At 42.4% G+C, this 71,868-nt stretch overlaps 1 protein-coding gene across 2 annotated transcripts; it reads right to left on the reverse strand.

Annotated features, from left to right (window-relative positions):
* Positions 1-7,509: 7,509 nt before the first annotated feature.
* On the reverse strand, positions 7,510-50,025 carry Trim36 (tripartite motif containing 36). Of its 2 annotated transcripts, none has more exons than XM_038331019.1 (10): positions 49,963-50,025; positions 36,288-36,522; positions 28,919-29,244; positions 26,724-26,870; positions 19,325-19,420; positions 16,137-16,390; positions 15,521-15,645; positions 12,368-12,658; positions 9,261-9,558; positions 7,510-8,201 (listed from the first exon to the last, which is right to left on the reverse strand). In XM_038331019.1, exons 1-10 carry the CDS (start codon positions 50,023-50,025, stop codon positions 7,847-7,849), a joined length of 2,190 nt encoding a protein of 729 aa, XP_038186947.1. In that variant the 3' UTR covers positions 7,510-7,846. The 2 variants fall into 2 exon arrangements, with proteins under 2 accessions (XP_038186947.1, XP_038186948.1); XM_038331020.1 differs by lacking the exon at positions 49,963-50,025 and adding an exon at positions 38,805-38,969.
* Positions 50,026-71,868: the final 21,843 nt, after the last annotated feature.

The raw sequence follows: 71,868 nt of genomic DNA on the forward strand, positions 1-71,868 counted from the left end.
TTTGGGGGAATGTGGGCATAGTTCTCTAGGCTACTTCCTGCTAATTGGGGGCGCTGATAATCTTATGGGACCTAAAGAAAATTTAGAGTTATGATCAAGTCCTGACTGGAGTATCCTGTGAGGCTTGATCATCTCAGGCAGCAGTCATGAATCTGTTCTCAATGTAGAACTCAGACATGTGGGCCATTCCTCCTATTGGAGATCTCTCAGAGGGTCTTCCTTAATCAAACCTGATTTTTCTTACACCAGAATAAATCCACAGCCTCTGATTTCCTGTGGAAACAAAAGCAAAACCTCTTCTCCAAAGTAACATAACTTTTGACTTAAATTTTGAAGTCAAGGCATTTCCAAACATATATGCTGGATTAATCCAGCAGCATTTATAATCAAGTGTCTTTTAGCAGCTTTTGCTCCTTCCTCAGCCATCAAACAATTTAAAGACAACACAATAATATACAGTATCCAGACTCTCTGTGTATTTTCCATCTTTACGTGGCTTTATTTTAAACTCTATTTCTTTTATTTTTAATTTTTGGCTTTTTGAGACAGGGTTTCTTCAGCTCTCCTGGAACTAACTCTGTAGACCAGGCTTTCCTTGATCTCACAGAGATCTGCCTGACTCTACCTCCCAAGTGTTAAATTAAAGGTATCTGCCACCACACCCAAATACTTTTCTTGCTTTTTTTATTTTAAGGACTTTATCCTTTTTGTCTCCCAAGCCTATATATATTTTTAAATATACTGTAAAACATTTAGAGGTTTCTTTATATGAATCTATCTTTATTGTATAGCTCTTTTTCTGACCACATGAGTCTTTAATTTGCTAAACAATATGTCTAGGATTAAAGCCGTGACTTTGACGGCTGGATCCAGCGCATTCCTTAGCTTTCTGAGAGTCTAGCCTCATGGCAGAAGTACTGGCCAGAGCCATGATTATTGCCACAACTCCATGGCATTTCAAGGTCCCTGCCACCACCAAGAAGCATGCTGTCAGCAATTCATAAACACCATTTAAGTGTTTGGTGGCAGGGCCTCTTAAAAGAGCTGCAAAGTTTCACAGCTAAAGCTGAGTCAGGAAGCCTCTCTTAAATGAGATACACTTGCCTCTAGCAAAGAGAGCAAACCTGAAAATTGCTGCTACCAAGAAGCCATGCTTAACGCTGTTATTTTGTGTCTAGAATTACTTCCCAAATTCTCTCAGGTTTTCTGTGGATGCAGTTGTCCACAAGTTGGGCACCATTTGTTGACTGATGTTTCTGTCCCACCAAGTCCCACAGCTGCTTAGTCCCAAATAAAAACACAGAGATCTACATTAATCATAAACTGATTGGCCTAGTAGCTCAGGCTTCTTACATCTTACATTAACCCAGTATTCTTGTCTGTGTTAGCCACGTGGCTTGGTACCTTTTTTGGTGAGGCAGTCATATCTTGCGTCCTCTGGGTGACAACTGCAGACTAAGTCTTTGCTCTTCCCAGAATTCTTCTGTTCTCATTGCTCCACCTCTACTTCCTGCCTAGTCACCCCACCTATGCTTCCTGCCTGGCTACTGACCAATCAGCATTTTTATTAAAATCCAATTGACAGGGTACAGACCATTGCCCCACAGCAAGGGTCTGTGTGGATATGCATTCCCCTTGTTGCCACCAAAGACACAGGATGCCCAGTGTCTAGACTGCCACCTGTTGCCATGTAGGTGTCCAAGAGTTGTCCCCAGAGCCTGGTATGATTGGTCTATGCTGACACCTGGGGCTATGGTATTGTCCAGGTCTGAACTGCTGCCAAGGGCCATGTCTGGTTCCATGGCCCTACAACAACCAGGATCTATGTAAATATCTGTGGCCCATGTTGCCACCAAAGGTCACACAGAAGCCATCTATGGCCTTGTTGGTGTCCAAGGGCTATGCCACCACTGTAACCACGCTGGTCTGGGTGGCCTGTGCTGCCACACGGGGCCATGGTGTCATCTGGGACCCGGCTGTTGCCGAGGACCATGTCTGGGTCCATGGCACTATAGCAACCAGGGTTTGGGTCGATGTCCATGAGGGCATGTGGATCCCCAGGGTTAGGTCAGCCACCTGAATTCATGTTGGTGTCTGAGGGCCATGCTGCAGCCAGGGCCATACAGATCTGAGTGATCCAATACCATGGTGACATCCAGGCCGGAGCTAAAGCTGAGGGCCATGTTTGAGTCTGTGGCCATACTATAGCCAGGGTCTGTGTTGATGTCCGAGGTTTCTGTTACCAACTAAGGTTATGCGGATGCCTGAGGTCTGGGGCCATGTTAGTATCCAAGGGCCAAGCTACTGTTGGAGCCATGCTGATCTGAGTGCCTGCACTGACAACACAGAGCCGGCTGCTGCTGAGGACCACGCCTGGGTAGGAGATACAGCAGCCAGGAGGCCAAAGGTATAGCAGGCAGGTAACCAAAATGTCTGAAGAGGGAATAGCCTCTGGGGGAAGGGCAGCCCTGCTACTGGGCTGGGAGTTCAGAGTAGAGGGCTCGGTATGCCAGCCATACCCTGTAACAGGTAGGAACTGAGGGATGCTGGGAGAACCCGGCAACCAGGTCTGCTTTGATATTAAGTAGGCACCTCAGCCATTTGTCCTGGGTTTGAAACTTAACAGGACTCCGCTCAGATCTTCTACCATGTTTCCTTGGCTCTGACCCTTCTCCGTGAACAAGAGTGAATTATTTGCAAAATAGTTCCACAATTGGCTAAAAAGATTTATTTGGTAGTTTGAATCATTTCAAAAGCTTGTTTGTTGAGTGCCCATTCCAGGCTTTAAGCTAAATGTTTTATGTGGATCTATTTTAACTCTGGTAGCAATCTAAAAAGTGTACCGGTTGTCTATTTTAGAGATTGAGAGTCATCAAAGTCAGCTTTCAACAAGCTCTCCAGGTGACGCACTGGGAAGTACTGTTCTGCAGAACATGATTCATCTAATTAACTAGGCTGTCGGTAGGTGTCATGAGCCACTAGACAAACTGGTCATGATCCATGTTTACCCTACGTCCTTCCCTTTGACATTACATGAGCTCTTTCCACGGTTATGTAATAACAAAGAAATAAAACAGAACCCTACAATTCTAGTTTCCTAGAAAACAGATCAGGTTTTTTTTTTAATTTGATAAACTAAATTAGCCTCAAATTGATTATTAATGCAACTCTCCAATGGGGGAGTAGATGAGCAAGCATTATGGAAAAACCTCAGTCCTCATACATGAAAACCAGCTAAAGGTTGAATCAGAAGACAAAGACAGGCAGATCCAGAACTGTACAAGATGTAGTTTATTAAAATTTTATGGACAGAAGCATTTCTTAGGTGGTAGCAAGTGGGTCTCTATACTCCTGAGTAGAAGGAAGGCATTTATGGTAAACAAGACAAAGGTGAGTGGAGGCTTAGCGTTTCTTTTAAAAAAAAAAAAAGTTACAACAGTTAAGAAATAGTCTAGAGTCAGATAGATGTCTCAGAGGGTAAAGATGCTTGCTGCCAGTCTGGCGATCTGACTACCCACAGCTTGTCTTTGACACATGCGCGCACACACACACACACACACACACACACACTAAAAAAAAAAGTCTGGGCATCAGTGGCCAGTACAACATTGCTTGGCTGACTAATTTTTTGTCCTATAGGGTTTGGGATGCATTGCAGTCATTACCAGGCAATATGAAGATTACAGCAAACACAGCTGTAGTCATGTCAAGCTCAAGCCTTTAAAACAATTGCAGTTTGTTACTTTAGGCAGCCCCAGCATGATTTTCTATGCAAATGTATGTTCATTATCTCATATATCTTGAGGATAACCCTAATTTTTAGAAATTTTTATTTAATGCTTTTATTTTTGAGAATTTCATGATTTCTGTATTTACATAATTTCTACCACCTCCTCTCGTCCCTCTGGCTCCTTTCATGTTTTAACTCCCTTTCAAATCATGACACCCTCTTTGATTACTGTTGTGATTATTACTGTAGACACTGGAAGTGTTTTCTCATCTCTATTAAGATCCATGAAAACAGGACATCAAGAGTTGGCAACTTTCTGTAAAATAAGTATTTGTAAACCAAACTTAACCAAATTCCTTTAAGTTTCTTTTTTAGGTGAAAGAATTCTATTTATAAATACACAGATAAAATTTCTTTTTAAATGAATGCAAATTGGCCTGATACAATGTGATGTCTTAAAGCATTGTTCCTGCGCCATTCATTCTCAACTGCTTTCTCCATCAGTAAAACAATGTATCCCCACATAAGACGTGCTCACAGGGTAGAACCAGATTATTGGGCTGATAAGTTTTATTCTGAAAGAATATAGTTCTAACTCTTGCTATTTTCAGAAAGCAGCAGTGAATGTATGAATCATTGCATGGCTTCATAAGAAGGTCTTACATCATCATCATCATCTCCCTTTTTTCCCTTGTGGTGCCACAGCTCAAACCTGGGGCCTCTCTGCCACCAAGCTACAGCCCCAGACATTTTATCTTAAAATTTGGAATAGGGTCTCAATTAAGCTGCCCACGCTGGAGCTCAGTCTGTGTAACCCAGACAAGCCTAAAACTTGAGATTTTCTGCCTCGCCCACCAGAGCAGCTAGGTAGGACTACAGGTCTGTACTACCAGACCCATTGAAAGTCTTGTTAATTATGCATATATATTAGGACCTGTCCACTGATTCTGTTAACAAAAAAAAAAAAAAAAAAAAAAAAAAAAAGACCCATTAGCAAAAACTCTATGATCCACTACTAACCTGTTGTGGAATAATCTTTTCATAGACTGTGAAGAATTGTCACTCTTTTTGGTTTAATAAAAAAAACTAAACAGCCAACAGCTAGGCAGGATTTCTGGGCAGAGAAGAGGCTGGGGAGAAGGCAGAGTCATGAAGAGACTAGAAGGAAGCCTGACATGTAGGAAATGAGGTAACAAGCCATTAGACACGTGGCAGCACATAAATTAATAGAAATGGGTTAAGTTATAGGAGTTTGTTAGAAACCAGTCTAAAGTATTGGTCTCACTTTCATAACTAATAATAAGTCTCTTTGTCATTATTGGGAAGCTGGAGGTCCCAAGAAAAAGTTCGACTACACCCATCCACTGATTCCATCAATTAAAAAAAGACCCATTAGCAAAAACTCTATCCACTACTGACCACAACTAACAGCATCATAACCCAAAATGATGCACATGAATTAATGGACCACTCACCTGGTCAATGCAATCTACTGCAGACTACAGAAGAGAAAAAAATATTAAGATGATATAAGCAGACAAGTGAAATAAATTAATTAATAAATTAATCTTTTCTACTGATAACTTCCACAAGAATTAAATAATAATAATTAAGTAATCAAAATAATTCTGCCTAAAACATGTGAGGGCTGGAGAGATGGCTCATGGGGAGAGTGGGTGCTTGCCGAAATCTCGGTGGAGACCTCCAATTGCCGTGCACCGCGCCCCCATGTCTGCACTCTATGCGCTGGCACCCAGTTCGCGAGATTCGGGCAAGGGGCAGGAGATTAAAATACACAAACACAGACAGATAGACAGCGACACGGGTCATCCTTGAATTCCACAAGAATGCCCCTTTATTGTGTTCAGGGGCAGATTATATAGAGATAGCCATGCCCCAGCCAAACCCACCAGAAACCACTCTCCTGCCATCAGGAACTCTGAAGGTCTCGTGCTCAGAGCAGCTGTAGGCACTCAGATCAGGGGATTACGAGAAATTCAGGATCTGGGGTCTCACAGCTCCCAACAGGTGCTGCTCTTCTGAAGGCCACGGCAGATTCCCAGCGCTCATGGCAGATGGTTCAAACCACGTGGAACTCAGGCTCCAGGGCATCTGGTATTTCTGGACTCCACGGGTGCTCACATTCATGTGTACGTGCAAAGCCATACACATGTGATCAAAAATAAAAGCTCTTATAACATGTGCCACAAAGCATCTTTTAATAACTGTTTTCTTCTCAGTTATCCACAAAGCATAGTGAAAGTTTCTGGAGTGTAGATTTGAATAACCACACTTGACTTCCTTTTATTATTTTTTATTAAAAATGAAATTCCACCAAGCAATTTCTATACAGTGATACAGTGTTTGAAACAGCTTCCTTTTCTGATTCTTGTTAAAGCTTTATAGTTTAAAATGTCTACAGGACGTGTGCTTACATGAGTATTGAGTGTCACACTGAACCACACATGTGACTTTAGCAGCTTTTACTGCACAATGATACAGGTAACACTGTGCATTCTTTGTTTCCTATGTCATAAAGTGCTAGGTATACGGGAGAGGAATGATAATCGCTAAACACAGTTCTTCAGATCTCCCTACATGAGTGGCAGTGGGGTGTGTCAGGGGTGGGTCTGATGCAGTGGGACCGGCTTAACAGACAACTTCCATTAAAAATCATAATTAAAAAGAATAAGACAAACAGCTTCCAAAAATTTCGGTTACTCCACTAATATATTAGCACTCCATAAGTGATCAGTGTAAGCCTTATTGTCCGGACATTTTAACCTTTGAAAGAAGGCAGTTCAAATAAAACTATCTACTTCAAAGGTCATTTGGGTACCTAGAAGACGGTCTTGCAGAAAACAACATCCAAGTTAGAAAAGGTGCAATTCCTCAAACCGAGTAGACACAATCCTGTTGATTTTAGTTACTATTTCTAAATAATTTGTGTTTTACTGATTCACACGACAAATGCTTATGAGCACACAATGAGCCACAGACAATGCCACCCAACTGGACAGTAGTAACATGTAACATGTAACATGTCTGGCGTTTAATGCTGTTAAGACGGACAGTGAGCTTCTCAAGTTTTTAAACACAAGCCAGAAAAACATGACATGTAACATGTGTGTCAAAAATACAAAACTCACAAGACAGGCGTTCACCATCGGTCCATCTTCACTAGTATTTCTGAAAAATAATTCTTTACTATAAATACAAGTATTTTCTGAAGTAAAAAAATTTGAAGATAAAATTTTCTGGAAAAAAATTATATTGCAGTGAAAAGTCGCATGGGTTCAAGAACCTTCTGTTTCCTTAAGAGACCATGCTTGCTACGTACGCCAGATAAGGAGCATTACAGTTCAGACAACTCCCAGAGATGTCCTTACCAATAAATACAGTCTGTGGTCTATACGAAAAAGAAAAAGCACTTGCCAGGCAATATACACTCAGTAGTTACACACTTTAAAATACATAATTTTCTACTTAAATATACTACCATTTTATGGCCTTTGTCATTTTACCTATCTATAACTTTATTTTCCTATTAACAACAAATCGAAGACTCATGGCTTGGGACTAATTTCTACCAATAGGCATTTAAGAATATCTTCTCTTTGGACATGAACATGATACAAAAATGGAAAGGAAAGAAAAATAACAAGCACAAAAGCACAATAAATACTTTGTATCCCACCCACTCCAAAACAGAAGGAATGTAGATAACAGCAACATCAGCTGACTTAAATAAATTAGAGTCCTTGTGCCCAAAGAGAAGGACCAGCTGTCAAGTCACCTGTCTGGGGCCGGAGTCAACAAATGTGGACGGCAGAACAGCGGCATGGAAGAGGCTGTGAAGGCCTTCTGAGTTTTAAGGCTCACACGCTAGCTGGGTATGGCAGTGCTCACCTAAATCCCAGCACTCTGGAGCCCACCACAGGAGGACAGAGTTTGACAAGACCCTGGGTGTCAAACAAAACAAGATAAAACAAAGAATTGCACACTACAAACAGGTGTGGTGACAGAAGACGCGAATGACATGTAATTGTTACGAAGACTGACACCAAAGCATGGCTCTGTCCGCGGTTTTCATCCTCGCCACATGGGGTGTCCGAGCTACACGTCTTCTTCATATTCCAGATACTTTGCCGTGATGGGTTCTTCAAGCTGAATTCCTCCACTGCCCATTAAGGCAAATGCTGGGTACATTGTATGTGAGCAGTCTACCTGGCGCTCATACAGGCATTTCATGTGCTCCATATCATAGAAGCTCACTTTACCTTTATCACAGTCTAGGAAAATCCCTATACTTGTTGGCATGGGAAGAACTCTATTTTCGGGTTCATTGGAAGAAGTAGGTGACTTGGGTATAAAAAATTTCTTCATGCCTATAGTAACTAACGTAAACGGTTGTGAAGAATCAAAGCAGGCATCTTCACTCCCACTGTCGTGGCCACTGTCTTGTTCATACCTACAACACAACAAACACGGGCTCTTATCTCCAGCCACAGCCTCCCAGGATCCTCAACATGTTCTCAAAAGAATAACATATGTTGTTCTACAGTTAACATGCACAAAGGTGATCTGTTAGCTCACATAAGCTAAGACTGCAAAGCACTGTTTAGAGCTGGACTAGGTAGGTATTCAATACCAAATTCCCTATAGCACCATCCAGTTAGACCTAAACTTATACACAAATGGAAACCTAAAAAATGCATTTCTATTGAAAAAAAAAGGAGGGTGAAGGGCTTAACTTGAGATTAAATATTTATGGTACACAATGGCATGTCACAAAATACAAAGACCTATGCCCTCATCCATGGAATTAATAGACTAAAGTAAATAACTAGGCACTCAAAAGAACACGAGATAAGAGCATGGCCCATTCTCCTCTTGAGAACCCTACTTTCTGACTGTAATCCCCACATCCAGAATAAATAATGAAATTGTTTTTCCCTCTGGGAAACATGAAAGGTCATAGAAAATTCTAGTAGGGTGAACAAGGGAGTTAAAGGCATCTCACTGGATGGGTAGATTTAACACACCTTTAGGAACTAAAGGAAACTTTCAAACTGTAAGCTCTGAAGCTGAATCATAATCAAGAGGAAATCAAAACAGACTAACTTCCCTCAGAGCAGCAAAAATTAAATGTTAATTATTCTGTGAATGAACACAAGATGCCCTGACTCCAGTTCTAAAACAGCTACATAAGAAATGTGTGGGGGGCCGGAGAAATGGCTCAGTGGTTAAGAGCATTGCCTGCTCTTCCAAAGGTCCTGAGTTCAATACCCGGCAACCACATGGTGGCTCACAACCATCTGTAAAGAGGTCTGGTGTCCTCTTCTGGCCTGCAGACATGCACACAGACAGAATATTGTATACATAATAAATAAATAAGTATAAAAAAAAAAAGAAATGTGTGTTCCAAATGCACTGAATGAGTCCCAGCCTGTGCTCAGGGTGATCCTTTGCTACACTGATATTTAGATTCAAAGTCGCTATCAAGTTCTCCATCAAGGGAAGACCCTACCTGGGACTAGCCGTGTCCCGGGGAGACCGAAGCCACTCCTGCAGTTTGTCGCTAGAGGCAACTCCCACTTTGACCAGGTATGAATACGGTTCCACACGGCAGGCCCAGAAGTGTTTCCCTTTCGTTATTCCCACATCTCCGATGATGTAGTCTAAACTTGTGTAGTAGCCCACTTGGATGCGTTCCGCAGCCAGGAGAACGTTAAATCCGGCTCTGCTCTCCACCCGGTCTCTCTTCAGGTTTAACAAGAGGTGCTCGTTATTATAGCCACACTTCTCATCAAACAGGAAACTGAAAACTGAAGGGAGGTTAAAATTAAATAATCTGAGCAACATCTATGAGCATTTCTAACATTTAAGGCTGAATTTGAAGGTTTTCAAATAGAAATTAACTACTGAAGGGATGCAAAGAAGATGCCATTCTCTACCAGAGAGCTGTGTCAAACAAAATTCCAATGCAGCAGTAAATTCCAGTATATTCTCTATACCTGAAGATCTTCAGGAATATCCAAACCAGAAGCCCATGTTTTAGATGCTTGTGAACGTTTATAAGTGCATACATTGGAATCAGCAATGTTAATTACTCTATATAGAATGTACTTAATCACTCATCTTTTTTAAATATTCATTTTATTATTTTTAATTATAGGGGCTATTTGCACATGTGTGCAGTGCCCACGGAGGTCAATTTAAGCTCCTAAGAGGAATTATATATTTATAAGCATTCCAAATTTTATAAATTTGCAGGATTTATAAGATGTTTCCCTTATCAATCAACACAGCAAACATGAGTAAGGCGGTACTGTTTAAGAAGAGAATCGTGAGTTTTCAGGTCGGAGAGGTTTGCATCCAGCTCAAACATTTCACAAAAAAATTGATCTACACTTTAAATTCCTCATTTGCAGAATGAAACTAACTCAACTACCGTATGCATAACATTTATTGCTAGCCAATGAAGACACAACAAAAACTGCATCAACAAAATAATGGGTAAAGAAATGTGATAGATGTACAGGGGAGTGCTAGCAAGCCTGGAAAGAGGAAATCGTGAAACACACTACACTGTGAACACACAAAATAAACCAGATGCAAAAAGACAAGCAACGCACAATTCTGCTCTTCTGAGGGCCCAGAGTCAAACCCTCAGAAAGAAAGAATAGAGACTACCAGCGTCTATACGGAGAAGGGTGAAAAGCTGTTTATACAGATTTTCAGTTGAGATTTAAATTTTTTTCTGGAGATGTGAATGATGATAGCTGCACAATGCTATGAATGCAGTTTCTATCCCTAAAATATGTGCTTACAATGGTAAATCTTATCTGTATTACATGACATTAAAAAACTGGCTGCCAGCAAACTAAAGCCAGGCCCCATATAGAGGCAGATCTTTCTATTTGGCAATGGCTAATGTCCTGGCATAGTTAATCTTGATTCTTTTTCATCTCCAGTATCTCCTACTTTGTACAAAAATTCTAAACAGCCCCAGTATTTATGTAACTTCTCTTAGAGAGGAAAATAAAACTCTCAGCCTGCCCTCTTCCCCTCCCCATACAGCTGCTACTAAAATCAGCAGCCTTGTCCAGAACCATCCTTCTACTTTCAGAGACCGAAAATTAAAGACAGCATTCAGCATTAAATGTCTACTGAAGTCAGGTGGTGGTGGCATACTCCTTTAATCCCAGGACTCGGGAGGCAGAGGCAGGTGATCTCTGAGTTTGATGCCAACCTGGTCTACAGAGAGATTTCCAGGACAGGCAACAAAGCTACACAGAGAAACCCTGTCTTGAAAACAAACAAACAAACAAACAAAAAAGGTCTACTGAATACTTGAACATTCAACTTATTTATTTTAGTAAAACTGAATAAAAAGAAAAACAATTTCAGACAACCCTATATATTTCTATATTCTAATATGTTTAAAGGCCACAATATACCTGGAAAGTATACACACACACACACACACACACACACACACACACACACACACACACACTGCTTCTTTACATTGGACAAGAGGAGAAAGAAAAGACAGAATTCAGAAAATATGGATACATAGGCCGGGCGGTGGTGGCGCACGCCTTTAATCCCAGCACTCAGGAGGCAGAGGCAGGCGGATCTCTGTGAGTTCGAGGCCAGCCTGGTCTACAAGAGCTAGCTCCAGGACAGGCTCTAGAAACTACAGGGAAACCTTGTCTCGAAAAACAACAAAAAAAAAAAAAGAAAAGAAAAAAAAAAGAAAATATGGATACATAAGGCACTAAAACAGGGGTGGAGTCCATGATCTAAAAAGCAACTGAATACATCCAAGGCAGTGATGGGCAGGGCAAAAAGCTTTCCCTCTACAGTGTGTGAGCACAATTTTTGTTCTGAGTGTCCATCACCTATGGAAACTCCACAGTGGACACCTAACCTGTATGCCCTTCCTAGCCAGTAAAGCTCTTCAGCCTCTCTAATAAGTAACCTGGAAAGAGAGGCAGGTAACAGGGAGCAGGAAGCTATCTGTGTGGAGGGAGAGCTTGTCTCATGCTCCCAATATATACCTCCCACCCTCGTGTGGGACTTAGATTAAATCACACCAATGAATTTTAAAGATAACTGTCAATATCCTGTATTTTTAATATTGTCATTTACTGACCTCTAAAAAAATCCCAGAACCATGCTATCGCTTTATGTTTTGGGTTTTTTGTTTTGAAACAGGGTCTTATGATTTTGCCCTTCGTTGGCTAAGTACTCACTATGCAGACCAGGTTGGCCTCAAATTCAGAGATCTGCCTGCCTCTGCTTCTTAAGTGCTGGGATTAAGACATGTTCCCCCAAGATCACGCAGTTGTGCAATTTTAATTGTTTAAAGTAGCATTCAAGTCATTTTTAAGCCTCTTTAGTCCCAATCATTAAAAAGTCTTTTTTTTTTCTATCTGATATCAGTCAAATCTAATACAGCCTCAGAGGTGATAGTTGGGGATTCAGGTCACTTCTAAATCTCAGCCAAAAATGAAATCTACTTGTCTAGATTCTTTCAAAAGCACAAAGCTGGTTTCAATATAGGTTTACATGAAGACACCATCATTTTACACTTCCAGGCCTCTCCCACTCTGCTTTTCCTGGTACCTGGAGCTGGAGGAGTGTGCAGAACCAGCTCTCTGCTGCAGGGGCTGCAGATGGAACCTCTATAAGCTCTCACTCGGAAAGCATAATGACTGTTACTTTCAAGGTTGGAGACAACTTTACTTGTGCCGTGCACTTCTATCTCATTCCACGACATCATTTCCTCATCTCTATTAATCTTCCGGTACTCAAGAACATAGCTGTCGGCTTTGTCCTTCTCTGGCTGGTGCCAGTCTATCAAGGCGTTATTATATACTTTGCTCTGTTCCTCGTTGATCTCAGGAATGTCTATGCCTAAAAGGATTAAGACAGAACATGATGTTAAGATAGTAGCTCCCTCAGCAAAAGCGAAGTACTGACAGTTTTTATAGTATCCAAGAAAAATTTAAATTTATAATACTATGCATAAGAAAGATAGAAAATATAAAATAAGGTAAATTTGTAATTATAACTGAAACGGGAAAAATAAGTGAAAAAGTAAACAAAAATTAAGCCATGATTACAGCATTAATTGGTATCATTATTAATTCTAAAACACTGGAAATTCTATTTTTTAAAAAACATAGATTTTGCCCATAGTGAGTTGTGACTCTGGAGGTGAAATTTTTATTTATATTTACATAAATGATTTCAATACTTAAAAGGTTAAGTTTTGTGACTTTCAACCAAATTCTATTGAATATTTCCTTTAATTTTCTAATGTAGACTTGCAAAACCAAATACTTTTTCTTCATATAGACATGAAGCAGAAAGCAGCAGGGGGTTCAGCTGGGACAGTGCTTGCTACGCACATGACACAAGCTCTCTGGAGCTCACTGGCCTGCTAGTCTAGCCAAATTAGTGAGCTCCAGGTCAAGTGAAGGACCCTGCCTCAAAGGAATAAGACAGATAACTGAGGAAGAAACACGGCACTAACATCTGGCCTTTGGTCTACATACACATACGCACACACACACGCACACACACACACACACACAAAAAAAAAAAAAACACCGAGAAAATAGAAACTAAAGTAGGGAAAACCAACAAAAATATTTAGGCAATTTCAAGGTAATCCCTGCACCAATTTCATTTAGATTTCAGCAAAATTTTTCCATAATGGATCAATCAAGATTTATATATTTAGGAGAAATAAGCTTCTAATATTTTGCTAAAATATTTGTTGAAAGTTTATATGTTTAAAGCCAGTCATGGCAGCTCCCACTAATCTCTGTACTTAGGAAGCAGGAAGACAACTATAAATACAGGGCCAGCCTGGGCTACATAATGAGTTGCAAATTAGCCTAGGCTATCATTTCTCAAAAAACAAAAAGCAGACCAATGTCACAGCTAAATCCTTGTGCACACATAACCTTTTCTTTACACTAAACTCGTAAGCTTGGTATACGGTAAGGTCTAAAGTCACATGTATGCTGGACACGACAGTGCATCCTATAATCCCAGTGTGGTCAGGAGAGTGGGCTCAAGGTCATCCTCTGCTACACACTAGTTTTTGTTCAGCGTGTATAAGATACTTATACAAAAACATGCACAGCCACACACACACCATTTACATCCAACCACAAAGGAGGAAATGAAATAAAGGAAGTGCCCTGCTTCTTTTCATTTATTCCACAGCCTGTGATTACAACCTGAAGATTACACAGCCACGATAAGATCTAGAAAGACAACCAACACATACTTTAAAGTTAAAAAGCTCAACAGGACCAAGTCACAGAATATCTTCAGCTACACAGTTGCTATAAGAATGGGCATGTAGGGAAAATTAAATACATCCACAGGTAGGAAATGCAGGCCCCCTCTCTCCTATCCACCATTTTCTTGGTCCTTTGTTGTATACTGAGCATAACCCACAATTACCTATGGTCAGCCTTACCCTTCCAGGGGCAATGTTTGGATCCATGGGTAAATGCTTAAGACCCAAAAGTAAGCTAACATATATCTAAGAAACAACTGGTGTACACAGAACCAACAGTCAAGGCAGTAAAATCAGCATTTGAAATTATAGCACCTGCTTGGAAAAGGTTATAGTAAATAATACCAGGTTCAGATATAAGTTTAAGAAGAAAGATGTCACAGAAACCCACAGTTTTTAATTTTTAAGAAGACATATTTTCTTTTTCAAAAAACATCTTTTTAAAATAGGTTTTAAGGATCATGTTTGGGGCCAGGTATGAGTACAGGTACCCTCAGAGGTCAGAAGGCATCAGATCCTGGAGTTGGCACAACTGGCAGCTGTGAGTCACCTCATGTGGGTGCTGTGGGATAATGCTCTCATACACTGTAAAGATTTGTCACTTGTATTGGTTTAATAAAACGCTGATTGACCAGTAGCCAGGCATGAAGTGGCAGGGTGACTAGGCTAGGAGAATTCTGGGAAGCAGAAAGGCAGAGATGTAGTTACCAGCCAGACACAGAGGAAGCAAGACGAAAATGCCTCACTGAGAAAAGGTTCCAAGCCATGTGGCTAAACATAGACAAGAATTATGGGTTAATTTAAGTTGTAAGAGCTAGTTAATAATAAGCCTGAGCTAATAGGCTAAACAGTCTATAATTAATATAAGCCTATGTGTGTTTATTTGGGACTGAAAGACATGGGTGCTGGGAATCAAATTCAGGTCCACAGCAGAGCAGCCCTGGCTCTTAACCCCTGAGCATCTCTCCAGCACCTAGCCTGTGTTGCTTCAACTTTACAAGAAGAAAAACTTTAGCAACGCAAATGCGGTAAGATATTAAAATAGAAGGAAGCCCTCCCTGTGTTCCAGGGTGTTCCCTGAAAGTTTATATATTGAAATCATAACCCTGATTGTGACAGCAGTCTCAGAAGGTTGACTGTATTTGGAGACTCAGTCTACAGAGAGATACTGAATTAAGATGAGATCCTCACAGTGGATCCTAATTCAATATGGCTGGAAATACAGAATATATCTTGATTTCATGTACTAAAAATATAATAAGCTTATAATTTTTAAAAAATGTGATACCATGTATACCATGTTTAAAAAACCAGGGTATAGCTTTATTTACAAAAACACAGGCATAAAATCCAGGTTGCAGGATAGATGATCATGAGCAACGTATGTCAAAGAGGGGAGGGGAATGCATTTCTGCAGCATGCTAGACAGTTAGGGAGGAGGCATGACCTATACCACTTACCACTAGAGAAAAAGGACAGTTCTCCGAGCACCTCTGTCTGTTTGGTTGTGTTAACGACATAGTCTTCAAAAGAAGCTTGGGCTGCGGGTCTGAAGCTCTTCAGAGATTCCGTAGCTTTCTGGATTCTGTGGGCAGACATATTTCATATGAAAGCCATTCTTGAAAAAAGCAATTCAGTCTAAACACCTGCAATGCAGCAGACCAAAGAAGTAGACACCACATTCAGAACCCAGGATGCAGCAGACCCACACTGCATGTTAACACCAGGAATCACCTGGTAGAAGCTTTCAAAAGCTAGTGGCACACGCCTTTAATCCCAACACTCAGGAGGCAGAGGCAGGCAGATCTCAGTGAGTTCAAGGCCAGCCTGGTCTACAAGAGCTAGATCCAGGACAGGCTCCAAAGCTACAGAGAAACCATGTCAAAAAAAAGGAGAGAGAGAGAGAGAGAGAGAGAGAGAGAGAGAGAGAGAGAGAGAGAGAGAGAGAGAGGAAGAAGAAGAAGAAGAAGAAGAAGAAGAAGAAGAAGAAGAAGAAGAAGAAGAAGAAGAAGAAGAAGAAGAAGAAGAAGAAGAAGAAGAAGAAGAAGAAGAAAAGTTAAAGAGCAAAGCTAGTACCTGAGATGGAGCTGCTTCGCTGTCTGCACAAAGCAGGACTGATCCGTCTCCTTCAGGACTTCCTGAGCATATCCCACAAGCCCGTTGTTCTCCAGAAGGCCTTGGTACTCTTCCATTTGCGTGTGAAATTTGTCTAGTCTTAGTTTCTTAGAGGCATCTATGGCTTTCAAAACAGATGACTTCCTGTCTTCTAGGATTTCAAAGAGCTTTTCAAAATGGGCCAGTGCTTCTTCCTTCGCCCTCTCTCCATTGCACTACAGTGAGACACACAGTGTTGTTACCTCACATGCTGAAACCAACCTCTCCACTGCACAAGTGCAGACTTCAAGCATTATCGCACCCATAAACCCAATCTCTCTGCTGCACTAGCATAGACACACAGTGTTACCTCGTGTGCTGAAACCAACCTCTCACAAGTACAGAATTCAAGTATTATCTTGCCCATAAACACAATCTCTCTGTTGCACTAGTGCAAAACACACAAGCATTACCTCATCCATAAACCCAAAGGTCTTCCCATGATGTCCTACGTAATATCAAACTCAACAAAACAAGGCCAGATGTTGCAAAGAGAAAGTTTTTGTCTGATCCTAAAATCTTCAAAAGAGTAGTTTGGCATCAAACACACAAGAACTGTCAGCTTCCATTTAGACTAGCTTTGTAATTTCAGAACTTTGTACTTTGAAAGCCCGGTAACAGAAGAATTATTCAATCAAATGAGAAACAGTTTTCAGTGATATAGTAAAGGGCAGAGCTGCACTGATTTAACCACAAATACTGCAAAAGCACGATTCTAGAGAGTTTGTAACTCACCCCAAACTCAGGAATCTTTCTAAATGAGGAAGCTATTATAAAGCTAAATTACAGCCACAGACATTTTAAAAACGACATTCCATATTAAGGTATTTAAAATTCATTTGCTCTAACCCTTCCTCAGCCGTGTGCTATAGGCTAAGCTAAGGCTAGGCATGCACTCTGGGGTCCAGTGCCTACCACTCTCCCTCTTCCACAGAAAGCTCAAGGATAACAGAAATGATTCAAGTTCTTATGAGGATTAATAAGGATTATTTCCATAAAAAGCATACCATAATGCCAAACACTCTAAGCATTCTTATTATATAATTTTTTCTTTTTGATAGAATAATACTGCCTATAATGTGTATTAAACATGTTGATTTGGGGATTTGTTTGAAACAGAATCTTTTTTTTTTAAACAGAATCTCTTTATAACACACCAGCCCCAGGGACAATCTTCCTTTCTCACCCTCCCTAGTGCTGGGATCACAAATCTATGTCACCCTGCCTGACGCAAATGATTTGAATTTTAATAAAACCAGAGCTCAGTAAGATTTTGAAAAAATAAAAGAGTTCAGTGAGCACTGGTGAGCACTCGTCAGTGTGCGGAACAGGCATGGCAGAGGACGCTTCAAAAGTCCTGTGGCCTCTGGACCACATTAGCAAGGAATGTCCTTCAGATTCTCTTCTCAAAAGTCCCACTTTTGCTTCTGAAAAGTTTTTTCTAAGTAACATACGAAGTGATAGGTTTCATCAGGATAGCTTCGTATTTACCATTATACTTTGTTCTAGTTCCATTTTTAAAGGAGAAAGAGCACAGTAAGATTCAGGTAGAATCTCAGAATGGCTTTCCACTTTAACCTCAGAAGTACCATGCTCAGATAACAACTGTAACTGCAGGCACAGACGCTGTCCATCACCACAGCCGAAGATGGCATTGATTTGGGTTTTGTTGCTGCTGCTGTTTTCTTATGTCTTCTGTAGTGTTGGTGATGCAGACCAGGCCCCAGCCCCCTTGTCCTGTACACAAGATGCATTCTCTATCACTAAGATACATCGTCGGCCCCCTTTGTTTCTTAACTATTTCACTTCCCACTAGGAAAAATATGTCAAGAAGTAAATCTTGTGCTAGCCTATACCTTTTATAGTTAATTATAAATTTTAAAATGATCATGAGGAAAAGAAAAAAGAAACAAAAAAACAAAATAAACTCCACTCCACATATTAAAGCCTATTAAAGACCCTTGAGCTGTCAAATACCCAACCCTACTCAAACTTACTATATTTCAAAAATGGTACTACTTCTTATTTAATTTTTTGTTTTTATTTATTCATTCATTCCCAGATGCTAGGCTTATAGGTATGAGCCACCACGCCAGTTTACTTCCCATTTTTTAAACTGAAGTAGAATGTAATGCACAGATTGGTGTAAAGGTGAGGACTCTATAAATACACATCCGACCAGCAGGATGCTCAGACAAAAGAACAGGACTAGCATCCCAGAAGCCACCCTCAAAGCTGCTACAGCACTGATTCACCCTCCTCAAGAATAGTCTCATGAAATTTGAAAATATAATCTGGTTTCACTGTTCAGTTACTTAAAAAAAATACTTATTTAATGTATATAAACATTTCACCTGCATAGATGCCTGTGTACCATATAGACGCCTGGTACACATGTAGGTTAGAAAGGGGCACTGGGTTCACTGGAACTTGAGATGGCTGTGAACCACGATGTAGGTGCTGGGAATTGAACCTGAGTCCTCTAGAAAACCAACCAATGTTCTCAGCCACCACTAAACCATCTCCCCAGAGCAGTCTGAATACTTTCTATAAATGTCATTACGGCATCAACCCTTCCACCCCTTCCACCCCTTCCACAGCATATGGCATGATATACCTATGCTATGTGTGCAGTCCCATTGCTATCTGTACTCCTCTGTTGATGGGCATGTGTGTCTGTCGATGTACTGCTCTGTTGATGGACTTTGCGGTCATCATGAACAAAGCAAGCATGAATACTCATCTTTACAATAGTAAGCAAAGCATGCCTTCAGCAGTCCCTGGAGTTTTAGTGACCCTAGGCCTATGGCAGACAGGAATTTTCCAAAGGCTGGCTGCTCATTTGTTCTCATGCAGGTCACTGTTGAAAGCTACTCTTTCCTTTCCACTTCTGAGCCCTTGTTAGAGTCACGTCCCACTAACACCTGAGCACTGCTCACACAGGAGGCTAAGGCACATATTCTAGAACTGTATTGTCTGCCACAAGCTCTAGAAAAGCATAGGAGTGAGGTCACACAGTCCCCAGCCTGGGGAACACATTCGGGATTTTATCACTAAGCAAATGCCTGGATGGGTGAATGAAAAACTATGCTGGCCACTTTATAACTTACCTCTGTTTCTTTCATTAACAAGTTTAGTTCAGAAATTTGACTCTTCACTTGGCCTTCCTTACCAATAAGGAAATCAATGTCCTTTGAAAGCTTCTCCTGTGGAAACACACAGAACACAAGTACAGAAACAAATCAACAAAGACTTCATGCAATTTTGCAAATTACACAGTGCCCATGCTTCCTGATGAACAGCAAGACTGGCTATAGTAATTAACTCAAGGCAAATATTTACCGGCCTGAACTGCACAGGCCTAAGGTCATATGAAAGATTAAATGAAGACTGGAAGAAAAGGGTAAGTGACAGTCAAAAATTCCCAATGCTAGAGTAGTACATTTTTGTTTAATTATCACTCTCAGAATTCTTGCTTATAAGGCTTCTAAGCAAATTGAAGGTTGACAGTTCAAATACTATAGCCTCCCATTACATTTCACAATTTAGACACACATACACAGCAGGAAAACCGCCAAGGACTAGTTCAAAATAACCCCAGGTCATCCCAGCCTCGCTATTATTTTCAAGTAATTTGTTTTGTAAATTAGCTATTCTGAACACTATAATTCCTCATCAAAATTACAGTGTAGGGTTTGGTAAAGTTTCTAGTTTGTTCTAAAAAGCATTCTGCAATGAATCTAAAGTACATTTTTTTAACCCCCTTGAGAGCACTATGGACTACTAAGTCACAACAGATAATTGGATTGAGTCTAAATGAAAAATGAGAACACCCAGGAAGCACGTCCCAGGGCAGAGGGGATGAGATGTCCAGGATGAGGCCATTCCAGGACCTGCTGACTGCTGAACACCTGAAACGCACAGTGTGGGCAGGAAGGGCGAACAGCAGCTTGGTGTCTGCGGGCTCAGGAAGTCGGTCTCCCATCTATTTCATCTTCCTCTTTTTTTAACCATGTACTACATGAGAGGGAAAGAGGATGTGTGCAGAAATAGATGTGATTGGCTCTGCAGGATACATCTCAGCCTCAGGAGCGACCAGATACGGTAAAACCCCGTGGAAAGACTCACTAGAGAAACAGGAAGCAGCTGACAGGAAAGGAACAAGATTTCTGGACACACACACACACACACACACACACACACACGCACAAAAAAAACCAGAATGACTTGGGGATCTAGCTAGGGAGTGGGGATCTAGCTCAGGAGTAGAGCACTTGCCCAGCATATATGTGCAAAGCCCTGGATTTAATCCCCATCACCTGCATCAATAGATCAGCCAGTCAATAAAAACAAGAGGTTGATGTAGTTGCAAAAGCCTGCAATCCTAGCACTTGGGAGGTAGAGGTGAGAAGGTCAGGAGCAAGGTCTGGGCTCAATTAAATTCTTGAGACACAGAGACAGACAGACAGACAGACAGAGACACCGAGACAGAAACAGAAAGAAGACGGGACCTTACAAGATAATAATGCTATGAAGAGTCAGAAAATCTTTCATTTGACCTAGCATTTTACCCATCTAAGGAACCCAGAGTTCCTGAGGCACAAATACTGCAGAGTCAATAGCTGAACCGGAAACCTACTCACAGTTAAATAACATAACCAGTCTCCAGGGGCAGGGGGTATTTAACCACACCACAAGCCAAACGGCAAGTCTAGCACTGCACCTTATGAGTCAATGCTGGGAACTTAGACATAAGCAGCAGGCACCATTGTTTTTTCTTAACTACAGTGAAGAAGAAATTTGGTCATTAAAATGAACATAAGTGTTCTAAAACAGCTTAAACTAAACATAGGGAGGCTAAGATAACTGAGTAACCTAGAGAAGAGCAGAAGGGAGAATTCAGAAATAGGGACAAGGGCAACATCAGTTCCAAGTTTAACATTCAAAGTCTCTGACCAGTCCTATCCTTTATCCAAAGTAGCACCAGGCTTCTCAGGCTGGCCAGATCCAGGCAGTCTGTTTTTAAGGACTAGAGGTGTTTTAATGTCAGAATGTTTGCTCACAAACCATAAGCACTAGGTGCTGACACTAGCAGTAGTATTAGTAGTAGGGGTAAATGTGAGAATCAAAGCTCCAGCCTACAAAGAATTCACATAGCAGGGCAACAAGTTTTAAATAAATCAGGCCTCAAGAGCTCTAGAAACTCATCAGAAGCCAGCTTCTCAAAGATTCCAAAATTCTGTAGTTCCAAAACAGTAATGTGCAGACAAACGACTTCCTTCCCCGGTGAGCACCTAAGGTAGACACTAGTGACGAGAACTCACCAATCTCATTGACACTTGTGACAAAGCCTGTTGAGGATTCTTTGGGTTTCTTACCTGTTCTCTTCCTCTAAGGGCAAAACTGCCCCACTATTTTTCTAACTGTGCACTCAGTAGGAATTACAGGATTCCTAACAGTCTCCTTTTTTATACGTTACAGATCTAACTCATATGACAAATTCCAAAGATATACACCATAACCAAATGGCTATCTTATGTACTGGAACATCACAATCTATTCAGTCTTATCATGGCCCCTTAAATAGACTCTCCTCTGGCACTGACTGCTATCCATCCCGTCCCACTGTCCACCCTTGGTCAGTTCAAAGCACCTGGAAGCAGTTGTTGCTCCCAAATCCCTAATAGCAGTTAGGGTGACATTTGAGAGGTGGGAGGAGAGTCTAGGAGTTAGACAGACTTCCTAATGGGTAGACAGACAGGGGGGAAAACCATGGCTAGGTATTAAAGGTGGCAAATCTCCAAGATGGCCACCTCATCTCTTCCTCAACCTGACGACTTAAGACAAAAGCCTAGCAGCTTTGCTTTCTACCACTGATGGCCATGCTCAAGGAGTACAAGACCAGATCAGGACATGTCACACCACAGCTGCTGACCAATCCTATCTATCTTCAAACTGGTTAACCCTAAAGTCAGGAGGTAAACTCTTCAGAGGCTTTAAAAGCCCAACCCTTGAGAAGAGTAAATGTTTTTTCTTCCCAAGTTCCCCTCTGCTTTAATAAAGAGGGTATTTTTCTGTGTGTATTCATGAAGTAGATCAATCTCACAAGTCTCAGAAGGTTCCTGAAACTTACAAGATTAACCAGGTCATACTCCCCAAATTTCGTAAATCGTAACTCACCCACCAGCCAAGTCACCTGCAACCCCGACAAGGGGTTCAGGGATACAGCTGTGGTAGGCTTTTCAGTGATGCAGCTGCCTGTGAACCACCTGTATTTCCATAAGTAGCCACAATGAGCTCGTTAATTCACCAAGTTGAACTCAGCTAAATATGGGGCAAGGAGATGCTTATTCACATCTCCCCAAGAAAAGCCACACAGCAAAGCAGACCCCATGAAGTAGGACAAGGCTGGCCTCTATAGCTGTGAGAGGCAAGTACCAAACCAAGTTTTGAGACCCATTTTCCCTCTATGTATCACATTCCCTATAGAAGGTACCAAAGAAACCCCAGCAACAAAAACAACGGAAAAGTCAGCAGCAGTGCCAAAGTATGTTTCATGCAAGCAATCTAGGAGAATAATGTATAACTAGCATGGCCCTGTGCTCAGAATGTACAAGTTGAAAGGTGATATTAGCTTTGCTTCATCCCTAGAGATGTTCAGAATAAAATGTTGGGAAGAACAAATATGTGATACCTTCTATGCAAGAGTACTACTTGAAAAAAATCCACAATGATACACATTCAAGCTACTGTCGTGTTATTTTCTCCTTGATGTGATAATATAATGAAAAGACAACACTTAAGGGAAGGAAGATTTATTTTGGTTCAGTTTGAGAGGACACAAGTTCATGAGGCCAGTAAGGGCACAGTGGCCAGGGCGGCCAGGGCATTCAGAAGCTGTGGCAGCAGGAGCCGGACACGGAGTAAAGAGCTCTGCCAAAATCCACATGGGCTGTAACTATAAGGCCCCGCACTTCCTCTAGCTCAGCTTCATCATCTCCTAAAGGTTCCACAACCTTCCAAACGGGGGAACAAATGTTCAAACACTTGAGCCTGTGAAGGGCATTTTACAGACCAAAAGTACCACCATGATGGAAAAGACCTGCGCTACCAGCACTCACGATAATGACAAGCGCTAACTCCCTCAGCGACTGTGACAACAATGTTCACCACAAACTACCCCCCAAAAGGCGTGAGCTGTATCTCCCTCTCCCTAAAATACAAATGCTACCCCAAGTACTTCCCTCAACAGTGGGGACTATTTACAGGGATGTTTGCATTTTCTACTTCTCTGAGCTCCCACCATTAACAAGTTGTCAAGCAAGACATCCTTAGAAATCTATGAAAATAATAATTCACGAGAAACTATCAAAAACTCTTCAGGAAACATCCTTCAGTGACATGCTCCCAAAGTTCTGTAGCTGTGCTTGTAGAGTGAGCAAGCTAAAGTAAGACTAAGCCACGCCAAAAGCTTAGTGAGAAAACTGTACAATGAGATGAGAAGCTAAGACGGTTCTAGAAGGGCTTTGACTTCCCAACAATGAGGAGGCTTGGTGACTGAGGTGTGGCCAGACCAGGAGACAGGCAGTGAACATGTGCCTTTTCAGGACACACCAGAACCAAAAAGCCTATTGGTTCAAAATGGTGAATATGAATCCCTGCAGACTCTCTCAGGTCCCCCTCTGGAAGACTAAGGGCAGGCAGCTGTGGGGGAAAAGGGCTCCACTTTGAGCTCATGTCTATGTCAATATTAACAGAAGTCAAGCAAGTCACAGGGGGAAAATACCCCAGCCTCAGCTAACAAAACTGCTAAGAGAGGATCACTCTCAGATCCAGGTATTAACTGGTTAAGCCAGTTTCTCCAAAAGTGCAAGCTGTTTCCAGAATTTGGAACACACCTTCACAAACAACCTGACACACACTAAAACACAGATAAGAAACCTGGTGTTCACCTCAGCAGATTCAGCAAAGTAGACACAAGACAAATGCAAGGCTGCCCTTCTATGATGCTCACTTCTCTAGCTGTAATGCCCAACTGACCAAAATAAGAAATGATACTGTGTCTTTGAACTGTGTAGCCGGTCTCCTTCAGCTTAAATCTAAAACCAAGTATAGAGAAGATTGGTTACTTTTAGCAAAGGACAAATCTAGACAATTAGTTTCTAAATTGGAAAGTATATGTATTTTTTAAGTTTTAAATATGTAAGAAAGAAATTAATATACAATGTAAAAGATAGCTATGTTACTATGTGTATGTTCTTCATCCAGTTTCCTAAAAAACCTCTCCAAAAGCCTTTTGTTTCTAAAATGAAAGTTCTTTTTTTTTAACAGGCTAACGAGGCAGGAGGCAGCTGGCTCCAGAATGAGAGCTGCTTACCAAGAACATGGAGGCATGATTAGACAATTAAGATTCTGTCCTACCTCCCAACCTCCAGGGACAAGAAGTCCCAAAGTGGAGGATCAGCAACTGTCAATGACTTAATCAACCGTGTCTATCGATGAGGCGTCCATAAAAACTCAGAGGAGAGGGTTTAGAACTTCCATATGGCAGCGCCCTTGGAGGTTCTCAGAGCGCCCAACCTGAGGGAGCGGCAGCTCACGCCCTTCTAACATCCCTCATCCTGTGCATCGCTTTATCAGCATCTGGTGCAATATCCTGCATGATAAATTGCTGTTTGTGTTTTCCTGAGTTCTGTGATCCTCTCAAACAAAATAATTAGACCTAAGAAAGGTGAACTAAACTTTTTACAGCCATGAGATCAAAGACAAAAAAACACCCGACATGGAGTTTGCAGCTAGCATATACAGATATACAGTGGGGCAGAGGCACGGGCAGACCCGGGGACTGGCCCTTCACCTATAGGACCTATCCAGGTACAGTGTCAGAACTAAACTGAATTACAGGACTCCCAGCTAGCAACTGCTGCTATAGAATCTGTTGCTTGCTTGCTGATGTCATGTGAGGTCACTGAAGCCTTCTACCTAGGCATGGTAATACATTCTGTAAATGACCACTTGGGAAGTAGAGGCAGGAGTTTCATGGCAAATTTGAGTCCAGTCTGGTTTACACAGCAAGACACTGTCTCAAACAAACAAAAACCAACCAACAAACAAAATGTCTTCTGCGTTGGTTGTTGTGGGTTCAGAGAGCAGAGGAGAAAAATGAATTTATGGATAGTTTTTCCAACACAGTAGCTTTACTCTAACATTAAAGACAGTACAAGAAATAAAAAAATGCAACTGATTACATGAAATTAAAACTTTTACAAATGTGGTAGATTATAAATTGTGCTATGTGAAGCTGACGGAGGCGTGATGAAATGACAAATATAGATTTGACTTCCCACTTGACAGAACCAAACGCAACATCTGGAATCTCTCTCTTTATGTACCAGATCCCATTGGGACATTTCCCAGACGATGGGAAACAAGAGAAGCCTGACTATCCTAGCCTGCTGTCTGCAGTCCCTAGGGCTGGAGGCAGAGAACTCAAATGGACCCCAGCATCTCCCATGAGCGTAAGTGATGAAGCTGGGAGTTAAGGGAGTCAGGGTTTCTAAAGCCTAAAACCACAGAGACAAGCAGAAAGGGGAAAACATGCAGAGAGGTATACAAGACTAAACTCCAGTCACCCATGCCTGAGGTCAAGAGAAGTTCCAGAGGAGATTAAAGTTCACACAAGCTGGGAGTAATGTACTCCCCACAATCCGGACCTCCAACCCTGAAATCAAGAGCTTCTCGAGAAGGGAGAAGAATCATCAAATGGTTTGCCTCCAAAGTCAGGCCAATTTGACTGAAAACCAAATGCTTCCCTGCCCTGCCAGGCAAGGCTGAAAATAGGGCATAACTAAAAATACCTGGTAACCAACCAAAAACTTCCAGCTGGCTAGTTTTCCATCAACTTGGCACTAACAAGAATTCATCTAGGAAGAGGAAACCTCAGTTAAGAAAATGCACCCCAGCTTGGACTGTGGGGACGCCTGTGGGGCACTTTCTTGATCCATGACCGATGGGGGAGGGCCCAGCACACTGTGGGTGGGTCCACCCTTGGGTAGGTGGTCCTGGCTGCTAAGAAGACAGGCTGTACAAGCCAGTAAGCAGCACTCCTCCATGGCCTCTGCTCCAGCTCCTGCCTCCAGCCTCCTCTCCCTCCTGAGTCCTGACTCCTCTGTGTAGTCCCGACTCCTCCAGTGGTGGACTGTCTATAAGATGAAAGAAGCCCTTTCCTCCTCAAGCTGCTTCTGGACATCGTGTTCCACCACAGCAATAGAAACCGTAACTAGGACACCAGGCTAGCAAAGCCGCAGAAAAATAAAAGGTATAATGGCCAAACCTGTCCACTACGCAGACATATGACACAATTTATGTATGCAGCTATATGCACAGGATAATCTACACACATACTGTTAAATAAAATCTGCACACATACAATTAAAATAAAAGGGAAACAAGATAAATATTAAATAAAATGAAAAAATGTAAACCCACTTCTAAAACAGTAAGTCATACCTTTAAGGTTTTGTAAGCACTGCTCATGGTGGTCACCCGGTGATTGGAATGATTCCCACCCAGTTTACAGAGGTGGCAGACTGGCCTTCTGCACAGTTCACAGTACATGTTTATCCTCTCGGTCTCATGTTCTGGGCACATTAAAATCTATTGAATAAAAACAGACGGGCAGTTAAAGATTTAGGTTTCAAGTCACGTAAGTCCCCCAAATAAATATTTGCTATATAAAATAAATAAAAAGCCATATAGGTGAATAAAAGTATAAAAAGTAAAAATATGTCACATGAAAACTCCAGAATTACCATTTTTAAATCTGAAGGTTCAAACCATTAATACACAGATGTTATTTCCCCTAACCATGGTGGGAAGACCATTCATTCCCACAGGACTCGAGTAGAGAGAACACTTAAACCAGCTAGTGAGGGACTCCCAGCACATTCAATAAACACGTCTTACTGAGCATCTCTACAAGGCATCAGAAAACCTGAAGAGAATCTATGGCCTGACTCAGCATACAAGCCTGTTGCTAGGAGGGCTTGGAGGGCTTTGTGATGTAAGCACCCAGCAGGCCAGCTCCACAAGCCCCGCACTCAATGCCCAGCAGCATCTCCTGAGGAAACAGCTGCACTTGTACTTAGCCTATGAACTAGCATCGTGGATACATTGTTCATAACATGTTGTTTCCATTCAGAAGCAAGGACTTAGGAAGTATGTTGATGAAACTAAATAGTTGTTCATGACTTCAAGAAACTGGATGTTGGGCAGCTTTAACTGCTCTGACACATTAGGGAAAAAATGACCAATATACAAAGTCCTTTGACCATACAGCTTCAGAGGAGACAAAAGTGGAAAAGACTCAAATGTTTCAGAATGTCCAGGTTTCTAATTGTCAAAATCATATGTTTTTGAAAGTAGGAACTTAAGCTCCCATTGAAAGAAGTACAGTGAGTTCAACTGGAGGTGCATATTCTCTAGCATAAGGGACGGCTTAGAAGAGTTACGCTATACGGGCTGACATAAATGAATGACTTGAAGGAGACTTTTTCCTAATTATGCATATTCCTTTGGTGTACTTCTCCAGTATTTTGCGGTTGCAAATAAGAGGCTTATGATTCATTTGCATTCCAAATTCTACAGAATACTCAGCTTCTAAGAACCTAGTCCTCATGTAGCTCATTATCACATGTCCTTTCATGATGGAATAGTATAATGCAATCTCTTAAATGAAGCACTAACTCTTGGAGTCATACATTTAAAAAAAATCAAAGACCTTGAGCAGTTAGGGTGAGACAAACATTGTAAAAGGGAATTCAGGTTGGTAAATCTGTTATGAGACTAACAGTTTTGAGGAGAGGGTCCTTCGGAACGTGGGGACAAAGAAATATCTTTTAATCTTTCAGATCTATGTGATGTAAGCATTATTTGGTGAATATTTTGTAATGATTTTTTAAAGATTTTATATCTTATTTTAAGTTATTTGCATGTCTGTGTCTGTGTTGGGCGTGTGAACATTAGTGTTCACATTAGGGTGACAGGAGAGAGAATTGGATCCCTAGGAACTGAGACTGCAGCTGGCTGTGAGCAGTCCCCTGTGGGTAGTGAAAACCAAACTTGGGTCCTTAGCAGTAGGAAATCTTAACCACTGAGGCATCTCTCCAGCTTCAAAATAATTTTTGACATTTACATATGAAATTATTACACATTTAAGGTTTCATGATTAAGAATACTATTATATTTCCGTATTCATACCAGTTACTAAATTATAAAGAAGAACAGCTTTATGCCCGGTGGTGGTGGCACTCACCTTTAATCCCAGCACGGAAGGCAGAGGCAGGCAGATCTCTGAGTTTGAGGGCACCCTAATCTACAGAACAGCCAAGGCTACACAGAGAAACCCTGTCTTGGGGCGGGGGAGCATCCACGGTGAGTGGTGGTGGTGCACTAATCGTTTTACTCAACATTAGATCATAGATCTTGCAGTTCTTGTGAGCTTTATTAAGCAGACCACCCAGAATACTTGAGAAATGTGAGGGCCACCTAACAGAGTATGTAAGCGCGATGTCTCACGCTGTAATTATTCTTCCCTGACAGTAAAGTTTCCGCTAACAAAACACATCGCAATCATGTTATCCAATCAAATCTTCCTGCCGCTAGACCCGGCCTCTTCTCCCATGATGTTTTGTGCCCTAACTTACCTTGGGTCTGAAATTAGTGGTGGGGCCCACGTACTCATGCTGGGCTTTTACTGTACCCCAAGGGTGATAAATTTTGAAGCATTCATTGCAGTAGCTTGCGCTGCAGTCCATGCAGCTCTTTGTGGATTCCTGGGGCGGCGGTTTACAAAGGTCACACATAATGGCCGTGGCTGCCCTAGCGGCCTGCCGGTATCGCTCGACAATCGTCTCCAAAGTGAAATTGCGAAACAGGCCGCTGACTCCCCGCTCTCCAAGATCCACATCATGCTCACAGCCAGGACAAGGAAACGTAGTTGGTCTTGGGGTCAGTGAATTACGCTTCCAGCCTGTGTAGTCAGTAAGGCTTCATTCAGTTACATCATACGTGATTAAAATGTAGAATTGTGGTCTAGAAAGTCTACAATAACAAATATTCCACGTGGCTCCATCTGCATTCTGAAAATGCTTTTGTAAACAAATAAGCTAACTTTGTATATAAAAGACAAGTTTAAATTATTAAAAGTTATCATAGAGGAACGAAAAATAATCTATAATAAATTGCACACAAACCTGCATTAAGCTAAACACAGACATGAAGACAACACATCTACCAACAGTACTTCATAGGATATTTTTACTTTATAGAGTATTTTATATAATTAAGACCTCTAGTTAATTTTATACATCATACCCAAAGTCATTGAGTGAATACCATCTTAGCTGACTGGGGAGAAATGGAAAAGCAGGGGCCTTAACCAGAGCGCATGACTCAGCATGCTCACTGTCATCCCAGTGACTGTCAAAACTGCTAACCTGTCTACACTTGTGCACTTCTGGTTAGACTGTACTTCCATCACACACTCAAAGGATCAGGGGTCACACATTTTCAGAATCATCACAACAGAATGTTTCCCACCGTAGCACTGTCAGCTGGGAAAGCTCAGGGGAAGAGAGCAGAAGGTCACTGAATGTGATCTAAAGAAGAGTGAAGAACTCATTCAGAGGCCTGAAATTTAGTAACTCTAAGAGGGACCAACCATAGGACCTGAAACAAAGAATCATTAAGATTATTTAATTCAGTACCAAGGTGCATTACATATTATTTTGTAATATATAAAATAGAATAAATGACCTTAACCATTAGAATTTTTTGTTCAGTGTGGTCATCCTGATCTTAATAAGTCAAGAAACCAAAGTATAGCAGACCTTACCTGCTGGTCTGGAGAAATGCAAAGATGTCTGTTTTTAATACAAGTGGACAAATACAAACTTAAAACTTTCTTAGACTATGAAATCTCAGTTGCCCACAAAATATACAAAGGAACTTCTTAATCTCCAGCCTTCCTTCATACTATCACATCCAATACCAAAAATTAATGGGTAAAGTCAGTATATTCTATTTGGCAAAGATCTTTAAGTAGCTACATTAACATTGCCCTTGAAATGACAGTTGTCTAAAAAGAGTATCTTAAAAGATGCCTGGTAAGACACCACAATAGGTGAAACTTCACAGATGGCCAAAGTATTGTTTATAATAATGACTTTATGGCATGCAAAGTGTCACTGGATCCCAAAAGCACCTAATGTAACAAGCATGCACAGAATTTTTAGTATTTCCATTTAATGACATTTTAGCCTTAACATTTTTAAACATGAATTATACAAAAGGAAATGCCCCACAAACTTAAAAATCCTACTCGGTATATCTCTGTAGTAATTTTAAAAGCATGCAGTGCAGCCCAGGATGCTTCACACCACAGCAGGCATGTAATGAAATAAGTGCAAGGCTAGTTAAAACAAAACACAACAAAACACGCATGCCAATGGAAACGTCAAAAACCAAGCCAAACAATTCCGAAAGTCATATGGTGCAGTGGTCAAGTTTAAACAAATGGAAATTCACATGTAATTTAAATAGATGGACATTTAATTGAAGGAATAACCAATCTCAGTAGTCTATGTGAAAAGTAATGACTTATTATAGGTCTTGTGATGGTTGTGACCAATTAAGTAGTGATATGAAACAAAATTAATCATTTAAACTAAATCATGTTTTAATATGTATGCTGGTGATACCCAAATTTTGGTTGTTTTCACGGTTAGAAATGACAAAAAAAAAGTTCACTTTCCTTTTCTGCATTCCACTTATCTTAATTTTAATGGTGAAAATAAAAGGTTTTATGAAACATTACACTGGCCCTCTAAGATGTGATAAAATGTGGAATTTAAGGCCTGAGTAATTTTTAAGGAGCTTATTCAAATAGGTATCTTGGCTGTTTTTCTAATCTGATCTCATGAGGCTCTCAAATCTTATGAATGTTAACTTTCATTTTATTTGTCATATGCTTTTATCATTATTTTCATAAAATATTATATTCAGAGAAACAATATCCTAGAAAATAAACCCCATGGGGGAAAAAAAGTCCAACACCAAACTAAAAGGAAGATATATCAAGGTCAACTTTCAACAGCTGTGCTAGCTAAAGGGCCATGAGGCCAGATGGCTAGTGAAATCTAAATTTAAGGTAATTAAATTTTCACTTTTTTGGTTGCAACAGCCATAGTTCAAATTCTCAAGAGTACTTGAGACTAGTGGATACCGTATACACCATAAATGTAGAGTTGAATATTTCTCGTAGAGAAGGTTCTTTTCACGTAGTATTTCTCTACAATATGGTGCAATATGGGGAGAGAGGGACTGACCAATGGTGACTGAGAAGGCTAACTAAGTAATGCCGACCAAGCAGCAGCCCCACGACTGTGGACTCAGTATTCGTACTTTATGTAAATACTCTCAACTCACACATCTTTGCTTCAAAGGCACAGTAAGCAAACATCAAGGCATGATTTTAAAATAAAGTATTTTCACAGTGGTTTATCCACCAGAAGGGCAATCTCAGTCTATGCTTTATCCCTCAACTATCAAGAAGAAAAACAAATGCAAAAAAAATCTAAATATTAAAAATAATTAAAAATTTTTTAAATATTAAATATTTAAAAACAAATGCAAGAGTTTGCACCACATTGCAAACTGCTGCAATTTTACCCTCTCCCATATTCTGGCTGTAATAACTTCCTGTTCTTACTCCTGCCCAATTGGTGAGATGCCATTGGACTTCCAGGAAGTGAAGGGAACAGAAAAGGGATAACATTTCTCTAACCAAAGAGTATTACCAGAATTTGACCAAAAAGTAAAGGTCAACTGGAGTGAAAAAAAAAAAGGGGAGGAGTGGGGAGGCTGGAATGTTTCACACAGCATAACATATTCCAAAACCCTAAAAAGCTGTGTACATGACCCACGAATGGGTAAGACCTCCATGTTAAAACTTTGGTGGGACACAGTTAAAATACAACAAAGAAAAGATACTTATATGCATAAAACATGCAGAGAGAGTGATAATACAAAAATTGACAACTTTTAGACAAAAGTTTTTAAATATTTAGTTAACTTACCAATGTAGCATGTTAAATTACATTATAGTCTAATTGAATGTAAAAGATTTCTCAGTACCAGATACTAAAAAACAAAATTGTGTTGTGTACAGGAATCATTTTGACACACATCCCTTAAAAACATCAGAAATTTCATCCTGTTGACCTTAAGTCATGTCGGTACAATTTGTTTACTTTCTACATAATTTTGAAGACTTGACCACTGGTGTTAGAGAAACTCTAGTTACATAATAAGAGACTTTAAATCTAACACCACACTGCCTGCGGCCGCAAAAGCAATAAAGCGCTTTTTCTACCTCTCCACCCCAAAGATCTCCGTTGTGATGCTGTGGACAATGGACAGAAAGCTGGATTTAGAATTCCATTCCAAAGAGAATAGTCACATCATGTCAACAAAAGATAAAGAACTGACTCTGTCCTGCACAGAGTACAATTCCTGAGTCAACAGTAAATGTGTGTTTTTCCTGACACACAGGGTGTTTACAAAGCCAGCAATATAAAACAGTCGATCCATCGTATGGAATTCGGCTCCACCACTGCTGGGCAGCACCAGAGAGACATACACTTTGTCCTACAGACTTGAATTTTTAAACAAGCTCATGTCTGGTAACTGTTAGAAAAACAAAGTAAATTCAAGTTATCTTTTGACTTTCTGCTAAACTAAAAACTTATAAATTCAGTATCTCTGATAACCGGAAAATACAAATTGGAGGGGGAAATTACACACATTTGATCAGAAATACACAAGACAGCTTTTCTGTTCACACACTTGAATATGTAACTGACATACACACAGAAACCTTACTCTTTCAAAGCACCCTTTCATTAAAAAGTCCATTAAATGTATATGGCAATATTATTTCAGTGAAATAAATGAGCCACAATAAAAGTTTAAAAACCAGTAAAATTAGTTCGATTATTTAACCCACTGTATCCAAGGTATCACCTCAAAACGTAATAAATATAAGAAGCATTAAATCTCTACCTGTGCTATCCTAAAGTCTCTGAGCTCCAATAAGCAGTTCATATCTACGGCACATCAATCAGAAAAGTCCTGTTCCAAGAGTTTCACAACTGGTGTCTAATATATGGGACAGCCTAGGGTCTAATTCTTCAGTAAAATATATCAAAGGGAAGAAGTAATTTTTAGAAATATATTCCTTCCACATCCATTGCTTTGAACAGGGTTTCTGACTTCCTTTTTAAGTGTGTCTTATCATTTTTGCCCATAATGAAAGATATTATTATATCTGTAATACAGTGACACCTGGCTGTTTAAAACTGGCGACCATACAGAAGACAATCCTTCAATTCATGATCACAAGCAAAGCCTTTAGAAATTGCCACATTTGGAATAGTCTCAACTTCCAAGCCTCACTAAGATTTATTTATGGGCATGGGGAGGGTGCCTGCCCATGGGGACCAGTCTAAGGTGTTAGAGCCACTGAAGCTGAAGTTGCAGGGGGCTGTGTCACCTGTGATGGGGCTAGGAACCTTTCTGTAGCCATCCTTCTCCAAGTTAAACATTCCTAGCACCTGTAGCTATCCTTCAGAGAAAAGTCTGCAAACACTTTCAACTCCCTGCTCAGGGCATGACTCAGCTGCACAGTAATCTTACAGAATGGGGAGTGGGCATATTTTATTCATTTTGTGTCTAATCTAGACAGTGGGGTATGGTGAAATGGAATTCTTGTTCTAAAAAAATGTTTAACCATATTCTACTTCAGTCATGGTGGCATGCTTTGTATGAGTCTAGTACCAGAAGGTTGCCATCCATTCAGCAAATACACGTCAAGAATATACAGACAACTACGGGAAGCTCCTAAAAGCACTGAGAGTTGTAATTTCATGTGAACCATACAGGAGAATCGTCAAATCCAGAGATTAAAAGACTACCTAAGACACAGACTTCATGAAAAATGTATATGAACACAATCTTAAGTAAAAATATTTCACTAGCTGTCTGTGTTTAATATTATTAATACACAGAAAGCAAGTTTTCCTCAATCAGCCAACAAGGGGATTCCCAACTGGCCAATGAAGACCTACTGATAGAACATCAAGTTTTATATGATAAGAATGACTTCAACTCATCCCTCTCTGTCTTTCTATCCCCTCAGGGTGCCAGATTCTAGCAAAGAAGAGATAATGAAAAGTTCTAACCTCACAATGAGCATAACCCTCTCTGTCCTCAAACACTCAAATACTCTCAATTTGCCCAGTCAACATCACTGCATGGGTGTGTGTGTAATATATGTGTGTATGTGTGTATGTGTGTGTGTAATGTGTAAACTTTCTTCTAGATAATGATAGCATTCAAAGAAAAATACATGGCCCAGTAGTTAAGAATACTTATTGTTCTTGCAGAAGTCCCAGGTTCAGTTCACAGCATCCACATGGCAGTTCACAACCATATGTAACTCTAGTCCTAGGGAAGGCATCTATTCTGATGGAGTAGGAACACAAATATAAATACTGAACAAAGAGTCTTCATTGCATTAGGCAGGCCACAAAAAGATGATACTCTTTAACCGCAAGCTTAGAAAGAGATGCTTTTCTGAAAAACTCACAAGATTAAAAAGTGACCCCTGTCCTATCAGTGGGAGAAGCTGAGGAGAGTAGACAAAAGGTTTAAAGATGAAACCTCAAAGCCCAACTGCTCAGAGTGGAAGCTCTGAAGCCCGGAACTTCTGGATGCTCACACACACACTCCTTTTATAAAGGCCATGCTTAACATGAGGCTATGGTCACCAATGATTTTAAAAGAATTTCAGGGGATGGAGAGATGGCTCAGTGGTTAAGAGCATTGGCTGTTCCTCCAAAGAACCCGGGCTCAATTCCCAGGACCCACATGGTAGCTCACAACTGTTTGCAGCTTCAGTTCTAAAGGATTTGGCATCCTTACACAGACATGCATGTAGGCAAAACACCAATACACATAAAAATGAATAGATTAAAACAATTTCAGCAGCTGCTGTAATTTTAAGTTAATTTTAATCCACATCATCCCTGCAACCATGTTCAGAGGCAACACTATCTTGACAGGAAACCAGTAAGTGTTGAGCTGTGATACAAAATGTATTCTATGTGTCATTAGATGTGTGCAGATTCAAGTACTCATGATAGCCAAGACCCTTATTTTTGGAAGATGGCAGGTTCTCGTGCATCCTCAGCTCCTTGAAACCATAGATACTCCTCCCTCCCCCTCCCATGGGTTGCCACAGAGGCATGTGCCACCACGCCCTGCCAAAACACTTACTTAAAAAAAAAAAAAAAGAATTTCAAGTGACTGAAGAAAACAAGATTCTCAGGTAGAATGATACCACATAATCTGATCTGCTCTAAATGTTCTCTAAAGGCTGGAGAGATGGTTCGGCAGTTAAAGAGCACTGGCTGCTCTCCCGAGCACCGGCATGATGGTTTCTAACCAACTATAACTCCAGACTCATGCCATCTTCTGGCTTCAGCAGATACTGCAGACACATGGTGCACAGACATACATTGAAACACACACATAAAACAAAATGAGTAAAATCAAAAAATAAAAATGTTTTTAGAAGTAACCATTCTGTAGTCCCATTCTTAACACCATCCTGCAGTATTTATTGTACATTAACTTGACAGATGCTTCCCTAGTAGTCCAATCATTCATTATTCTACCATTATCAAGTACATCACAGAGTCAGAATATCACCTAAAATAAAGGCAGGCACAGTTAATAAGCAGTTTAGTACAAACTTAGTAGTCAATATCCATCTTAAGTGCCTATCAAAAAAATGAAAGTCCATTTTGACGTTTTAAATGGGGGGTTGGTCTTAACTCATTCACTTAGGGGAAAACCAGCAACAATAACATCCCTTCCACAGTTATAACTGAATCTCTACTATAAGCTCTCCCTGCCCCACCGAGGGCACGTCAGCCAGGCTTTCCCACATACCTGGTCTGCTAATCTTGTCAATTTTATCCATGCTAGGGGAGGTGAGCCGAAGCCGCGGGCTGCTCTGGTTGGAGTTGTCTGAGGCCACATCATTGAAGGAATCATCAAGGGACAGTAAGAGCTCCTTCACACACTTATGACAGACGCTGTGCTGGCAGGGGAGAATCAGCGGGTGTGTAAACAGCTCCTTGCATGCCGGGCAAATAAGCTCTCTTTCGATATTCTTAATAGTCACCTAAAGATGAAAACCAAAAGCCAGAGTCAAAACTCTTAGTGCGTAAACATGTCAGCACGCTCATCCATCTTGTGTGAGTGCATGTGTTTGCTTTTCCAAATAAGAATTAAGAAACAGACCTTAAAATCTGAACTTCCCTGACTTCTGTGTTTGTTAGGGTTTCTATTGCTGTGGCCAGAGACACGATGACCATGACCACAGCAACTCCTGTAAAGGAAAATAATTAATTGGGCCCGGCTTACAGCTTCAGAGGTTTAGTCCATTATCTCTATGACAGTGTGCAGACAGACATGGTGCTGGAGAAGGAGCTGAAAGGTCTACAACTTGATCTGAAGGTAACAGGAAGTGAACTGTGACACTGGGTGTGGCTTGAACATATATGAAACCTCAAAGCCTGTGTCCTGGGTGACATACTTCCTCCAGGAAGGACACACCTCCTAATAGTGTGCCACTCCCTATGGGCCAAGCATTCAAACATGCGATTCTATGGAGGCCATGTCTATTCAAACCACCACATCCTATACCACCAGACTCCCTTTAATATACAAGGCATGGGATTAAGAACTGATGATACAAGTCAAACGAAAGAGAAACACAAGAGAAATAGATAATATAAAAATATTAGAGAACCATACCCTATCAAAAACCACAAGTGTCCAAATCACCAGGAACAAGTGTCTGATTTAGGACTACAGCAAAATTCTAAAAGTGATCATTTTTAATTAAGAAAAATTTTACTATGACACTAATCATCCTTCCTTAATGCATTAACTCCAAGACAGACAAATAGCAAGAGCTGACAAAAATAAACAAACACCCAGACTAAGCCAGTGTGTTCAGGAAATCCTAACTGAATTCTATTTACAAGCTGGGTAACAGAGAATTTCTACATTAAATTTAACCATTTTTCAGGTGCTTTACTGTAATGTTGCCAAAATGCTTCAGGCTCTATGCTCCATATCAATGCAGTTATCATAAAAACATATCATGAATATTAAAAGGGTAGAGGGGACTAAAAGACTATTCCAAGAGCTTCCTTCCTTCAAACCTACAGGAATTCATCATTTCACCATTTTAAATATAAATTACTTTTGGCATCCTGAGATTTTAATGACAAACAAACATTTTAAAAATCTCAATCTTATACATTTTAAAAATCTTAATCATTTCATCTATTAGAAATATACAGAAAGTTTTGGGTTGGTTAGTTGGTTTGTGTTTTACATGACGATTTCCCCCGTGTAGCCCTGACTGTCCTCAGACTCAGAGACCCACCTGGCTCTGCCTCCCGAGCGCTGGGTTAAAAAGTACTCAGAAAGTAAAATTTAATTCACTCGTTGTAATGAAATAAAAGCGTATGCTTACCTACCCCCCCCCCCACACCCCCACTGGTGACACAAAGGGCTTTAACAAACCCTGAGAGTCGCACCACAAACTGGCTTCATCACTGCCGGCAGATCTTTAACGCAGTGTCCCCTGAGGTACCGCAACTGTTTAAAAACTGCCCACAGCATGCTAGATTTTAACGAACCTGTAAATAAGACGGCCACACCCACAACGCACACCAAGGATTATTGGATATTCTCACTTCACCCAATATTACACTAATTCAAAGGAAAAAAAACTGTCCTGACTGTTCAAAATCGATTCTTGTTCCGCTTTACATATAAACAATACCATCAGTAAACTCCACCTCCTAGAGGATTATCTAGAAATCATTTCCATTTTTTGCGCCTAAATTATTTGAGTTCACTGGATATAAAGTATTTCTTAAAAGAAAAATCAGTGTCTTTTTTTTTTTAAATAAAAACCAGGAGCAATGTGATGTGATAGCTCCCTCAAGCAGAGGAAACTTCAGGAGTCGAGCCTACCCGACCTCGGCGAAGAAAAGGCTTGGACTGCACAGCCGCAGGGGCCCCGGCCCCGCCCAGCGAGCAGAAGAGTCCGCTCCCAGCCGGCGGCAGGCACCGCCGGGGTCCAGGAGGAACTCGAGCGCCCCTCGGGGCTCCAAACAAAGGGCGGCACGCTGGGTGCACGCGCCCTCCTTTCTAGCGCACAAGGCGCCCCAAAGCGATTACTTCTGCAGACTGAACCCCACGGAAGAGCCCTCCGTAGGGAGTCCACGGAGTGGCCAGGTGCGCCATACCCGGACCCGTGCTTCACTCCCGCCCGTGGGACCCCAAGGCCGACCCGCTCAAGGACAGAGAGAGGAGCGGGACGGTGGGACCGGCCCGGAGAGACAGCGGAGAGGAAGCAGAAACCCCCGCATCGCCGCCGCGCACCTGAGAGTCTGAGGCATCCCCCTCCATTGCAGCCCTCCGCCAGGTGTCATCAACCGCGGAATCGCGACCAGGCACAGAGGGCCCCAGCGGGGTCTGGTGGGCGGGTCCCCGCGACGGCCCGGGAGTCTGAGGTCCGACCGGAGGGCAAGCTGGTCAGCCAGATCCGGCCAGCGGCGAGGGACGGGCCGGCGCGAGCGAAAGCACGGGCAACGGAGAGCGCGGTTGCTCCCTGCGAGGGCCCCGGGAGCCGCGAATCTCGGCCCGCTGCCGGCTGCGGCGGCTGCTCGCGCGGACTGCAGCTGGACCGGCCGCCAGGCGGAGACTGGGGCGGTGGCGTGGGGCGGGGCCGGGAGGGGCGGAGCCGTCGCCCGGGCAACGGCGCGCCCGCACAAAGGAGGCGGGGCTACTTCAGGCGTGGTCAGGGAGGGAGGGGCGGGGTTGACGCTCGTAGCCGCCCCCTCTCATGCTGTCTCTGGGACGCCGGGTAGGAGGGCGGCCCTGGGACGCAAGGGGCGCGCCCTGGCTCTGCGGCGCTTCTGTCCTTTTTGCTTTTTCTGTGGACTTTCGCAAAACACGCGCGAAAACCCACAGATCCCGACGCTCCGACGCACTGAACTGCGTCGGATCAGGGCAAGTGAGTCCCGCCCCGAGTCCAGCGCGAGACCCCGCCCACTCCTGCCACCACCCCTAGCCCGGCAGGCCAAGGGGAAGTTCCCGGGTGGGTTCCCTAGTCTCGTCGCTGCTACTTTTCAACCTACTCTCCGTTAGATTTGTTGTTTCGTGAGGTCACATTCCCTGGTCACTGAACACTTAAAATATGTTCCGTTTTCGGCTCAACCAAGGCTTGGTGCCACACGCAACGAAGGAGCCCAGTGTCAAGGGGAGAGCCTAAGGAGCAGGGATTCCATTCCTGGATGCTGGCCAAGGATTGAAGTCGGGAGACTTCGGCAAAGCCCCCGCCCTAACCCAGCTCACAACCACCCTGCGCTTTCACATCTAAAGACCCAAGAACAGGATCCAGAGATGTCTGGCAGCCACATCTCGAATGCACCGGCCAAGAGTCTAGACGGGCGCATATAATCTGCTCCCTACACAAAACAAGGTAGCCTGCCGCTGTCGGAGGTTATTTTACTAGGTAATTAACACCACTGCTTTCCCGATGGCTAATTTTATCTGTAGATATTAGATTAAAAGTTGTGTCCTAACTCTTTGATCAAGGGAACACGGAGCTGCAGAGCGAAATCTCTATTCGGTTTTGAAATGCATCCGACTTTTAATTTCCTGCTTGGAAGAAGACTGTCTTCTGCAGCAAATTCCGCATCTTCCTACTGCCCTGACAACAGCGGTAGCCTCTTCACCATCATTCAACCCAGGAGTTAAATGACCATAGCAGTGTAGAACTGAGAACAGCAGGGACTCTATCTACCCTCTGATGGAGTACCCTCAATCTACACATAATAATACGAAGAGGATTCACGTCTTGGGGGGGTGGGGGGAATGACTGAGCTGTTCCTACCCAGTTAGGCGGCTGCACATGCTAGACCTTGTAAGCTTCCTCAGATCAGGAGAGCGTGTCTTAAACAGAAGGAAAAAGAGTGCAGACAATGTCTGCACCCCACATCATATGCCCAATATATTTCTTTATAAAGTTTAGAGCTTCAAAAAGTATTTTAAGTCTACTTTTGTTTCTAATCTTGGTCTTTTTAAAATAATTCATCTTAGTATGCCTAGATAGGCCTTTGGGCCAAAGCATACTAAATGGTAGAGTAAAAGCCAATGAGGATTCATTAACATAAACTAAGGACAAACTTTTAAAGACAGCATCTGGGTGAAAATAAAATTTTAAGGGCTTTCCATTATACAAAGTAAACGTCACTGAGATATTTCACACCTGGCTAGCAAAGTGGAAAAGTTCTGCTATACACTTGACAAAATGTGGGATTTTAAGAACTTTCAATCATATTTGAAAGAAGATTTATCAATTCCTATTTTTCAAATTACAATACAAAAAATGCAATATAATAAGCCTTGTAATTCATAGCTAATTCATGGTTCTACTTTAATACTTATATATGCAAAACAATACAAAAATCTTAATTAAATTTATAGTAACCAAATATTTTCCATAATGTAAATTTATGCCACAAAATACTTTGTAGATCTATGTGGTGAGAAAGAATGCCCAACTCAAAGAACACTGCAGAAGAGGGGGCCAAGGAATACGAGAGCTGGAACGTGGGGAGGATTACTCTAAAACGCTGTCTTGGGACATGACATGCTGCTACACCTATGAACTCACTGTAGCTATGGTTAACTAGGCACGATCAAGTCACCAAGATCAGTCAGTATTTCGCCAGGCAGAATTAATTGTGTTATTAACAAAAGCCGAGGACACAAGAGGAGTAAGGGGACACATTGGGCCCCTGGGGGAATGGGAGGGGGAAATGGGAAGAGCATATGTCAAGATTCATTGTTTATGTATATGAAATTATGAAAGAATACATTTAAATTTTAAAGATTTCTAGGATATAGTGAGGTCTTTTTTTATTGTTAAATCAGCCGAGCATTTATAGTGTGTGCGTGCATGCAGGCATGTGTTTATATAGGTAAACAGTAAAAATGAGTATTTCTCTGGAATAGAGCACACAATAGGAAGAAGATTTGCACACGGGCGTGTAAGGCTTACTTTCCTCTCACATTGTATTGCTTGTATTTTTAAAAATATGTGTGTGTTTTATTCTAAAATTATGATGAATCCTGTTGATCTAGAAACTGTTTAAAACAGAGAGGGGATGGTTTTAACAGCAAGTATGAAGTCTGCTGCTGTAAACCACCCGTTCCCCACTTCCGTCAGCGTCAGCATTCTTTCCAGCTGCTGAGCTCCATCCAGTTCTTCTCCATTAACTCCCAGTCCCCCACTTATCATAAACACCATGATCTTCCCTGGGTCTTCCATTAAAATCCTCGGGTGGGGTTTTCTGTGTTTGCTTTGAGACAGGCATGCTGCCAAGGTTGGTCTCAAACCCGTGTTTCTGCCTCAGTTCCTTGAATGCTGGGATTACAGGTATGTGCTCCCTACCATGCCTGGCTTTTGTGGGTTTGTTATTGTGTGAGTTTTTAAATCCATTTTATTTCTTCTTTACTCAGATCTCATTGCTTCTTTTCAGATGCTGTTCTTTCGTCTCAGGATGCCCCTCTGCCTGCCTCTCTCACACGGGCAGTCTAATGGATACATTTGCGGATGACTTGCTTGGAATAGAGCACTGTTCTGGTGGCTCCATTTGCAAAGGGAGCAGAATAAGCTATGTGCTGCAACACAGCATCTTGTTCTTTGAATTTACAGGACGGGGGAGGGGGACGGAGGCAGGGGAAGGGTAGGTGTGTGTATGTGCATGTTTCGGTGGGACTGTTGAAAGGCAGGAGTTACAGGACAGTGGTAAGCTTGCCATGACACCAAAAGAGTCTGTAAAAGTTCTGAGAGCTGGGACTACCAGGATTTCTACACATGCTGGGAACGTTTTGAAGGCTTTAAATTAAAAGTGGCTTGGCAGAACTGGAGAGATGGCCCAGTGTTTAAGAGCACTGGTTGCTCTTCTAGGGGATAGGGTTCCAAAGGATCTGGTCACCTCTTTTCACTTCTGAGGGCACCAGGCACAACACTGTGCACAAACACACATGCAGACAAAAAAAAAGTCATAAATTTTTAAAAATCATTATCCCATTTTGTATTTCATAAGCTACCCTTTGCTCCTCCCCAGTTCAGTGTATTCCACTACCCCATTCCCAATCGTTTCTGTTAAAATGTGAGCCCAAATTTAGAATATGGAAGCTTAGTCCATTCCTGTTATCTCCTTTAAGCCTATAGACTTTCAGCTCTCTTGGCGCTCTCTCTCTCTCTCTCTCTCTCTCTCTCTCTCTCTCTCTCTCTGTGTGTGTGTGTGTGTGTGTGTGTGTGTGTGTGTGTGTGTGTGTGTGTGTGTGTGTATGTGTCTAGGAATGTGCTCTGTCAGAGCTGAATCTTTAACCTGCCTACCTGTTCTCCTGCCACAAAGATACGAGCTATGCCACGTGTACGTAGTTCATGAAGTTCAAAAGGTTAACAACCCCTGAGCACCTCTCACCCAGCTCGCCTTGTGTCGCAATTAGGGTTTCTATTGCTGTGAAGAGACACCATGACCAAGTCAACTCTTAAAAGGAAAACATTTAATTGGGGCAGGCTTACAGTTCAGAGACTTAGTCCATTATTGCCATGGCAGGAAGCAAGGCAGGCGGCACGCAGGCAGACATGGTGAAGAGAAGAAGCTGAGAGTTCTACAGCTATAGGCAGCAGGAAGTGATAGTGGCATACTTGCCGGGCTTGAGCTTCTGAGACCTCAAAACCCTTCCCCTAGTGAGGCAACTCCTCCAACAAAATCACATCTACTTCCAACAGGGCCACACCTCCTAATAGTGCCACCCCCTAAGGGCCTGTGGGAGCCATTTTTATTCAAACCCTACACCTGGTCTCTTCCCATGGTGACTCTTTGTCACCAGAAAGAGATTAAATTCCTGACTGGGTTGGATCCTAGTGACCACAGTGGTTTTTGTTTGGTTTTGTTTTGGGTTGTTTTGGGGGTTTTTTGTGGTGGGGGTGGGGAGGGGGCGGAGTTGCTTTGTTTTTGTTTTGCTTTGCTTTGTTTTACTTTGTTTTTTGAGTGCCCTGAAGCACTAGGCTTTTCCCTTGGTCTAAAGCAGATGGAGTAGCCTTCTGCTACATCCTAAACAAAAAGTAGAAGCGAGGTAATGTGACTACAAACTACTAAACCGTGCCCACTAAGAATCCCCACATCTTTCGGCATCCCTAGAAGAAAATGCAGGCAGCTCCTAGACTTAAAAATGGCAGAAACCACAGGGCTTTATGGTAGATTGACGCACTGCAATCCATCTGCCAGGCATCAGAAGTCCCAGGATTGCACTGTCTTCCAGTCGTACCCAAGCCTTGGGACAGGGCAGGTTTCCCAGTCATAAACGGTAGCTATGGGAACAAAGTCAGGAGAGAGGTATCCAGAGATCACCTTGCCGGGTCCTACTCATCTTTCAAGCTGCCATTTCAGACTATTAACCGTGAGAATTGAAAAGAACAGAGCCTGAAGGGAAGAGACAGTACGAAGTGAAGAGCAACCACGAGTAGAGAAGAAACCCAAACGAGAGACTCACAGAAGCCAGGCGTGGCAGCGCATGCCTGTAATCCCAGCACTCAAGAAGATAAGGCAGAAAGGCCATGGGTTTGAGGCCACCCCTGGCTACATGCTTCTCTAAAAGCAAACAAACACATGTGCATTACAAAACCCCGCAGAGGATTCATTAGTCTAATTTTCATTGGCCATATCCCCCAACTCTGACCCCATTTGCTCTTAGAGTTTATGATGCTCCGATTAACTAAATTACATACTCTCATTTCTGCAGTAATGTTTGATGTTTGGATGCCCTGTTCTAAAATGATTTAAGCTTTTATGAGCTTAGGATAAAATCTTGTAGGCGCTTAACCCAGTAGCACCCAGGCAATGGTTCCCCATTAGAAGATGGACCGAAGCACAGTGCTTTCAAGGCAGGCGTTTCTGGTAGATGTCAGGAGTCCACAGTCTGCATGGTCAGTGGGCAAGGGGCTCTTGGGCAGACTGAGGTAAGTAATCTTGGTAATACTCACAGTTATCTACTTTCCTTGGACCCAATCTTTCTGTTTTCCTTAGGATTGCTAGCATTAACACAGCCAGTTAAAACTGAATATTAGATATATAACATTTTTAGTATATTTTTCAAATATAGCACATATTTGTCTGAAATTGTTTTTCTATGAGTTTCAAATTTAATTCTGTATCCCATATTAGTAGATGGGTATGTTCATGTATGTACATGCATGTGTACATGCACATGTGTGCGTGTAGAGGCCAGAGTACAATCATGGGTGTCATGCTTAGGTGTCATCTACCTTTTCAAGTATTTTTAAAATTTTTACCTTTATAGGGGGCACATGTACATGACTGTACACACACATACAGACACACACACACTATGGTACACATGTGGAGGACAGAGGACAACTTGAGGAGTCAGTTTTCTCTTTACTAACATGGGTGACCTGGAAATCCAAGTTAAGTTGTCAAGTTTGGCAGCAAGCACCTTTGCCTTCTGAGCCATCTCTCGGCCCTTTTTAATTTTTTTATTTTTTTTTTAATTTAAGACAGGTTCATCCACTGGTCTAGAATTCTCCTTCTGGACTAGGCAAGGCTGGATGGACAGTGAACCCAAGGGAACTAGCTGCCTCTCCACCTCCTCAGCACTGAGCTCCCAAGTGCATGCCACCATAACTAGTTTTCTTTTTAGTAGGGGTTCTGGAGAACCTGATTCAGATCTTTTCTTGCAAGTAATTTATGGACTGAGCTATTTCTGCAGTCCTATGCCATGTATTTTTTTAAAACATTGCTTTTATTTATTTATGAGGAGGCCATGCATGCTACTGTGCACATGCAGAAGTCAGCACAAATTGTAGGTGTCGGTTCTCTCCCTATACCATGACGGTTGGGTTTAGAAGCAAAAGCCTTTGCCCACTGAGCCATTTCACCAGCCCTGCATCATGTATTGTATCTAAACATCCTACATCCACTGGTTAAGGATCTCACGATTATGATATAAAGTGTCTCGAGACCTAGTCCTTTGTCAGAATGCCTAGCTTATCTACTAAAGGTCTACTACCAAGAAGCTGTATAAAGTACTCCTTTAATTCTTGCAGTAACCCTGTGAAACAGGTATAACTCTCTGTAGAGAGGATGTGAACCAATCTCTACTCTTTCCTGCCTCCACCCTGAGATTAACTAGTGTACCAGTTATCCGTCATCCAGAACGCAAGCCTGAATGTCACGCCACACCATCCCGACTGCCCTGCCCACAGATAAGGACAAAACATGTAATTAACAATTTCATGAAGATACCTCACTTACCCTTCTAAACGGTATTTAGGAGATACCATCTTCAAATTACTTCTGCAACAGTGTAATAAAGAAATTTAGGGTATTTGTGAGACTAGTTATTTTCATTTTTTTTTAAAGATTTATTCATTCATTCATTTATTATTTATTATGTACACAGTGTTCTGCCTGCATGTACATCTGCAGACCAGAGGAGGGCACCAGATCTCATTACAGATGGTTGTGAGCCACCATGTGGGTGCTGGGAATTGAACTCAGGACCTCTAGAAGAACACTCAGTGCTCTTAACCTCTGAGCCATCTCTTCAGCCCTAGTTATTTTCAAATAATACTGCAAGTCTCTGTTTTCTTCCCTTCTCTGCACAGTACATACATTTGACTCAACCCCAACATACCAAAAAAAAATTTTTAAGGACTACTTTGCAGTGGGCCCAACCTCACCACTGTTACCCTAGCTTGGATTTCAGCTGTGTGAGCAACTGCCTGCTCAGCTGTCTGAAACATCCTTTGACAGGATATTTGTTTCTGTCCCAGGAGATGTTAAACATCACATTGCTCTGTTTGTGGATTAAAGTCAATTTTATATTTGTAAAAGTTCTTGAGTGTTGGAGCTGGAGAGGCATCACAGTGGTTAAGACTATTAAGGGAGCTCTTCCAGAGCTACGTAGGAGCTCACAACCATCCACAACTCTGGATCCAAGGGATTAGATGCCCTCTTCTGGCCTCTTCAGACACCAGGTACCCACGGGATGCACGGACATATGCAGGTACAATACACACAAATCAAATAAAATTTTTAAAAAAAAACTAAAGTTTTTCCTTAACGTTCTTGAGTGTTATGTACCTCACAGATGGTCACAGTTCGAATAATGGTCACGCGATGGTCTCTGCTTATTCATCAAAATGAAATGTTAATCTCTCCAAATTACCTTTTATTTTGCTCAAATTACCATTCTCCTAAGATGTACCTGAGTGTCAACTGTTAAACAAGAGTCACCGTCCAGGTATTAATATTTAGGTATAATTCTGTCAAATGCAGGATAGATGAATAAATGTAATAACCATAAAGATTCCATTCCATGCTACAGCTGCATCCTGCCAGTCCGGAGAAGTGCATGGTGATCTAAAGGGAAGACGTGTATAAAGATGATAAAAAATTAACGAGGAAAAGCTTTCAAGAGACCCAAAGCATTTGCGAACACTGCTTTGACTTTCTCTAGATATTGACCACAGATTTGAAAAACTCTTTTAGTCCAAAGATATGTTGCAAAAGAAAACAAAGCTTTCAGAAATGGCAAAAGTTTTACTGACAGTGAAGTAAAGGGGGAAACATTTATATTGATTATTTTTAGAGCCCTTGGGAACTCACCTATGTATTAACAACCGTGTGTTTCCAGGATATTGTTTGATGAGTAGAAAGATCACAATGCTGGGGATCACTGTGGACTTTAAATATTAAAGCAGGCTCCACGAGAGAGTATCATAAGCTGCTGAAGTTAGTTCTGTGGGTTTTATGTTACCTGAAGTTGAAGGGCTCACTCGCCTCTCCAGGCGGAGAATACACTAAGCTGGTCTAATTTGAAGTAGGCACAGAGCCTGACGTTGCTGGACAGTGGAATGGCAGTAAGAATGAAGTCCCATAGTTTTTGTGCTGCTGGCAACTGAATCCATGGCCTGGTGTATGTTAGGCAAATGTTGTGATGCTGAGCTACATCTACAGACCCCAAAGCCTGTATTTTAAATTAACATTTTTTTTTGTTTTAGCAGGTTCTAGAGATCAAACCTGGGGCCTTATGCATGTTATCTGTTGTCTGATAACACCCCTAGCATTTAAATTAATCTCTGCATCTAGAGGAAAAGTGAAAGCACTCTGGATGATGGTCAACCCATTCAACCCCACTTTGAAGGAAGCAGGGAGAAGGCTGGCTGATGACAGGCCTCCCCTCTAAATCGATCACAATCAAACCAGTTTCCCATCATTTGTTACACTGTAAACCCAAGCTGCCAAGTGAACCCTAAAATCCTTACGGGAAAAGGAAGAAGTCAGTCTCAAAGATCTGCTACTCCATGGCTAACATTAAGTACTTAAAGCACTTAGAATCACGCACAGAGCAGGAATTTTGCATGGAGTTGGAAAATCACAAGAGCAGATAAAAATATATGAGTTGACATAAATGATTAAGCTATTACTGCCACCCCACCCCCAGAAGAGAGGGAGGAACCCTCTGCTTTCCAACCTCAAAAATTTCCAAGGACTTTTGGCCCCTCTAGCTGTGGAGGTCTGGGGAGAACTCTCTAGTGGTCACAGGCCCACTGATGGAGCCCAGAGAAGGAGGACTGACTAGTCAAGAGGGAGAGGCAGGAGGATGAAGTCTAGAATGCCATGCACATCTGTTTGAAATTTCTATTTCAGTGAACAAATTGTAACGAACACACCACTGTTCTGAGAGATTCCTGGGTTCAGGCACCTGAGTCTATTCTAAGAAATCTCAAGGATCCACCCAGGTTTCCCTTCTCCAGTCAGTGCTTATGGGAAATTTATCTGTCTGCTTCATAGTCATCTGAGAGTTGGCAACGTGCCCGACCCCCAGAACTAGCTTCTCAGTTTCTCGCCTGGAGAAAAGCACAACCAACAAGCACAGTTTTGACTTAGGTTGAAGAACATCTGCACACAAACCTCAACTTACCAGTTGATCATCCTGTTCCCGCCCATCAAGAGTGGTCCATTTATGTTGAAATTCACAAAAGATATCTTCTCCCCAACCTACTACCAGATCAAAAACAGATGCCCCCGCTTTAAGCACTGTCCCTGCTCTCCAGAGTCCCACCTCCGGCCCAGGGCCCTCTTCCTTGGCAGTCTGCCCTTGCTTCCGGACTTCTCTCTCTGGGAGGTCCCATTTGGAGGAAAGAGTGGCCTTGGTACACATTGTAAGGACCATGAAGTGTTTGAATATTTTGGCTAGGGTGACTCTATGCATCCTTGGAGGTCACTTGGGATAAAGGATGGAGTCCCAGGTAAGCAGAAAGTTGGAATGAGGGTCCATCACTTGTGCTTCTGGTTCATGCTATGAATAATGGGGGTGGCCCAAAGTATGTCCCTCGCTTTCGAAATGTTACTGGATATTCTACTTTGGTTCTATATTCTATTCAGCGGTTACAGAATAGGAGACTCCAGAGGGGATTAGTCTCCCTGATACTCAGGTTAGGAGTTGCTGGAGTGTCTGGTCTGAAGCTAAATTACTCCACGCTGCGTGCCAACTATGCGTACTTGCGTGGAGCATGGGATCGAAGTTTCAGGGGCTTACATCAGAGCTGCATAATCTTCCTTTCTGATGACAGCACATAGGGTCCGGTTCTTTTTTTTTTTTTTTTTTTTTTTTCTGTCTCTCTCTCTCTCCAAACCCAGGTGAAGAGAACAGCATAGCTGTTTAGCGCCTTTCCACCCAACCCAACCCTGAGTAGCCGCGTTCAGTATTTTCCGTGACATGTCCCACCACCGTAAACCACTTAAGGGCATCTGTGGGCAATTTCTCAGCAGCTCCCAGGGGTTCAGGTTCTCGCAAAGCTCTCCACCCAGGCGTAGTAACCCAGCCAACGTCCTGAGGCGCTCTAAGTCGTTGTCCCAAAGATTTCAAATCAGGTGTGGGACTGGCATCTGGCTAGTCCAGAATCCTCCCCCCCCCCCCCCCACACACACATACACACACACACACACCACTACCCCCACCACCACTATCACCAAAGGAAGGCTGCTCCACCTGTTTCCAGCCCAGGACAGCAGCTAACAACCAGGGCGGAGGGCTGTCCCTGTCTGTCCCATACAGCGACAGGCTGTGAGCAGACCGGGAGCCTCCTCCGGGCCTCGAGCTGAGGGATCAGCGGACCCTCCTTCTACACCCCACGCCTGTCACCGGCTCCAAGTCTCCGTGCTGTCGGGCGGCCCTGAAGTCCCCTTTCTCTCCCGCCGGGCTCTGGCACCGCTGCCTCCAACTAGTTCAAAGAGCACCCTTTCTTCGACATAAAGAAACGGCGGCCACAGTGCATTGTGTACAGCTGCGGTGCGCCTGTGCACAGCGCAGACCCGGATCCCAGCCCGTGTCCCCCCAGTACGGACCGCTCGGATGCCGCAGCTAACCCTCATGCTGGGAGTGCCCAGCCAGGACCCCAGACGCAGCCCCCGGCAGAGTTGCTTACCTTGCCTTTGGCTAGCAATTCCATAATGTAGCCAAATTCACTCATCTCCCCCGTCTCCGACATGGTCAAGACCCTTTAGAAACTCTAGACCAGCAGATGGGTTCATCGAATGTGGTCCTTTCCCCGCCTTTCTCTCGGCTCAGCTTGAGTTTGCCCAGTCCTCCTCCAGTGGTACCGTTAAAAGTGAAGAGGGGAAAGCCGGGGGGCGGGGCTGGGTGGGATGCAGGCCCAGGAGGACCCGGGCAGCCCTGTCCAGCCTCCCAGGTCCTGGCTGCATCAAGCTGGCCAGCGCCAGCTAACGGAACAAATAAGGGCGGCGGCAAGCGGCGAGCTAGTGTCCAGCCCACCCGGGTGGTGCTGGGACGAGGCCACGCCTCCTCGGGGGTCGCGGCCCCCAGCGGTCCGGACTCGAGACAGACTAGCACACAAAGCCGGGCTCCCAGCAGGCGAGCACCCAACCCCGACAGCACCAGGGACTTGATCTGATGCGGAGTGGACTGGCGCTCCCGGGCTCTAAGCGCCAGGACAAGAAAAAAAAAATCCCCATCGTGCTGTCGGGAGGTGTGAGGGCAGAGGAAAATGAATGCAGGGGAGACACAACAAAGAGTCTGGCTTCCAGGGGGGAAAAAAGTGAAGGCCCAGGAAATGGTAACGCCGCATCTCAAGTCAGCCTTCCTGAAATCCAATAGGTAACAAAGACCAAGGCTGGAGATGAGAATAGACAGGGATTGTATTGTAAACACTCCGAGTGTGTAGGGTTCGATAAGATCTCCATAGCCTCCTGACGCTCAACTTTCTCTCAACAAAAGAAAAGAAATTTGTGCCAGCAAGGTTCCTGGACTCTCCTCTCCTTTAGTTAGCACACACTCTTCTAATTGTTCCCTTACAGTGCAGCTTCTCAGCTCATACACTTCATTTGTGTAGCTGTTTCTCTGAGGCTGCCACACCTACTCCGCTCTGCTTTACAGTCTATTTCTCCGCACTCGGCGTTCTCTAAGTCATAGAACTTGAGCTTAATTTTTATTATTTTTTTATATTTTTAACAATTGACAGCGATAAGTAGATTGGACATGAGCACAATTGCACGATTTGCTCAAGCCAGAAACCACTTTTCTGAAGAAGGCTGGCAGCGATGGTCCTTGGCTGGCCATCAGAGGCAGGGAACTGTGCGGAAATGGGCTGATTTTGCAGCTCCTTAGGAGATGCCCTGTTTCAATAAGCCATGGGAGTTTTTCTTTCGGGGTGTTATTTTGTAATTTCTCCTCTGTGGCAGAGAAATCAGAAGTATCCAGATCTCCTCTTCCCTCCACCCTTTTCCCTGTTAGTTCTCCTTGGTGTTCCTGTAGTTTCTGAGTAACTGTTGTTCTCTGTCCTCCTAGATCCTTGCTGCTTCTTTGAGTGGTGTTGTCTGGGTGCTGATAGCCTCGGAACTAGCAGCAGTGTAGGATGTCCAGCTGAGGCAAATCAGGATGGCAGGGCTTCTAGAGTGCCCTCTGGCAGCTTGAGCCTTCCTGGTTGTCTAGGATCTTGTAGTCTCTATTTGCTTCCATGAGGGAAACTAGTAGAGGGCAAAGAAAGCCTGTAGAGCCCACAAACGGATTCCTTTTCAACATTAGCAATCAATATCTGAGAGATTGAGATTTCACTCTAGAATCAAAGTTTCTATACCTAAAATGGAATCTGACACATAAAAAAAAAGCACTGTGTAAAAGGTAAACAGTTGATATATGCCAACATTTTAACAAGGGGAGGGGGAAAGCACAGAAGCCAAATATTAGGGCTTCAGAAGCTTTCCCCACAACTCTACCCAAAGCCTCAGCTCACACCCCTGTGGGAGTGCTGGTCCTGTGTAGAGTCTACCCCTAGCTGAAGATTGATTGGAAGCGTGGTCATTTTACTCTAGGAACATTGGCATTCCAAACAAAAGCAAAGACTTGTTGGTGAGGAAGAGGAGGAGACACACTGGGAAGAAACTGTTCCTACTACCCCGTGAGTCTTGAGCCCATCCAACTTCCTGCGTTTCAGTTTTCACTTCTGTAAAATGACTGATTCTAACGACGTGTTTTCGAACTCCTTCCTGTTCTTACTGCCGGGATCACCGATCTGAGGCTCTCTTTGCCACCTGGCCACAATGGCTGCCAGGCTCCTCCCTGAAGAAGCTGCTGTTGCAAAAGTATTGTCCACCTGCTCCCTTGCTCCCAGGGAATTCTTTAGCAAGGACTCCTTACCAGTTCCCTGGACTCCTACAGAGGCCAGGGGAGTGGAAAGAGAGGGGGTGAGGCTTTTAGAATCAAGTCAGTGTCCAGGAGTTAGATGAGGGTTTGGTCTCAAAGACAGATGGCATTTGCTTCTCATCATCAACGTGTGAAGAACCATACAGAGCATTAAAAACCCTTCAAAGATGACAGACAGACAAAATGAAGAGCACTTTAGGACTCCTGAAACCCTCCGCATTGACACCAAAAACAGATGGTGAGACTGTCACTAGGCACCCAAGAAAAGTTGTTTCATTTTCTTTCTACTAAAAACAAACGTAAATCAAAACCACATAGGTTACTATCAAACTTCATTCTCTCAGAAGTTAATCTACATTTCTCCAAAAAGGAAGAAAATGGAATTAACACGATAGATACTATTCTCAGAAAACTTTGCTACCAAAGAAAATGCTTAATGGAGGATTATGTACCTGTGCAAAATACTCACACTAAGAAGACCCCATGTTAAAGGCTATCCTGTAGAAAATGTGCTACCTGCCATCTTCCACCAAATGAAGAAAAATCTTCAATAGAAGCTGCTCTCCTGGGGCTAGTTTTTCCTAGAGGACTCAAGTTCAATTCCCGGTTCCTACATGATGGCTCACAGCACTCAGCAATTCTCATCCCAAAGGATCTGACAACCTCTCCTGGCTTCCATGGGCACCAGGCAAATATGCAGTACACAAACAGACACGCAGGCAAACATTCATACCCATAGGAAAAAATTTAAAATAACCAGCTCTCCTCACATATCAGGCATTGAAACAATTATAACTTAAAGAGATGCTCAGTTTTTTACTTTATTTTTATCTATAACATTCATTTTTCTTCATTTTCTATGACCAAACAACAGGTCATAGTTTTAACAAATGACATAACAAGAATTTACAGTACAAGCTTTTTAAAGGTAATGGACACCACAAAAATAATTGTGTGAAGGCTGGTAAGTTAAAAAAAAATCTGTGCTTAGTGTTTACCTTTTTATCCAACTGAAAAAAGTAACCTCAAAAACCTTGCTTTTAAAAACAGCTCGATTGAGGCAAGAGTTACCTACTGTGACATTCAATGATCCCTTATAAGAGTACACTTTGGTGATTTATTTTTGATCTCCTGGATTAAGGATTAGTTTATTTTTAGATAGGGTCCAGCTATGGGATCCAGGTTGCCCTTAGACTCAGTATCTCCTTCTGCCACCTCTCAAGTGCTGGCAATAAGGGTGTACCATGATGCCTGTCTTACACGCTTTGTGTGTATTTAAATTATATAACTTGTGACCCTTCATTCTTCAACCTCGGACTCAATCTCCATACCTTCAGATTTTCTTCAGTGCTTGTAAAGCTTTCGTTCGGTGTTTGTGTTTTACACTTCTGTTGTTTGTGCATAATTAGAAATTTTATTTTGCTTAGGATTGCTGGGAATGAAGTTGAACTCTTGGTTTCTTTTTAACAATTATTTTAGTAGGCAGAAACAAATCAATTTTGTATAACAAAGTTGCATCTTGCAATGGTACAAAATTCACAAATGTGTTTGTAAATTTTTATATTGTCTTTAATTCATATATATATATTTTCATTTTTTCCTTTACAATTATACCTTTACCTTACCTTTCCTGCCATTTTGTTATGGTTAGAATATTCAGTAAAATGATGAATGAATGTGGCAAGGGTGGAGAGCCTTTTTTTATTCCCAAAACTGAGCAAAAAATTTCATTCTTTCATCTTTATGTACTGATTACTTAAGCTACATCCCATAAAATTTTTGTTGTACGTTTGTCATTCAGTTAATAAAATTTTCCAATTTCTGCTTGTAATCTTTAATATGCAGCTTACTTATAAATGAGTTGCTTAATTTTCAAATTATACCAACTATTTTTATTTCCCATGTTTGTATTGGTTTCTAACATAATTCATAATTCTTTTTGAGCAAAAGCTACTCTTAAATAATTTATGTTTGTTTTAATTTTCACATTTATTTATATTATTTACTGTGTATAAATATTTTGCCTACATGTTGATGTGCTGTGTTGTGTGTGTGTGTGTGTGTGTCCCACAGAAGTCAGAAGGCAGCATGGAGTTATGGATAGTTATAAACTACAATGGGGGGCAGGAATTAAACTCAGGTCTTCTGCAAGAGCAACAAGAGATCTTAACACCTGAGCCAACTCTCCATCCAATGTATACGTTTTAAAATATAGGAAGGCTATTTTGTGACCCAGCATGGAAGTTGGCAATCTTTCTGAAAGGGTGAGAGATTAATTAAATACTTTAGATTTGCAGCCAAATAGTTTGTATCACTACTCAGCTCTGATGTTGCAATAGAATGAAAAAATAATTGACAATGGATAAACAAACCAGTGTAACCTGTTCCAACGATACACAAAACTGGGCATGATGGGTAATCTTAAGTTCAGTTTGGCTGGATTTAGAATCACCTAGGAGGCAAACCTCTGAATGTGTCTGTGGGGTGTTTCCAGTGAGGTTTAACTGAACAGAAATGATCCAGCCTAAAGGGGGATTGTACTATACTATGGGCTTGGAGCTTAATAGCATCAGCCGCATGGTGTTATCTTAGCAGGCATAAAAAATGCAAGAATGAGGGGTTTGTGGAGACTTGCATCGAGGTTTTAGGAAGAAAATGAAGCCACACAATAAGTGGCATGGTCACGTTCCCTGCAAGGAGGCCTTGGTAAGTCTTTATGAGAAGTTTGAAGGTGTGGCCAAAGTTGCAATGATGACCCCAGGATTTTGGAGGTACTAGCATTGGGGGCCATCCATACAAAATACATCTCTCACCTCAAAGAGAGTTTACTCTGGGCCAAATAGGAGTGACTGTGACCTGGGAACTGGCATTGAGGCTCCCTAAAGACATGTTCCTCTGTGGAAGTAATTACACAAACTTCTAGTAATTACAGAATGAAAGTCATAAGCCAATGTATTTACCAAACACGTTAATGGGGACTGTAGAAAGGAAGATTACAATAATGACAAACACTGTTTGAGCTTATAGTGTTACCTAATGACATTCTTAGTCTTTAATTCAGTGGAAGGTGTTGACAGAGGTTTCTGTCCTGCCTGTTCAGCCCCAAAGAAACACACAGAAGTTTACATTCATTATACACTGGTTGGCCTATTAGCTTAGCTCAGGCTTCTTATTAACTCTTATAACTTATACCTTTTATCAGGGAGGCGTTCTCATCTTGTTTCCTCTGCATATGGGTGACGACTGCAAACTGAGTCTTTCCTCATCTAAGAATTCTCCTGTTCTGGTTGCCCCACCTCTATTTCCTGCCTGGTCACCCTGCCTCTACTTCCTGCCTGGCTACTGGCCAATCAGTGTTTTATTAAACCAATACAACAGACAAATCTTTACAAGGTACGAGATCATTGTCCCACAGTAGGAAGATAGTGGTTGGCTAAAGGTACATTTCAAAGGTTTTACCTAGTAGTCAAAAAGACATTATTTCAGACACAGGAAGGGCAACAAGTGGCTATTAAGAGAAACAAAAAATAGGCCCCAGATAATGTCACTCTGAATCTGCAATGTTCTAACACTCCACAATTATAAAGTTCTCAACAGTCACTCAGCCTATAGGTCGTCAACACATCTTTGAAGACTTTGTTTTCCTGTGCTCTTCAGTTTACAGTCTCCATGAAGCATGTATCTCCAATTAGCTAAGAAAGGAAATACTGAGTTATTTAAAATTAGAGTCCATGTTGCCAAACTGCCTTTCAAAAACAGTTGTTTCACCCCCTCAAATCTAAAAATTCATGAAGGGATCTATTTCCCCATACTCTTAGAAGAGCTGGGATTGTCAGTTCTTTAGTTTCTTATACCTCCAATCGCGCGTTCCACTGTGGAAAGATTACTTGAAATTTTACAGCCACAGACCAAAGACAACCGCAAGTCAATACACTTAGTAAGCGCATTGCTGGGGACAGTGGGTACAGTAGTGCAGGGAATGTCTTCTATAGGATTTAGGTAGTACCTTGCGATGTTCTCAGCTTTAAGATAGAAGGAACTAATGGTCTGCTAAAACTAACAAGCCATTTTGTAGAGGTAGACACTCCTCCATCACCATTTCAGAAGCTTCACCCAGTAGTCACAAAGATACGAGACAGATACAGAGGTTGGTCAGAATATTGCTACTGAGGGGACTAACGAGGGCTCAAGACAAATCTGGCCGTGCTCTGCTAAATCCCATCTCTCCGTGTTGCATCCATGAGTCTCATTTTGTCTGCAGGGTCTTTGGCACAAATGAGACTTCTTCAGAGGACTCTGGTTCGCCTAGGAAAGTGGGCACCCTTAGCATTTTCTTCTATTTCAATACGGTGGATTTTAAATTTTAATAGCATAAAAACGCTTACTGTTTTGGAAAGAAAGCCATGCATTAGCCAAAGATCTGCAATACAGGTCTGTCCCTCTGCCTTTCTTATGCTGCTTTCCAACAGTGTTTGCTATAAATTCTCATTATTTCCTCTGATCAAACCAGTTGAATCAACCACCTTTCCCATCTCCATCAGAATGGCAGTGTCTTAGATCACCCCCAGCAAGTCAAGTGCTGGCAGACACAGGTGCATCAGGAACAAAGTTGTTGTTTTATTTTTTCTCATTATTTTTCCCTTGAGGGAAAAAGCACAGTGCTTCTTTCACAGTCGCTTGTCTGCGGAGTTTATGGTGCACAACCTTTCGCCCCAATATGGTAGCAGATGCCTTGAAGTTCTTTGTGGAAGGGCAAGGGACCAATCCTTACCTTAGATTTTCCCTCAGTGGTGGAGTGGAACAGTGTGCCCATATCCCAAACTCACCCCCAGCTTCAAGGAAGGAAAAGCTATTCCTATGACAAGCAAGATTTCACCTAAAAGGAAGTTCAGTACTATAAGACCAGGCTGTCTTGGGAGCTGGTGGCCTCACACATGCTTCTGAGCATATGGCCTCCAGGGCCTGGATCCCAGTATGATAATATTCATTCACGAACTTATCCACTAAACACCTACTGTGTGCTGCACAGTGTTCTGTCAGTGTAGCTCCCAAAGTGAATACGCTTCTCCAAATAGAAACGACCCTCCAGTAGCATGCTCATGTTTTGAAAGCTGTGGTTCTGCATTGGGCTTTTTGATGCTGAGGTAATATGATCTTGGCAGGTAAGGCAGAACCTTTCCTCCTTAGGGTCACAGGGTGAAATGATACACCATTTTGTTCCCGGGAGATGAGCTATGTGAAGACATCATCAGTTGTCATTAGATATGGCAAGGCTCTATCAGATAACTGTAGTCCTGGCTAGCTCTTCACCCCACCCCCACACTGGGGCAGGTTTCTTTGGGAGATGACAGTTCCTGTAGGTTATCAGAAAGGTGGACCTAAGAAAACAACCTCGGATCAATACAGCTGCAGCAGCGGCATAAATAATTTAAGCGCCAGCTCCGTTTTTAGTTTCTTTGATCTGCCTCACTCATCAGGGCCTGGTTGGGTTACTGCCACAAAAGTTTGCTCCTTTCAGGGCTGAGGAACCTTCTAGTAGCGCCTCAGTCATCTTCCAGGGGCAAAGGTCCACCTTGACTTGCTCTGTCTGCCGCGTCGTTAAGAGTGTATATTTTGTTTGTCTGCATCATTCTGAAGTAGCTTGGCATTGTGGCTTTGAGAGTTCCTTCCAGCGCTGAGAATAAACTAGATAGATGGTCAGCCTGCACTAGACCCCGCCCCTTGGTCCTCCTTTGCTTGGGAGGTTGCTTGTTCCCTTGCTGCGGAGAGGATTGGAGGAGGGTTAAACCACTGACTCTCAGATTTAGATCCGGATTGCTTCTAGTGGGCAGTGAGTGATGAGAAGGGACATGGTAGGAGCTTGGAATTAGTGAAAGATTAATTACTGATTATTAAATATGGAAAATAATAAATCATGTTATTACTCTATTTTCCACTAAGAGTCACTTTTAAGATTTCCTTCATATTGTATCAGGGATCTCCAATAAAGGACACACTCATCTCTCCATGACATGGAAATTCAGAACATTAATAACATCAACATGGCTTATTGATTAAACTGAGTATTTGGTAGGATTTAAGCGCTGCTGTTCCTGTAGAGAGGAGGAAATGTCTGGGACGGAATTCACTTAGCGCCGAGAACGAGCTTCAGTACTCATCACATTGTAAAAATTACATTAACTTTGAAGAGCAGGAAGGGCAACCTATGCCCAGGCAGATTCGTATCCATTCCTAAGTCCCAGCGCATCAGGGACAGCAGGAGCGATGGTGTGTGTGTGGGTTATTGTGTGGGGAGGGGGAGGTGAGTTTAAATTTTAAGATTCTCTGAGATGTTTCACTACACTCACTTCGTGTGTGTTTATGAGTTCGTGGAGTCCCATCTGTGGTACAGTGCATGTGTGGAGGTTACTGCAATCAGTTTCTTCCTTTACCCGTGGGTTCCAGGAGACAAGCTTGGGTGGCCATCTTTCTGAGCCTTCTGATGACCCTGGATTGTGTGTATGTGTGTGTATGTCTGTCTATTTGTATATATATATATATATCTGTATGTATGTTTGAAGCCATTTTCTCTGATTAATATCAAGGGGCATGTAAGGAAAAGGATGGTGATAATTGTATATATTAATGTGTTTTCTGCCTTCTAAAAAAATCACAATTACTCAGATTGGAGAGATGACTTAGTGGTTATGAGCACCAACGGCTCTTCCCAATGACTTGGGTTCTATTCCAAGAATCTACATGGTGGCTTATAATTGTCTGTAACTCTAGTTCCAGGGGATCCAATGCCCTCTTCTGATCTCTGTGGGTACCAGACATATATGTAGACAAAATACCTACCCACACAAAAGTAAAATTAATTTTTTAAAAAAATTACCTTTACTCCTTTGACACAGAACACCCCGTCCTGGTGCCTCACTATTCTTGAGGCCTTCTCATGGATTCCACTTTACCTGGATATATTGTCTCTTACAGATTCAAACCATTTATTAGACCTGTGCCCACAACACCACCGTGCCTGCACAGCTCTCCAGCTGAGCTGCTGCAGCCCCAAGTACTCCAAGCTCCTTCTTCAGGCACGGATATGAGATGGGTACACCCTGCAGATAAAAGACGATACAATCATTTGCATGGCCTGCCAGTTGTCAGAAGGTAATCAGGGATAGGAGACACTGAGTGTGATCCACAGCACCCTAGCCACAGCCCCGGATCACAGCACGCTAGCCACAGACCCGGATCACAGCATGCTAGCCTCAGCCCAGGCTCACAGCACCCTAGCCACAGTCCTGGATCACAGCACCCTAGATAGATCTGGATCACAGCACCCTAGCCATAGCCCAGACCCACAGTACCTTAGCTACAGCCCAGGCTCACAGCACCCTAGCCACAATCCAGGCCCTGAGTTGGAAGTTATAGCTCGTCATTGACTGACACATGCATAACTTTGGATTCTATCAGGGGAAACATTCTATTACACTTTACACTGTAGACCATTCTTCTGCTATGACTCCCACCATTTTCTTTCTCGGGCATCTCTGAATCACAGTAGCAATAGTTATGAATATTTCCTCAGAGAAGCTATAGAGCTACATTGCTATAAATGAGAAAATTATTTTAGCGTCACATCAGCCTGTTGGGAGCGCTCTGTGCTTCAGAAAGGAGTTTTGCAGGATGGTGTTTATACTCAAAAAGGAAAATTGTTAATATTTCTCTTATGCAAAAATTGAATGTGTCTTGCTCTGGGTAATTTATATTTATTTGAAATATTTGTGTTTTATATAACCCTAAAGGGATTTTAAGTTCATTTTCTCAATGCACTGTTAAGACATATTTGGCTGAGGTGTGTTAAAGGGAACCCACCACAAAATTCAGCCACAGAGCTACTCACTCATTCTGCAACAAACTGTTTGCTTCTTTGTTTTTCGAGACAGGAATTCTCAGTAGCTTTGGAGTCTGACCTGGAACTAGCTCTGTAGACCAGGCTGGTCTTCAAACTCAGAGATCCACCTGCCTCTGCCTCCCGAGTACTGGGATTAAAGGTGTATGCCACCACTGCCCGGCTCCACAACAAGTTTTTAAACATTTGTTACACGTTACTCCATTGTTTTGGTAATAATGAAACAAAAATGGCTATTAAAAATAATGTACTCAGTACCTACTAAGTCTCAATCAAGTTCTATTCAAGAGCTGAGGTTAAGAGAAAAGTTTTAGCCATAAATGGACATGTCCATGTCCTACTTTAGTTAAGAAAATTTCTAATTGGCAAGTTCAAATATTCTCTTTCTTTTCCTAAAAGACACACTAAGGGCTTAAAATGCTGGGCGTTTCTTCTTGAAAAGAAAATCTTTAAATAATGGCAAAGGAGGAAACACTTCTACTTACAATTTCAAAACAAAAGAAAAAATTTGTCAGGTTTCTTTTTATCTTGATTGTAAGTCCAAGAACACTGCTTAAATACTATGAAGGTAGAGAATTTCCTTAATTCTAAATAAATTCTGCATAAGCCAAACTCGGCTATATTAGTCCAATTCCAATTCTTTAATTGCCCACTTTATCTGCCTTAGCCGAGGATGACTGCAGTGGGAACCAGAGACAGCCTTACAGCCTTCTCTTCATCTGCCACCAACAACGCAGTTTCAGAGCCACAGCTGTCTTGTAAGGGGCATGGGTCTTCCTGCCTTGTTACGGGACCTTGAGAAATGTGAGCCACTTGAAACAAAAGTCGAAACACATTTGGTAGCCTTCCTCGCAGAAGAGCTTGTCCATGGATGACAAGAGAAGTTGCGAGGTAGCTTCTAGAAAGAACACCCTGAGTGTATCACCATCTTGGACAGCTGAGGAGACCCTGAGGCTGGAAGTCATGCACTGAAATGACCCCATGAAAGAGAAGACCATAGCGGGAAGACAGTGGAGCTGTAATTGTAACTCTTAATTACCCACTGCCTTCTTCTTTCATTTAAGAACAAATGATGATTAGAATTTGCTTAAACCATGTCTTCTGCTGTGTACAACTAAACACAAATCCTACTATTAGGGTCACATTACAGCCGTTTAACCTAAAAAATGTATTGGGGCTCATTAGTTAAGAACACTTAGGGCTTCCTCAGAGGACCTGGGTTCGATTCCCTGCACCCACTTGGTGGTTCACAACCATCTACATCTCCAAGTCCAGGGACTTTGGACCCCTTCAGACACCAGTCACATATATGGTATTCATACACACATGCAGGCAAAACACTCAGATGCATGAAATAAAATCTAAACAATTTTTAAAAACGTGTGTGCGTGTGTGCGTGTGTGTGTGTGTGTGTGTGTGTGAGAGAGAGAGAGAGAGAGAGAGAGAGAGAGAGAGAGAGACAGGCGGTCTGAGGAATCTGTGGGTGTCAGTACTCTACTTCCACCATGTATATTGGGGGATCAGGCTGCCTGGCTTAACAAGGCAGTGCCTTTTTATTTGCTGAGCTACCTTGCAGATCTGCATTTGCCTTTTAATACCATGTGAAACTTCTCCGCACCTCACTCTACTCTTGTTAAATGGGCGTAGCATTGACCCAAAGATCATTACGTGTGAAGAATTCAGAAAGCTAGCGAACATGGACTGAGAGCTCCAAGAATCCTCTCTGTGGCTGCTATTCACCTGCATCACCCTTGGCATAGTTGGAGTGTAAATGTGATTGGTGCATGAAGAAGGAAAAAACCTCTGCTGGGATTTCTTATCGCTTTCACGAGAGTCACAGACATAGGCAGAGTGTGGCAGGACACACGATCTTTCTCAACAAAGCACTCAGTGCAGATTGCTCTAGCCCCTACCAGAGGTTCTGAGGAGGAAGTGCTGGTGTTGGTTTGAGTGACAGGTCATAATGACTGACTCCGTAGCTCAATTAGCTGGAGTCCAGGTTTACTGGGCCAATCAAGGCCAAGCTGCCTTAGACTGGCTTCATGACCCTAGACTGGTTAAGTGCTGTTGGACTGTGATTCCAGTTTTCAAACGCATGGGAAAGGAAACTGATGGTTGTAAACTTTACACATGTAGTAGGAACAGGACTCTTACTTTCCAAAGGGCTGGGGACTGAACCAAGGTCCTAACACATGCTGGCGGGCACTCTACCACTGACTGAGCTATAGCCCCAAGTTTATTCTGATTTTTTTTTTATTTCCTCTCTTGAGAGACTCAGTAAGTTGCCCAGGCTGATCTTGACCTTTCAATTCTCCTGCCTCAGCCTCCCAAGTGGCAGGCTTACAGACATGCACTGATCCATTCGGCTGAAATCTGAAAGGGTTCCCCAGAGAGTTTCTTTAGAGGCTGTAGGAGCCTTTGGGTTTAGACTGCGAAATGCCTCTGGGTAAACTCTACAGTCACCTTCCACAGGAACAATGACAGTGACAGTAAGTGCTGACACTCCCGGCAGAGCACCCGTGCCAATGCTTACTTATAACATCTAGTTTAATCCCACAAATTTCCCTAGGCGGCGTCTGTAGAACCTGCCCTTCTAAGAGAATCAGAGGGAGAGATGGCAGGTGCAACAGTCTCCTGACAGACAGCGTCAGACAGCTCCCGCTGCCTTGGCCAGTATCTGTAAACACCCCACGTTTCCACCTTCGTCTTTCCAGCCACAGCTACTCAGCTGGTTCTGGGTGTATTGCAGAGCCCAGGTGCCTTTGACTGTGGTCATTCTCTTACCACTGTGACTCCGCCTCCCTTTCAACTGTCTCAGGATTAGCCTCTAGCAGTCAGTTCCCTCACCGTCTTGGCTTCTATGCAGAGGGAGGTGTGTTGCTTTAACGGAACCTTCTTTCATTTCTGCTCCCTTTCAAGTCCTTGGAGTCTCCGCCCTGGGAGTCCAAGGTCAGCCCTCAGGGGGACTAGTTCTAAGGTTTCTCTTGCTGCTATCCAGTAGAGTGAGACAAACCTCCTGTAATGTACATAAATGGTGTCTTTCCTTGATTCCAACAGGCACTATCCATGCAATTACAACTCTTGCGGAGATGAGGAGTGGAGAAATAAGATTTCCAAAAAAGTTAGTGAGATAGATAAAGATAAATAGATAGATAGATAGATAGATAGATAGATAGATGATAGATAGATAGAAGATAGATAGATAGAAGATAGATAGATGATAGATAGAAGATAGATAGATAGATAGATAGATAGATAGATAGAGTAGATATGTATAGAAAATAGATGATAGATGGGTAGACAGATAGATCATTGATAGATCCATTTCCTTTTGTCATTTTCTTCCCCCAACTTTTAATTCCTGCCTAATTATGACAGAAACATCAGACAAATCCTAGCTGGGGAACTTCCACAAAGTACATGACCACCCTTAAAACTGCCAGTCATCAAGAACAAGGATAGTCTCAGAACTGTCATAGCCAAGAGGAGATACGATCATGAAAGTGTACCATGGCATCCTGGAAGATGTCAGAACCAGAAGGCCATTGACTAAAGCCTAAGGAGATCAAGCATAGTTAAGCACGATGCCCCAGTATTTATTTAATCATTAGCTATGATTAATACAGCAAGATGCTCGGAACAGGAAGCTGGGTGGGGTTTTTAGGGCATTTGCAGCTTTTCTGTAAATCCAAAAGGGTCCTAAAGAAGAAGGTTCTGGATGTTTTTAAAAAGCAGGGACAGCGTGCCTCTCCTGGGCTAGCTGCTGTGGTGCTCTGGCTTTGTGGAGACCTTGAAGTGCCACCTTCAGCTCTGCCACTGCACTTTATAGACAGGAGCACACTGGCTTTTATTGTTCCTGTTGATCCAGGCAGTAATGAGTTTATGATTCCTGTGTTACACAGTCTTGTGAACTGGGCGACAGGGAATGGCTTGCTAAAGGTCACTAGGATGGGGGTGTGGCCGGGTGTGGTTGTTTACCATTCCCAGTGCCCTTAGAGGTTGAGCGAAGGCCACTTAGATGAATTCAATTCCACTCAATTCAACAAGTTAACTTGCACTTAATTATGCATCGTGAGAGCTGGGACTCTGAAACAGAAACGGACGAGGTTTCCTATTCAAGTCCACCTGGTGCCGCTGGCGAATGACAATTAGGAGCCGATTGGAGTTCAAGAAACAAAACTCCAGCACAGGTGTTACAGGTGTGGAGTGTGGTGGGGGACACTTCCCCAGAGTGGAGGAAGTTACTCAGCCCCAGGGTAAAGTCTGAGTCTGAAGTACTAGACAATTCTGACTAGGGGCAAAAATGTCTTAGATCTGTATGGGGCCCTGCAGCTGGCTGCTGGGTTTTCAGAGCCTCAAGGCTTTTGTGAAGCTCCTTGGTACCAGAAGGGGAACTACACTAAGGCCAGTTTTCTTGGCAGGGCATTCATCTTACATTCAGTGGTCCAGTTTGTGTGAGAACATGAAAGGGCTTTGATATACATGAGTAGCAAAACCAGAGCTCAAGTAACTTGGCTCACTCTTGTGCCTCTGAGGTATGAATGGTGGGGAGAGGTTTGCGCAGGATTTTCCAGGCTGTAAAACATGTTGGCACCCCTACAGGAGTGGACACAAGCCTGCATTTTCTGCCTATGACCTAAGGCTGATTAGCAAATGGAGCCAAAGGAGAGAAATGCTCTTTCTTAAAGCCTTTGATTGTAAGACAAGGTTTTGTTTTCTTTATATATGAGCCTGATCTGGGAGACTCCTTCTCTCTCTGGGTTCCTTTACTCTCTGTGAAACTTAGCAAGTCATATTCTCTTTAGCTCTTAGCTCAAGGTCATGCCCATTTTGCCAACAAGGAGTCTTTCTTCGATATTAGATCATCACATTAGAAAAGCAAATTTCCAACATGAAGTCAGTTGTCTGTCACTTGTAAATCCGTTCTACACAGATTAGAATTAATCTCCCACTTTCCCTGTCAGTTTCTGAGGAATGGAGAACAGCCAGCCATTAGCCCAGCCTCTTCCTGTATCTCCCCATCTCTCTAAGGCACTTGCACAGCACATAGCCAGAGAGAACTGGTACCCTTCCCTTCACAGACACTTTCCTAAGCACTAGAAACTCTGATTGCATTGAGCTGTCAGGGGCAAATTTTGCTGTTGTTATTTTTAAACAAAGTCTTTATATGCAGCTTTGGCTAGCCTGCATCTCTGTAGGACCAGACTGACCTTGTATTCATAGAGATCCCCCTGTCTCAGTCTCTCAAGTGCTAGGATTAAAGGTGTGCACTACATTCAACCTAAAATTTACATGTATGCTTTCCAAACTGCATGTGTCTGCACATTACATGTGTAGTGCCCTCAGAGTCCACAAGAGGGCATCAGATCCCCTAGAACTGGAGTTAGGGACCAGTGTCGGCCACCATGTGGGTGCTGGGAGTAGACCAAGGTCTTCTAAAAGAGCAGTCAATGCTCTTAACTGCTGAGCCACCTCTCCAACCCAGGGAAATCGGGTTTTAATATTTTTCTGAGACTCTCCAACATGATGGACAACCTCAGCAAACAAATGAAGATTTAAAAGATAATGTGTGGGACTATGTTAATAATTGATGAACTAGAAAAGGGATAAGATATCAAACCACAACTTTTAAAGTGGCTAGACAAGCCCTTTGTATCTTTGAGAAGGATGAGTGGCTAATAATTGGATATACATCAGGGAAATGCAAATCAAAATGCTTTGTTTTCATCTTACCCCAGTCAGAATAGCAAAGATCAATAAAACAAATGATAGCACATGCTGGTGAGAATTCTGGGAAAGTAGAAAACTTATTCATTGCTGGAGAGACTGCAGACTGGTACAGCCACTGTATATATCAGTGTGGCAGTTCTGCAGGAAGTTGGAAACTGATCTACCTCAAGATCCAGCTATACTACTCCTGGGCATTGTATTATTCAGCATTCTCTAGAGAAAGAATTTATAGTGAATCTCTCTCTCTCTCTCTTTCTCTCTGTCTGTCTATCTGTCTGTCTCTCCCTCCCCCCTCTCTTTCCCTCAGTGGATAGATGGATGGATATGGGAATTAATTAGAATAATTTACAGGCTGTGATCCAGCTAATTCAATAATGACAGCCTATGGAAAGTCCAAGAATGCGGAAATTGCTGAGTCCATGAGGCTGGATGTCGCAGTTGGTCTTCAGAAGATGCTGGAATCATGAAGAATTAGGCTCTAATGCCAGTGAAGGAATGGACTTGCTAGTAAGGCAAACAAAAAATGGAAGTTTCCTTCTTCCATGTCCTTATACAGGCATCCAGCAGAAGGTTTGTGCAGATAAAAGGTGTGTCCTCCCACCTCAAAAGTCCAGATTAGAAGTGTATTCACCACTTCAAACCAAACAAAATATAGTTTATTCCAGATGTAGTCAAGCTGACAACCAAGAATAGTCATCACAGGCATGTACCTAAAAGACTACATCTTACTACAGAGATACTTGCTCATCCATGTTCATTGTTGCTCTCCTCATAACTCCTTTATTCACACTCTTTCTACGTATCTCTCTCTCTATCTGTTGTAGAGATTAGGATGCTCTCAGCTACTGTCTGACTGCTGAAGCACTCCCTCCATCATAGCCAAGAACTAACTCTCTAAAACTGTAACCAAGAGTTGTTGAGTTATTGGTCAAAGGGGTCCCATGGGGTTCCCCTAAATACCACAGGCTATTGCTGAGGCTATTGGTTCTGCTCCACAACCTGATGGTAAGGCCCTGTTGCTAAGGACAAGACTTACTTCATTATCAAACAAGGAGAGGTTGATCTGGTGCCTAACTAGAAGTCTCATTCCTACTGACTAGTGTTCATGTTGGAAGGTACTCTACATATTACTGAAGGAGAAAGGTAATCATCAATGTCACCTGGTTACAAACCATATGACCTACAACAGTGACCTACCTGCAAGATATACTTGTCCAATAGTGGGCACAAATACTATGGAAATAATCAAAGCACTTTTCAAAACACATTGGATTTAAGGCCCATTCTATGAGATGGAACCCATACCTGACTTTTTAAAAAAATATTGGATTTAAGGCTCACTCTATGAAATGGAACCCATACCTGGCACTCCTACAGTAGCCAAGAACCTGTGAGTAGATAGGTCATCAGCTAGACTCTAGGCCCTAAAGAAAACCCAATACTATTATTCTACTAAAAAAACTTAGTATTAAAATGACCCCTAATAACATTGCTATACCCATACAGCAAAGCATCATCAACCCTCATCAGAAATGCTTTTTCTTGTAAGTAGATGGGAATTAACACAGAGACCCCCAACTGGACAACATTGGGGGTTGGAAGGGGACTTTGAAGCACTCAGTCCTAAATGGAACATCTTCATCAAACTCCTCCCTTCAAAGCTCAGGGATCTATGTGGAAGAGGTGGTGGAAAGATTGTAAGTGCCAGAAATGATGGTTGAGTCTAAGAAAACAGTATCTTTCAGCCACAACAGGACTGACACACATATGAACTCATAGACAGTATGACAACACCCACAAGACAAATGCATGCTGTGGGATAATGCTCTTGTACACTGTAAGGATTCGTCACTCATATTAGTTTAATAGAACGCTGATTGGCTAGTAGTCAGGAAGGAAGTATAGGCAGAGAAACCAGACTAAGAGAATTCTGGGAAGTGGAAAGGCAGAAAGATGCAGTAACCAATCAGACACAAAGGAAGCAAGTACCTGAGAAAAGGTACAAAATCATGTGACTAAACATCGATAATTATGGGTTAATTTAAGTTGTAAGAGCTAGTTAGTAATAAGCCTGAGAAATAGGCCAAATAATTTATAATTAATATAAGGCCTTGTGTGTTTATTTAGGACTGAATGGCTGTGGGACTGGGCAGGACAGAACCTTCCATCAACAAGCACAGATTTAAGCCAGATAGTATCTCAACACTGAGAGAGGAAGTAGACATAGGGTCAGTCTCAGTCTTAACCAAGAAGCTCTCCGCAACTGATTCAATCAGCAAAGGGAAAGTCAATTTTCTCCAATGAATTATCACTGGGTATATTGATGGTAGGTCCCATGCTCAAAAAGTTGGCCAGAACAAAATAAACTCTGTAGTTTTATTTTTGTCTTATTGGGTTTTTTAAATGTTTTTTTTCAAAATCAAGACAGGGATTATCTGTAGTTTTGGAGCCTGTTCTGGAACTAGCTCTTGTAGACAAGGCTGGTCTCAAACTCACAGAGCTCTGCCTGCCTCTGCCTCCTGAGTGTTGGGATTAAAGGTGTACCACCACCGCACAGCTTTTTGTCTGTTTTGATTTTCATTTTTGTGCTTTTTTTTTAAAAGAGAGAACTAGGGAGGTGGATATTAGGTGTGGCCTTATTGGAGGAGGCATACCACTGGGTAGTAGGCTTTGTGGTTTCAAAAGCTCAAGCCAAGGCCAGTACTGTTCTCTTCTCTCTTCCCCGTCTCTCTACCTGTTGTCCTCAGATCAGGGGTAAGCTCCCAGCTACTGCTCCAGCACCATGCCTGCCTGACTGCTGACATGCTCCCTGCCATGATGGCCAAGAACTAACTCTCTAAAACTGTAAGCAAGCTCCCCAGTTAAAGGCTTTTATAAGTTACTTTGATCATGACACAGTGTCTGTTCACAGAAATAGAACAGTAACTAAGACAGTCATGTTTTAAAAACGTTTCCTCAGGACTGGAGGCATAGGGAAGTTGATAGAATATTTGCCTAGCATGTATGAAGCCCCAGCTGGGTTCAGTTCGCAGCATCACACAAACTGGGTGTGGTGATTCCCACTTGTACTTCCATTACTTGAGAGGTATAGGCAAGAGGATCAGAAATTCAAGATCGTCCACAGAGCACAGCAAGGTAAGCTTGGATACATGAAGCCCTTCAGTTGGCAATTTCTGCCCTATGTTCAGACAATGGTGAGTAATTGATGAGATAACAAAAGGGAGGAAAAGACATTTGTTCTCGATGCCCATCTTTCTGCCATCCCTCACCCTAACTATCTCCCAGGATTCTGGGGACGCACACTCCAGCTATGTGCTCTACAGGCCAGTAACAGTTAATGGAGTCCTTCCAGGACACTATTATATATTTATAAGCACGGAAGAAGCATTATTGTCTCACATAAATTCTGTATTAAACATTCAAAAGCTAGAATTCAGTCTTCAATCCCCTGCCTTACATAAAACCTCATTTTAATAAACCAGCGTGAGCTTTCCAAGTAACAGGGACTCTAGAGTTGTTAGTATATCCCTGTGTATAAGGGAGAGCTGTAGGAATTTGGATCAGGGCTGTACTTCATTTGATGGTGTTTGCACCTCTCTAAACATGCTTGGAAACACACAGCAGTGCTTCCAGAAACTCACTTGTTTGCTTGCATCTACTACACCTGACTAAATATTTTAAAAATATTTAGTTGGCAAGACTGGAGAGATGGATCAGTGCTTAAGAGAACTGACTGCTCTCCCAGAGGACCCAGGTTCAATTCCCAGCACCCACATGGCAGCTCACAGCTGTTCCAGGGAATCTGATACCTCCATACCAAATGCACATAAAATAAAGTTAAATAAATACTTAAAAATATTTAGTTGGCAATTTCATACATGTGGACAATACATTTTGGCCACCTCTACTCTCACATCTTCCTCCCAGTCCTACCACCCTCTCCCTCCTTACCTGTCTCTTTTCCAGATTCAGGACTTTAGGCTTTGTTTGGTAGACCATTTGATTTAACCAGGGCTACCTGTGTTGGAGTTGAAGCCCAGTAGGGTTACTAACGGGAACACAACTGAAGGTAACAACTCCCTCTCTCCCTGATCGATCCAGCTGAAATGGTTCAGCAGTGAGGGCAGGGCCTTGTACGACCATGTCTGGCTGGTGATGGGGGCCATTCTTTTGAGAAGATGGCATTTTGTAGCCTGTAGTCCTTTCCCTCATCTCTTGAATTGTACTCCCACCCCTGCCCCCCCCCCCCCACCTTCTGCAGCACTCTGAGCCTTGTAGTGGGTAGTAAAAATATCTTGCATTATTCTAGGTATCCTGTAGTCACACGTCTCTACATTTATGGCAGTTCACTGAAGAGAAGCTTCTTTGATTAAGGCCAAGAACAGTTGTCTATGGGTTAAGACATACACTTAGAAGGCAGTTCAATGTTACACCAATTTAGTGAAATAACAGAAGAGGGCCTAGGACCTCAACCTTCATGGGCTTTTGAATGAGACTATATTATCAGGTATGGATTCTTTGCTGTGGAACTCAAATATAATCTACAAGAGGTCTTCAAATCTCTAATTCTGTGTACTCACTTTAGTTCCTGTAGAGGCCCCAAATCTACAAAGAGTCCATTTGGGAGGGTGATGCCTTATGGAATGGGAACAGTAGAACATGGGTAATATGGGAAGTAGAGATGGGGGTAATCAGGTGGAAAGCTTTAATCGGGGAGGGGATAAAGGGTAGGAGACATGGGGCAGGTTAAACCAAAACAAAGGGGACATAAAAAAAGTCAGATGGAAGCTCACTATTTTATAAACAAATGTATTCTTAAAAATTAAGGGAGATAACCTGCATGACTAGAAAATACCTCTCCCTAGAACTATGGGTTATTAACCAAAGATCCCAGTGCCAGGTGTGATACACACCTTCCATGAGTTGTTGGTCAAAGGCTCTTGCATTTCTCTATTTACTCCCTGGAGCCAGACAGCTCTGTGGCCTGACATAGCAGAATCAATCTGCGACTGAGATGGTGGCTTCCTCCCTGCTGGCTAGCTTTCACCGTGCTGGAAAGAGGTGTGCAGGCTGTTGGAGGGCCAGCAGCACCAACAGTCTTCCCCGGCTGTGAATTCTACAAACTGTGATAAACCTACCAGGTGAGATGTAGATGTGCCCACTTCTGCAATAATAGTGGCATAACTGTTATGGGTGTAGATTAGTTCTGGATTTCCTTCTTGGGCCTAGCCAAGTGGGGTCATGTCAACACTAGAGAAGAAGGACATTTTATTGAAAACATTTACAGAGTGGAGGTCTATTAGGTCATGATGACATTAAGATTTTTTTTTATCTTGGTATATAATAAATGGTACTTATCCATTTATTTAAAATCAGTCTTGCTGGTACTGATTAACTTCCTAAGAAAATAGTACTTTGGTAGAAACAATTGCCTCCTACAGATACTGCATGTTTTTAGCTAGGGTTACTACTGCTGAAACACCATGGCCAAAGCAACTTGGAGCAAAGAGTTTATTTCACTCATTGTTCTATGTAACAGTCCATCAAAAGCAGTGCGGGCAGGAACTCAAGCAGGGCAGGAACCTGGAGGCAGGAGCTGAAACAGAGGCGGTGAAGGGCTGCTGCTTTCTAGCTTGCTTGTAGAACCTACAACCACCAGCCTAGGCATGGGCCCACAGACAATGGACTGGGCCCTCCCCCCATCAATCACTTACAGGCTTGCCTACAGCCAGATCTTACAGAGCCTTTTCTGAACTGAGGCTCCCTTCTCTCATAACTCCAGCTTGTATTAAGTCAACCTAAAAGCACATTACCCAAACCACTACTAGGAGACACAGAGAACTTATTATTGTGAAGTCATCAAGAATACACGATTGACAACAGACGGTACGTTATGACGTATCAAATATGATTTCTAAACTTGGCCCTTCATCATAATTACACATAAATCTTTAAAAAGTCTCTACCATGTACTTCTGATTTAAAAAAAAAAACCTTTGGGGTGAAGTGTTAGGCTTTACATAATTTTAGATTTACTAAAATAACATG

The sequence above is a fragment of the Arvicola amphibius genome, chromosome 5, assembly GCF_903992535.2.
Source record: "Arvicola amphibius chromosome 5, mArvAmp1.2, whole genome shotgun sequence".
Lineage (NCBI taxonomy): Eukaryota > Metazoa > Chordata > Mammalia > Rodentia > Cricetidae > Arvicola > Arvicola amphibius.

Coding starts and splice junctions, on each gene's coding strand:
- Trim36 (XM_038331019.1), bottom strand. CDS start 50,025: ATGTCGGAGACGGGGGAGATGAGTGAATTTGGCTACATTATGGAATTG. Junction 19,421..26,723: donor GTGCTTACAAAACCTTAAAG/GTATGACTTACT, acceptor GTGTTTCCACAG/GAGAAGCTTTCAAAGGACAT. Junction 15,646..16,136: donor GCGAAGCAGCTCCATCTCAG/GTACTAGCTTTG, acceptor GTCTGCCCACAG/AATCCAGAAAGCTACGGAAT.